Source organism: Ostrinia nubilalis, chromosome 12 (assembly GCF_963855985.1).
Source record: "Ostrinia nubilalis chromosome 12, ilOstNubi1.1, whole genome shotgun sequence".
In the NCBI taxonomy this organism is placed as follows: Eukaryota; Metazoa; Arthropoda; class Insecta; order Lepidoptera; family Crambidae; genus Ostrinia; species Ostrinia nubilalis.
The window spans coordinates 3790927-3863015 of record NC_087099.1 but is presented as its reverse complement, the minus strand read 5'-3'; the positions used below and the strand labels follow the sequence as shown (position 1 = coordinate 3863015).

General features: G+C 37.8%; 4 protein-coding genes across 6 annotated transcripts; all 4 read left to right on the top strand.

Annotated features, from left to right (window-relative positions):
• The first annotated feature begins 10460 nt into the window (after positions 1-10460).
• On the top strand, positions 10461-16245 carry LOC135076475 (glutathione S-transferase-like). Its single transcript, XM_063970940.1, has 4 exons — positions 10461-10619; positions 10995-11162; positions 15356-15492; positions 16019-16245. Exons 1-4 carry the CDS (start codon positions 10484-10486, stop codon positions 16190-16192), a joined length of 615 nt encoding a protein of 204 aa, XP_063827010.1. The 5' UTR covers positions 10461-10483; the 3' UTR covers positions 16193-16245.
• Positions 16246-22116: 5871 nt separating this feature from the next.
• Positions 22117-37038, top strand: LOC135076656 (glutathione S-transferase-like). Its single transcript, XM_063971076.1, has 8 exons — positions 22117-22528; positions 25674-25841; positions 26148-26281; positions 27024-27191; positions 29921-30080; positions 35895-36062; positions 36463-36599; positions 36842-37038. The coding sequence occupies exons 1-8, from the start codon at positions 22393-22395 to the stop codon at positions 37019-37021; spliced, it is 1251 nt and encodes a 416-aa protein (XP_063827146.1). The 5' UTR covers positions 22117-22392; the 3' UTR covers positions 37022-37038.
• A 2217-nt stretch (positions 37039-39255) lies between these two features.
• Positions 39256-44330, top strand: LOC135076806 (glutathione S-transferase-like). Of its 3 annotated transcripts, none has more exons than XM_063971255.1 (4): positions 39256-39414; positions 41682-41858; positions 42251-42381; positions 44146-44330. In XM_063971255.1, exons 1-4 carry the CDS (start codon positions 39279-39281, stop codon positions 44311-44313), a joined length of 612 nt encoding a protein of 203 aa, XP_063827325.1. In that variant the 5' UTR covers positions 39256-39278; the 3' UTR covers positions 44314-44330. The 3 variants fall into 3 exon arrangements, with proteins under 3 accessions (XP_063827325.1, XP_063827324.1, XP_063827326.1); XM_063971254.1 differs by lacking the exon at positions 39256-39414 and adding an exon at positions 39563-39731; XM_063971256.1 differs by lacking the exon at positions 39256-39414 and adding an exon at positions 40393-40565.
• A 779-nt stretch (positions 44331-45109) lies between these two features.
• LOC135076805 (glutathione S-transferase-like) lies at positions 45110-47556 on the top strand. Its single transcript, XM_063971253.1, has 4 exons — positions 45110-45600; positions 45868-46044; positions 46388-46527; positions 47009-47556. Exons 1-4 carry the CDS (start codon positions 45465-45467, stop codon positions 47174-47176), a joined length of 621 nt encoding a protein of 206 aa, XP_063827323.1. The 5' UTR covers positions 45110-45464; the 3' UTR covers positions 47177-47556.
• Positions 47557-72089: the final 24533 nt, after the last annotated feature.

Here is a 72089-nt window from a genome sequence, read left to right as displayed (position 1 = left end):
GTTATTTTTCTACTTCCTTGTCCCTATTGTGCAGTTCTCCCCCTTCTGGGGCCTGACGTCACTCCTCGGATGGCACCATCTGGTGCCGTGCAGCGTCCTCCTCCTATGCCAGCCGTACGCGAATTCTCGCAGCCAGGCGAAGTTCGCCTCCGAAGAGACGAGATCGGAGTACCAGGCAAGTCCGGGTCTCTCGAGCACGATTCCCTGAAGCAGAGCTTGGCGTAAGTCTTCGTACAAAGGGCAGGACCACAGAACGTGGTGCCTGTCCTCTTCACGTTCCCCACATTCGTATTCGGTCGTATCGAGCAGTCTGGTGGAATCCATTCTTTCAGCGGTCGCAGGTTTTTATACTTAAGTACACAGTTGGCCTCCGCCCCTCTTTAAAGGTCTTTGCGCGCCCCTCACTTTAGGAACCAATGCTCTAGTTAGAGCTCTTGCACATAGTTTTAGTAAGCTCAGAATCTTGGAAATTAATCTTGGTTTTCTACCATGTTATTACCGCGTAGTTAAAATATACAACACGTTTTATATCTCTCTGCTTACTGCCTGTGACTTCGCACTAAATAACTGAAAAAATGGTTCGGTTACTGCTCACACAAATTTTAATAAGTTGGCGCAAAAAGTGACTTGCGAATAAAAATTTTGTGTAAATTAATAAACAATTATTTTTTTGTAGTGAGCTAAACTTGGTTTGGTTATAGGTTAGCACTTAGTTCGCAAGTCACTTTTTTGTGTAAGTAGTAGGTAGGTAACTAAAATTTATTTCAGTGTAGGTATTGGTTATTACATAATTTTTATCAAGCAACGCAGTGATAAACTGTTTATCTCTTATCAAAGTATGATTATCTATATATTTAAAAAATCTAGTCAAATGTGAATCGCACTGCACGGAGGGTTCCGTATAAACTTTTTTGTCGTACTCAACTTACCATAATTTTCCTGATCTATTTGAACAAAAATATAAGTTACAAGCGGCCGCCCGCAACTTTTTACGCGTGGATCCCGTTTAACCCCCTTAGGGGTTGAATTTTGTAAAATCCCGTCTTAGTGAGCACCTACGTTCTAAAAGGAAACCCCATGTAAAATTTTAGACACCTAGCCCAACTAGTTTTTGAGATTTCGTGATGAGTAAGTGAGTCAGTCAGTCAATCAGTGACCTTTCACTTTTATAGATATAGGTTGGGTGGAAATAACAAAATCGATTGTTTAATTTGAATAGTAACCATTCTACCCCAACCCCCTAAAAGTCGAGACGATGACCGCATGACCTCTAAGTTGACCCAGACGTCAACCTGATGACCTTTGAATTTCTAACTTCTTACGCTCTGTTCGACTTAATTTACTTTTTTTACGCAGTTGTAAGCATTTGTACTTCGTTCGTTCGTTCGTTTTCAGCCAAATGACGTCCACTGCTGGACAAAGGCCTCCCCCAAGGTTTTCCACAATGAACGGTCCTGCGCTGCCCGCATCCAGGCTCTTCCCGCGACCTTCACCAGATCGTCGGTCCACCTAGTAGGAGGCCTGCCCACGCTACGTAAGCATTTGTACTTATTTTGACGAAAAAACAAGTAATATTAAAGCGACGGCTATTTATAAGTGAGATTTTTCATCAAATAAATACATAAGTAAGTAGTCATTTTATGAACAGTCTATGAAGCACTTAAGTTTTTCCAATAAATATATTAGTAACTAGCTTTCCGCCCGCGGCTTCGCCCGCGTGGAATTTTGTCTGTCACAGAAAAACTTTATCGCGCGCGTCCCTGTTTCAAAAACCGGGATAAAAACTATCCTATGTTCTTTCCCGGGACTCAAACTATCTCTATGCCAAATTTCATCAAAATCGGTTGCGAGGTTTAAGCGGGAAAGCGTAACAGACAGACAGACAGACAGAGTTACTTTCGCATTTATAATATTAGTTGGGATTATAAATATTATATTGCCGTTAAGGTAATAAAAATGCAGTTTTAATGCTTTATAGCTAGCGGCTTTTACTGTTGTATAAAAAAAATCTAAGACAAATAATACTTAAAAATAAATCACCAATTAAATATTACACGCATCAATCATTAAGTAAAATTAAATATTGATTATGACAGGACAGGACAACGCCTCGGAACTTTCATTTGTTCACTAGTTGGGATTAGAAAAAAAAACAATCAATCTGCCGCATTTAATGTACTCGTTAGTGTAAAATATTCTTACCATGTATTAAGTAGATATCATGTAATATTTGGAGAATGTACTATTGTATTATGTCAATAGTTTTATCACATAATTTTATTATGGCCAGAGGCATAAAAACGACTGAATGATTCATGTTTTCTTGCGATACCTATGAAAACTGTGTTTATGCCAAATTACATATAACTCTGAGAGAAAAATAGTTCTGGGCACATTATGGGTTAAGTTAAAAGGATGCTAATGATTTAAACACCCTGTAGAGTGAGTAATTTTATCTTAAATATAATTATGCCTTTATCAAACAGCCTGTATCTATAAACGTAGCTGAAACCGATCAGGCATAAAGTTTGTATGTACGACACGAGTACAGGAGTTAGCCCATTACGGCCATAAAGGTCTGCCATAAATATTGTTCAGTTTAGCATTAATAAGAGCTATTATTCAATGATAAGCAAGTTATACTCCCGTGAATATACAGGATTTAAAATAATTGTATGCTGTATTATGTAATTGTATGTGAAATTGTGAATGTACCCACTGCAAACTCGTTAGCTTTACATCAAACCCTAGTGGTTTTTAAAGCTATCTAAATGTAATTGTCTTAATGTAACTGTCTTTAAGTTGTTAAATAAATTAAAAAAAAAAAAAGAATGTTTGTCTGGATATTTCACAATTTTAAGTGGTGTTTATTTGATAAACAATTTTATAATAATATTTACAAAAAACTTAAAATTACTTAAAAACTAAAATTAAAAATACTTATTACTATATTCATAGAATTAATAGAATTAACTGAATAAAACTTTTCCATTCCAATTAGGTATTTTAGAGGCCCTTAAAAACTTTTATCTTATTATTTAACTTTGCAATCAAGTGCAGACAAATTAATTAATTTACTAGACAGAATTAACAAATGTGCCCTTTAGTTTGGCACGTTTGAGCTAGGGATTCGATGTGGTATTCAAAAGAAAAAGCATAGAAGAAGATATTTTAAGGTGGCAATACAGGTAATAAGAAGTAGGAATTCGATTGTCAAAAAATTTAAAGTAGGAGAGACTGGGTACGGTTGTAACAGGGTACGGTTGTAACAACTCGACTGTTGCTCGGTAGGTGAGGGGTACAAAAGGAAGGTTAGAAGGGTGTCAAGACAAATAACGGCCGGTTCACACATGTCTCCGTTTTACTGTTCCGTTTTATCGTGTACGTCGTTTTTTTCGTCGATGGCGTATGTACGAGTATTTGTATGAGCGACTTCACACATGACACAGTATTCTGTATACAGTATAATACATACATCGACTCGCGACTGTGCGACGGGCGCCCGCAGTGAGTGTGCGAGCGAGACAGCAACATAATTACGCGCGAGCGATAAGAATGGGTAGCTTGGGGTCATTGGACAAAATTCTACGTACTCACGGACCAGGCTTTAGATATTTCTATACTTTATTCATTCGCTGCCGCACGTCTTAATTGGCCTTCAAACAACCCTTTGAATAACTTGAACTAGACGTAATTCAGACGGTATATGGAATATATTTGACTAGTTTAACTTTATAATGTATCTTTGAGTTAACTTTAGTTAAAATAACGTATAATTACCTACATAACCAATAAAGAGAAATTGTAAGTAATCTAAAGGATAAAATATTTCGAACTATGTTCTTATCCAATACTATGTTTAATAAAATGGAAAAATGTATTACGTATGAGAGTGCTCTTTATTTATGTATTAAGAAACTGAAAGTAAATTTTATTCAAGGTGACTATGATTTCATGAATGTTGATGTAATTTGCATTGATAAGATTAATTTCGAGTCGGAATTTTCATAAAAATAAGAATTAAGTACACGTAACCTTAAGTTCATTATGGAAAACCTTGGGGGAGGCCTTTGTCCAGCAGTGGACGTCATTTGGCTGAAACGAACGAACGAACACGGAACCTACTTAACGTAAACAAAATACTCATTGCAAAATGTGGATATCATTGTCATAAAAATGCAAATCATTGTTACAAAGGACAAAAACTACCCACAAATACCCATATTTCTTTACAAAATATAATGATAGCAAATTATGCTCGTGCTTTGTCCTCGAGATTAGAAATAAGAAATATGTAGTATCACGTACGGTGATGCCAGTTTACGCACTGTTAGTTGAGGATATATTTTTTTTTTTTTTTTTTTTTTTTTGTGTGGGTATCTCACTTTACATCTTATTTGACATTGGTATCCGTCGTCAGTCACGATTCAGTGCTCTGCCAGTTCGCACTTCTTCTACTTAAATACGTACCCAGTGTTAAAAATAGTGTTTTTGTGTCGTCAAAATGCCGAACGAAAAACGTCAAATGAGGATAAGGAACATTTGCTGAAGAAAATAAATAAATTGGAGCAGAAGATATGGGGTGCTGAACGTCGTTCAAGCGGTTCAACAGAAGATCATCGTTACACATTACCATAATGCGAACAACCATCCCGGGTTGTCTCTTTATGCCAGTTGTGTTTTTTGTCTGAGGGTTTGCGGTTTAACGTTTGAGTTCTACTCCTACCCCTAATTCAGACAATTGGAAAAATCGCAAGTTCATCGCCTTCAACCAAAAGAAGAAGAAGAAGAACATCATCATTACACATTACCATAATGCGAACAACCATCCCGGGTTGTCTCTTTATGCCAGTTGTGTTTTTTGTCTGAGGGTTTGCGGTTTTACGTTTGAGTTCTACTCCTACCCCTAATTCAGACAATTGGGAAAAATCGCAAGTTCATCGCCTTCAACCAAAAGAAGAAGAAGAAGAACATCATCATTACACATTACCATAATGCGAACAACCATCCCGGGTTGTCTCTTTATGCCAGTTGTGTTTTTTGTCTGAGGGTTTGCGGTTTAACGGTTGAGTTCTACTCCTACCCCTAATTCAGACAATTGGAAAAATCGCAAGTTCATCGCCTTCAACCAAAAGAAGAAGAAGAAGAACATCATCATTACACATACTACCATAGTGCGGGCAACCATCCCGGGTTGTCTCCTTATGCCAGTTGTGTTTTTTGTCTGAGGGGTTGCGGTTTAACGTTTGAGTTCTACTCCTACCTCTAATTCAGACAATTAGAAAAAACGCAAGTTCATCGCCTTCAACCAAACGAAGAAGAAGACAGATGCAGTAAGTTCTATCCATTATTACACATACTACCATGGTGCGGGCAACCATACCGGGTTGTCTTCTTATGCTAGTTGTGTTTTTTGTCTGAGGGTTTGCGGTTTAACGTTCGAGTTCTACTCCTACCTCTAATTCAGACGAATACGGTAAATTATTTTTATTATAATATTATCATTACACATACTACCATATTGCGGGCAACCATACCAGGTTGTCACGTTATGCTAGTTGTGGTTTTTTGTCTGACGATTTGCGTTTTAACGTTTGAGTTATTACCTACCTCTAATTCAGACGAATACAGTAAATTCTATTTACTTAATACAATATTATCATTACACATACTACCATATTGCGGGCAACCATATCAGGTTGTCACGTTATGCTAGTTGTGGTTTTTGTCTGACGATTTGCGTTTTAACGTTTGAGTTATTACCTACCTCTAATTCAGACGAATACAGTAAATTATATTTACTTAATACAATATTATCATTACACATACTACCATATTGCGGGCAACCGTACACGGGTTGTCACGTTATTTAATTTGTGTGGTTATTTTTGTCTGACAGTTTGCGATATTAATATATACTTGCCTCCAAATCAGACGTTCGTAATGTAATGATTTATCTATATCTAAGGGTTTGCGGCACTAAAAACTTTGCATTAATAACCTACTTCTAAATCAGATGTTCGAAGTTAATTATTTTTTTTAAATAATAATTACCCATACTACCATACTGCGGAGCTGTGTGATTTTTATAATATGATGGTTTGCGGTATTATCAACAATACCTACCCTCTAAATCAGACGCAGAATCCTAAAAATATTACGATACTTACGGTATTGCGGGCAACTACAACGGGTTGTAATTTTACTGTCTTACCTACTTAATTCTTCAAGTCAAGTAAGTTCAAGTCTAAGTTTTTCGGTGATAACAATTTGGCGATATTTAATTTTAAATTGATATGAACGTTAATATTACTAGGCATGCAGATAATTCGTGTTAAGTTGTTACCTACCCGCTACATATTTTAGCAGGCAGTCAAAAGGGCTGTTCCATACTGGTAAAAGTACATATCACATTAAAAAAAAAAAATGCAATAATGCATACCTACTTGTTTAAAAATTGGGAGTTGTCTTAATAAGACATAATTTGATGGGTTTATATCCACACTACCGGGTGGTGATATGATACACGCCAAATCGTTAGCAGGTGAAAAACCATTAGTGGCTATCGAAACATTGGACTCAGAACCCTTAGCCTCGAACCCTGCCGCCGCCGACGCTGCTGCTCTCGTTGACATCTGCGCCGCTTCCGCTGCTGCTGAAACTAGAAATCAATTAGATTCGACACCTGCAACGCTGTTGGTCTGAAACAGCTGCGCCCCTTCATGATGAGATTGTAATATTGGTGATGATCCTGTGTAGGACAAGCTTCAACACAATTACCTTAATATGAATTTCTTATCGATGCCAATCGCATTTTCTCGACTGTCTACTAAGAATTCCTTATCAGAAAAAACGTAATTCTACTTAGACTCATTAAAGATAAGATCAATTATTACCTACTTTGGGGCCAGCTGGCGCTGTGTGAAATTGTTAAAAGACTCATCTATTTATTTATTTATTACAAACACCGAAGATTGACGCCATGTCTTTTGATAAAAACTTTCCAAAACACGAAAAACTGCCTAGCGAACTTCAAAGTTTGGGGCTGATCTGGAATTGAATCCCAAAATCAAATCAGCAGCCACCAAAAAGTCCTTTCTTATACGAATTTAACCTTGAAGGGACTTCCTCGAAAGGCAGACAACCGATGAAAACAGAGGACTTGACCTCCTGACTTTCAAAACAGTCATCACGTGTCATGCTCGTGAGCGCACCAGCCGCATCCAGCTCAGAACCGCAACAGTTGAATCTCGTAAAATATGTCGGTTGGCTTTTACATTTTTACCATCAGTGGCCACTAGTAATAAGTGACTCTGTTGTACTAGGATAGAGTTATGTGATTTCAATCTCACAACCAATAATAAATGTCAGTATAAATCACATAATACATGATTATATTCGGACATAGAAAAATTGCAATTATATCAGGCTATTCATAAACTTATATTAAGTGTCATGAAATATAGTACTCCGATGTCTCAACTACGGGATAGGGGGCGGCGTGTTACGGGGAAACTTCTGGGGACCCATGGTCCAACATCTATTTTATTTTATTAATATTATCTAATATTAAAAACATAATATAAGAATTAATCTGCAAAGATTCCAAACATTGACCTTTCTTGGCCTAAAAGTATTTACTAAGGATCTTCAAAATTTTCAGTTTCTCAGAATGAAATTCAGTTTTGTACACCGCATAGGTGGCGTGCAGTTTCCCCCCACTTAACACAAATAAAAATAATTGTGGCAATGATGCGAAACTAGAAAAATCATTATAATCATCAATACACCATGATGTGTCCTATCTAATGATCTATCTTATCTAGATAATAGCATGGTAGATACCGAATCTTAAAGAGTCCATTCAATATTAGTATGGACTCGACATTACCAAATTCACCATTTTATTATTTTTGCATTTGGAGAACGTGGCATCGTTAATTTTGCCAAATTCGTTATCGTTATATACCCTAAATTAGATAGGTACCCTGATGCATACGCAATTAAAATTTTAAGACAACAAGGTCAAGCTTATTTCTGCGGTTTCCTTCCTTTTTTGTATTACACATACATTGCAAAAATCACATGTGATCAAGCGACGGGTATACTAGCAGTACCCTTATAATGTAGTCTAGCTTTGTTTCTTTAATTGGATAAAAATAAAAACGCTACATGTGTCTAAATGTCTCATATAAAACGAAGATTACATCTTCATCTATCTATGGATATTATATCTTCATCATTGTCTGATGATCAAGCAGTACAATAATTGTTCAAGGAAATTGTTTTACTTTTACCATAACTATCATTCATTGAGGTATTAGATTCCACTATTTTAATAAAAAATTGTGAATTTCGATAGCTGTAATAAGCTTGTCTTTTAATTTGGCTGTCATATTGGAAACATAATCAGATATTATGGTTTCCAAAAAATTTAAAATATTGAGAAATTAGCCATTTTACTGTCATTTGTTAGTGTAATTATTACACACATTGTTCAAACCTTCCTTATAAGCATTCAAATATTATGCATACAAATATTCAATTTAATCACGACATCGCGCCCAAGTTCACAACAATCAATCTTGGTATTGTTTTGACAATTTATGTCATGTACAAGCATTTTGTGCAAAGTGTTGCTTACGAAATTGTTTACCGCTCTAACACCGAGCACTTAGTTTAGTCACAAGTTTAGTTCAATTAACATTGCAGGCTTGTGATATTGACACCTTGATATTCACCACTCACAGCACGAGGCATGCTGCCTCGTCTAGAGCACATACATTAGGAATTAATCTTGATTATCAGAATTACCCCCGGTTGGAGCGTTATTTCAAATAGCTACTTTGGGCAAATTCTTTAATAGAATGCCTATTGCGTCCAGAAATAACAATCAACATTTAATTGCCAGAAGAACCTAATACTGACAATTGATTTGGGAAACAATAATTAACTTTCCCACTTACATTATGGCTAATATAACAGCTAATTATACTTGCCTTTAATTACTTACCCTTAATAATAATTATCAATTATACGAAAGTATTCACTCGGGTAACTACGACAGTTATGTCACACTTAATAGTAATTATAAAACAAGCATTGTATTCTTACTAATGATTTATTATTTTTGCAAAGTAATAAACAGCTTTGTTTTTATTATCATTTCACATCAGTTCTCTCAAAATCTACATAGTTCTTATTTCTAATCTCGAGGACAAAGCACGAGCATAATTAATGATTAAACGAACTTAAAAAGTGAAGTTCTATCATAATTATGCGAGGACTTTGTCCGAAGAGATTAGAAACCCTCCCACCCGTCTTTAACAATCATATATGTATATTATTAAAAACACAAACCCCCATATTAGTGAAATGATAAAAAATACAAATTACTACTCCAAACTAACTGACGACGGATACCAATGTCAAATAAGATGTAAAGTGAGATACCCACACAAAAAAAAAAAAAAAAAAAAAAATATATCCTCAACTAACAGTGCGTAAACTGGCATCACCGTACGTGATACTACATATTTCTTATTTCTAATCTCTTCGGACAAAGCCCTCGCATAATTATGATAGAACTTCACTTTTTAAGTTCGTTTAATCATTAATTATACAGCCGCAGGCACTCTAATAGACTAAAATATCTAGCCATTAGGACTGAATTGTACAGAAAAAAATGTTTCATAATGGCAATCAAAATATACAATAAGATACCTGTTAACATTTCTGACTTACCTATAAATCTATTTAAAAACAGATTGAAAAATTGGCTAGCAGAGAAATGCTTTTATTCTGTTACGGAATTTTTGAATTATAAATGAAATTTAAACTTAAAAAATGACATGTATTGTATTTATTTGGAGCATTTGACATTATAAAATAATATTGACAATTAATTATGGATTATTATTAATTTCAAAAGTGCTGTTGATACATACTACTCGTACATGGATTTCGCATGCCGTAATTATAAATTTATTATTATTATTGACTATGAATTTTGAAATGGCCTAATAAAAACGGATTATTTATAATATTATGTAAAATGCATGATTTGATAAAACTATTAATTGACTATGAAATTTTTGCATGTCTCGTAGACGAAACATGTTGAACCTGATTGTTTTTATCTGACATCTGTATTGTACCATGTTCCTGTGCAAATAAATGAATTTGAATTTGAATTTGACACCGCGCACAAGGTAGCCTGGCTGTGGCGGCCACTCGAACATGACGGTGTATGGCTGCCCGCGCACTAGGCAGTCAAGAGTGTTCTTATACCGGATTGGCTGCCTAGTGCGCGGGAGCCCTAATACTACAGCTAGCTACAGCAATCTGTAGATTCCAAACATTACGATGTAATTTTATACCAATTACGGGTTTTATTTTAATTTAGGGAACCTTAATCGTCGGCATAAAAGATAACTTCAATAAATTAGATAATCATTGTCGCGGTGGTTGTATAATCGCAAACATGTCACGGAAATTAGTTTATTTCGACATAACTGGGTACAGCGAGCCCATCAGGTATATGTTGCACTATGGCGGGCTGAAGTTTGATGACGTCAGATACAACATGCAGGAATGGCCGATCAAAGAGATCAAGGATTGTGAGTACAATTACTATTATTTTATTCGGGTTAAGCTCATAGCAAACTTATCAACTCGGAAAGGGATCCGACACCGTATCGCCTTTGCAAGCTGTCATCGCCTTTCGCGAGCTGTCAATTGCGAGGCGAGGCGTTTACGTTACAGTGCAGATAAGTGTGCGTTGCAATAAAGAGTTTCATACAAATAATACTGACCGCCTGGAGTTGATACGGTTACGATCCCTATTCGGGCTGATAAATGTGCGACATCCTTCATTCCACTTAATATCTTATTTACTATTTACAAAGAAGATACAAAATACTTCAATCCATTTTGAACCTAGTGCAATGGGCATAAAGTGTTCTCTATATAGTTTAAATAGTGTCTACTTCCAGCTCTACCATACGGCCAGCTGCCAATATACGAAGAAGATGGCCGGGTCCTCAACCAGTCCATAGCCATTGCGCGGTACGTGGCCAGCCAGACCGGTCTATTGCCGACAGACCCGTGGGAACAAGCAAAGTTAGATGCTGCCGTGCTGAACATCTATGACCTTATTAAGAGTAGGTGAGCAGTAGTAAATAATAATATGTCGTAGAATATTGATTGTCATGTAATTACTTAGTAATAATTTTAATAAAACCAAATAATAATAACAACATTAATTTTAAATGTAATAAATTATAATTTGATTTATTGTAAATGTCTAGTTATGTTATAAAATAGTTTGCAGTAAGTAAAAGGAGTTGTATTGACCGTACCGAGACAGGTCGGGCGCTACCTGCTAGCCGGTTTGGGTGGGGATGGCTGTATAAAAGAACGAGCACGACCGTAGTCATGGCATTCGACAGTCTAGAAGCACAGTGCTCCCCCAGTACCCTCCCAGTAGACTCTGCCCACCTCCGCATGGTGGACAGCGAAGTCGAACGTAGAGCCGCCCTCCCTCCGACCACAACCCTAGACCCGACCAACGTCGACGAGGTGCGAACGATAATCAAAGGTTTCCGTCCCAACAAAGCCCCCGGCCCGGACCGTATCTCTAATAGAGTCTTACGCGCCCTGCCCGCCCCCCTAGTATACCTCTTGGTTGCTATTTTCAACGCGGCCATGTCTCACTGCATCTTTCCCGACGCGTGGAAAGAGGCAGAAGTCATTGGCATCCCGAAGCCCGGTAAGAAACTGGCTGACCCCACAAGCTACAGACCTATCAGTCTCTTAAAGACCATGGGTAAGTTATACGAACGTATAATTGTCTCTCGATTAAGAGATTATGTTTTTTCTAATAATCTCTTAATAAACGAACAGTTTGGCTTCCGCGCCTCACATTCCTGCGTACAACAGGTGCACCGCTTAACGGAGCACATACTTAGCGGCCTCACTGCTAAGCCACCCGTAGGGACAGGAGTGCTATTCTTCGACGTAGCGAAGGCATTCGATAAAGTCTGGCACAATGGCTTGATTTACAAGCTTTACGAACTCGGTGTGCCGGACAGTCTCGTGCACATCTTACGTGACTTTTTATCGAATCGCACCTTTCGTTACCGAGTAGATGGCTCCCTCTCCTCCCCCCGCCCCATAAGAGCCGGAGTCCCCCAGGGCTCCGTGCTCTCGCCCATCCTCTTTTCATTGTACGTCAATGACATCCCCAAATATCCGAATACGGATTTAGCCCTCTTTGCGGACGACACCGCACTCTACAAGTCCGGACGTAATCGCAATTACGTCATCTTGGCGCTCCAACGCGCAGTCACACAATTAGGCGAATGGTTCAGGAAGTGGCGTATCGAGGTAAATCCCGAAAAAAGTGCAGCAGTGTACTTTTCTAGGGCTTTGTCTGCGAAACGTCCTCCGGTTCGCACTCGTCCTAATGTCCCCACCCATCTCACCTTATTTGACCAAACTATTCCTTGGAAAAGTGAGGCCAAGTACTTAGGTGTCACTCTCGACCAGAGATTATCGTTCGCTCCGCACCTCAGACGCGTCTTGAGCCGTGCGAACCACTACATCCACCGACTCTACCACCTAGTTGGAAGGAAAAGTAAATTGTCACTTAGAAATAAGTTGACAATTTACAAAACCTGCATCCGTCCAGTGTTGACTTACGCCAGTCCGGTGTTTGCTCACACTTCCTGCACAGACCTTAAGAAATTCCAGACCCTCCAAAACAAATTCTTACGCCGAGCCGCGGATGCCCCGTGGTTCGTGCGTAATACGAATCTCCATAGAGATTTCGAGATCCCATCGATTGATCACTTTATGAAAGAAGCCTCTCGCCGCTACTTTGATAAAGCGATCAACCACAAGAACCCTCTTATCGTTAGCGCCGCCACGTATACACCCCAGGAAAATGTCGCTGCCCAATACCGACGACCTAGGCATGTCCTAGACGACCCGGACGATCCTATTACCGAATTTCTGAACACAGACATCACTGCCTTAAGCACGCCAACTACTCCACAACACAGTAGCTCGTTACACCGTACTCGCCGGCGAGTACGAGGCCCTGCTTTCCATTTCGGACGGTACAGACATGTACCGGGCCGGTTCTCCCCTATCCGTCCCCCGGACACGGCCTGAGCCGAGGTCCGAGCCTACCGTGGCGCCCTCAGGCCGCGTCCGTAGTCCCCTCGATCGGGCCCACTAGAGTGAGCCCGCCGTAGGCTGGACTTTGGTCCAACACCGCGGTGGGCAACCCTCTAGTTGGGTTCGCCACTGATCGGGCGCCTTATGCGCTCGATACGGCCCGATCGCGAACGTCGGTCTGCGACCGACGCGGACGAGCCTCGCCCACAATCGCCAAACGGCTAGAGTACCTTCTGTACTCGCCACTCTGCCCGGTGAAGCTGGAAAAGCTCCTCAAGCTACCAGCGCGCGTCCCTTCAAAAAAAAAAAAAAAAAAGTCATGGCATTCTGGCCTTACCCGCCGCTCGGTATTGTTGTCTCGGTCCTGTGTGTGAGACTGCTCAAATATTATTATTGTTATTATTGTATTCTTACCGAAATACAACAATCTATAGTGTAAAAACTATACATCATTTTATTTAACTTCCTGGTGAAACATAATGTCCTGCCCCTTCTGACCGTTCTCCGACATCAGAAGCGGGATAAAGAAGGCCAGCCCACTTCAATTTTTTTTTCTCCTTTCTGCCGTACAGGCAAAACTCAAGGAACATTATGGCCATGTTTTTAAAATATTTCTAACAACCCTCACGTCAATGTTACTCCGCTAAGTCATTTATCGGCTGTTCTGGAGCCCTTCAAACACCGAAATGCAGAAATAGAAGGCCCGTGTAATTATTTTTTTTCAATTGACTATCACCATGTTCGAAATCACAGGGATGATTACATTACTTTGAAATCTATAGTCACAGGGATGGCTTTCAGAGTTGTGGCACTTGCATACCTACTATTCATGATGCTTTCTTTATATTTGACTAAAATGCACTTGTACTTTTTGGCTTTTATCTTTTATTTTCGTTATAGTAGGTTTTATAAGACAAGGTAGTTTTCAGTTGATGAATATTCATGTTTTACCATAATTATGGTTAAAGGTAGTAGTTTGCAAATTAGTATTACATCCAATCATAAGTGATAATTTAATCTTAACTCAAAACAATTTTTAGTTTGGCTCAGTGGTACAAATAGTATCAAAAAAAAGTGCGCCATTATGAACATGCAATAAATTACGTCACGTGCATTGAGTGAAAAATGTATTGTAAACTATTTGAACCTATCACGGTTCACCACTGATCTGAATATTATCGTGACGGATGTAAATAGACTGAAACTATTAGAATCGCTTAAATAGACTTCCTGAATTCATTATCGGTTTACCTTGTAGTAGGTACTCGTCTAATAGAATACGGGCGGTAGGCTTAAAATAAGATTTTATCTCGGGAAAGTAGCAGCTTTGCCACTTTACACTTGCTTACCTATTCATGATCAATTGAGAAGAATGCCATAGGGTTTTGTACCAGTCTAAAGTTGAAGTCGAGGTACATGCTGTTCACAGTAGCGGTGATGATGATTTTTCTGTAATGGGAACTCGAATTTGCTCTTGAGCTGTAAATCGTAGTGTGTAGTCGATGGGTGATGCACACAGTGTTGTGATAGTACTTAATGGTACAGTTTCAGTAATGGTGATTACTGTGGGAAATGGAGATACTCGAGTGTCCTACGAATTTATTAGTGACTAACATTATTGAAGTGTTACATAGCCCTGGCTACTTTTATGTTCTTAAATGTTAAGTGTCGATTTTAGAAAATACTACATTATTTAATATCCCATCTCGTTAACTACAAGCAGTTTTCTCAATTGTTAGGTCGGATCCGGAATATCGTAGCCGTGGCCTATTAGAAACCGGTATCTGTTCTGAGTAGTCCCTGGGAATTAGGTAGTGCGATAGTTCTGATCATCTGATCACTGAGTTATCAGTGTGATGACGGCAGAGTAAAGGACTGTAAAAGGGCTGTTGATGAAATATATCAGATTAAGTTAACGCAAGAAGCGACAATGGCCGACTCGAGATCAAAGGAACGCTAGTTCGAACCCCGCCGCCGCTTTTCTAGTCAAGCAGCGGCGAGGTTCGAACAGCGTCCCATAGTGCAGTGAACCCACTCGTAGTAATTTGTAACTCGTAATCATTAGTAATTTGTATTGCAAAGGCACGAAGAAAAATTATTAGTTATTCATTTTACCATACGTTTATGGATTTGGATAATTTCTTACATTGAAGACGTCATATTTTTATTCCAGAACTTGCGACATTCTTTTACGCTCAAGACCCAGAAGAGAAGGAGAAACTTAAAAAGCAGGTGCTTGAAGATGTAGATTACTACTATTCTAGATTTGAGAAAGAATTGCATGCGGGTGGTGGATATTTCGGTGGAAAGGTAAGCTGTTTTGTTGTGGAAAACGATTTCTAGTCCAAGAGGGAGGTCTTTGTCAGTCAGTCGGTCACCTTTGAGTTATAAATTATTTAGAAGATTAGTAAGCTAAACTGACGATCTGGTGAAGGTCGTTGGAAGCACCTGGATGCGGGCAGCGCAGGAATGGTCTTTTCGGAAATGCTTAAGGGAGTTCTTTGTATAGACGTTCATTGGCTGAAATGATGATACTTATGATACTTAAGGTCATAGCAAACTTATCAACTCGGAAAAGGATCAACACCGTATCGCCTTTCGCGCGCTGTCAATCGCGAGGTGAGGCGTTTACCTTATGGTGCGGATAAGTGTGCGTTGCAGTATAGAGTTTCATACAAAGAATACTGACCGTCTCGAGTTGATACGGTTTCGATCCCTTTCCGGGTTGATAAATGTGCTACGTCCTTTACTTGTACCTGTATCTCTAGGTGTACACCTTACTTTACCTTTCTTTGTTGGCAGAATTAGTTCCTAATTCGTTATTATCTACTTTCAGTTATCCTGGGCAGACTTCATTTTAGTGAACACTACTGAGCTACTCAACCTACAACTCAATCAGACAGTAAACACTGAGTACCCTGCAATAACAGCTCTTATATCTGAGATATACGCAAACCCAGGAGTCAAGGAGTACTTGGCTAACAAACAATCTTCCGCTCCTGTCAGTTAAAGTTAATACAGTATTTGTAAGTTGTATGGTATATTAAATGATTTTTGTAATTATACGAGTTTATTTTTTATTATTATATTAGCTTAATTATAAGACTTAATTATATACGTCCCAAAGGATAGTGCCAGGGTCTGGACCAAGTGTTGCCCAGAATCAACCCATAGTGCATTTTGTTCTTTAGGCCTATACTAAATAAAGATAAGAATTACACGTAACCGTTAACGTAAACAAAATACTCATCGCAAAATGTGGATATCATTGTCATAAAAATGCAAATAATTGTTACAAAGGACACCGCACACAAGGCAGCCTGGCTGTGGCAGCCAGTCGAACATGACGGTGCACCGTACACCGCGGTGTATGGCTGCCCGTGCACTAGGCAGTCAAGAGTGTTCTTATACCGGATTGGCAGCCACAGCCAGGCTGCGGCAGCCAGGCTGCCTAGTGCGCGGAAGCCCTAAGAGTAGGCGCACACCGTTGATTTTTAGTTGGCCGATAGTTGTGGCCGATTTTAATTTGTGTGAAGAATCGACCAAATTGAATCGGCGTAGTGTGCGCACTCCCATACATGCCTATACTGATCAACTGCCCGACTAAACTATCGGCCGACGAAAAATCAACGGTGTGCGCCTACTCTAATACTACAGTTAGCTACTGCAATCTGTAGATTCCAAACATTACAATGTAATTAACGGTTTAAGAACTTTATTTCTCATAAGAATTAATAATAATTCACTTCCTGAGAAACATTTCAATTTGAATTATTTAAACATAATGAGTTGACAACTAATTACAAACAAAATCAAGGTAGGTAACTATCAACATTTAAACAAAAATAAAAATAATGTGACGGTACACAACAAAAAATTCACAGATCTCGTGCCTCTCACGACCTTCGGAGACATTGGAAATGAATATAGACAAACCAAAAATGTTAAATCACCCCTCTGTCCGTCTATTTAGTTTCACTAGCTCACAGAACACTATTCTAGCTAGTCCCTACGGTGTGATTGAATTATTTATCAGTTAAAATGTTAAAACTTCGCGCAAGACATACGCAAGGGTCAGTAGCAGGTACCTGGCGAGTACCGTTTTTTTTTTCTGAACGGACTACGTCCTTTAACACAGATACGCTCGCTTTCTTTTCGCCTGCCGTGCACACCCGTCCGCCAGATGTGTACTTCATGAGCATTACCCAAGCCAAGCTATTTCTACCGTTCGAGAAAATGAAGCGCTACAAAATAGTTATGAATATAAATCTCTATATAACTCGAACATCGTTAAGTCTAAACCCCTAAATACGCGTTATCTCGAATTATTTAGACTTTGTAACTCGAACAAAATGTTATTTCCCGACGAAGTATTGATAATACATAATTATTTATATTCTATAACTCGAATTTTAAAAAGGAGACTCCGTAAGTCGTAGTTAGTAAAATATAATGACTTCGTACTTGGAATTCGCCTAAATAATAGCAATAAAATCCAAAATGAATGTTCGGGTTCGGGGCTTCTAATATATTGTTTTTGTCTTGTACACGTGCAATGAATGAATACATTCATAAAACTTTCTAAGTAACACAGCTGTGACCTGTGAACGTTATGTTTGTTCCTTGTCGACACAGGACACGATTACTTTTAGCGGAGCTTGTCCGTCAGTACCTACTTATTTTGGCTGTTAACTAACAACAACATGAGTACAAAGCGGAAACTAAAGATTTTGACTCTACGTGAAAAAAGCGATGTTATCAAAAGTGGCATAAAAATACACTTAGAAATCGTGCCTCTGTTAAAGCCTGGTCCGTGAGCACGTAGAATTTTGGCCAATGACCCCAAGCTACCCATCCTTATCGCTCGCGCGTAATTATGTCGCTGTCGCGCTCACACACTCACTGCGGGCGCCCGTCGCACAGTCGCGACAGCAATATAATTACGCGTGAGCGACAAGGATGGGTAGCTTGGGGTCATTGGCCAAAATTCAACGTGCTCACGGACCAGGCTTAAGTCGAAATTTCAGCAGTTAAATCATATCTATCTCGAAGTTCTTGTTAAGTCGAAAACTCATTTTTTTTGCATTTCCCTTGACATTCGAGTTATAAAGATTCCACTGTATAAAATAATAATCATAATGTTTAATTTGAAGGAACTTTCTACTTCGTGTGTATAGAGGGCGTAAGTGGCTCATTATCATCTTAGAGCCAAAGCCAATGCTGCATGTGATGCACCCTGCTAAATGACAGACGAGGCTCTGCCGAAAAAAAGGTGGGACATACTATGGCCCGACTGGGGAAGTACCTCCACCTCACAGAACACCGTGAGGTCACCAGAAAGGAAGGAGTTGCTGCATCGGAATTCCAATTTGATCGTAATCTTAACACAAAGACGACTTCTGACAATAAAACCAACACGTATTACTTAAAAATAGCTTTTATTTTATTTCTTCATATTCGAAAAACATAAAATTATTAATATTAATGTTACAACTGATGTCAATAACCAATAACTAAAATTTTTAATTCTTATCATAGCATAATACAATTTTTAAAATGCACAATAATTTTACGTACCTAATTAGGTAATTAGTAGGTGGTGGGTAGGTCCCACCACACACCCAACACCGTATAGTCAAACTAAAGTAATATCGCACTCAACGCACAAAGTATTTATCGAGGTCCGATTTATCGTAAGATTTATTCACACCAGCTTCATCCTCACTCGAAGATGAATCGCCGCCACCACCGCCGATCCACATGGAATCGAAGGCGAATTTCTTCGGCATCTTATTCTTCGTTTCATAAGCCATGAATTCGATCTCGGAATCCAGCGATAATCCCGTACGCGTTATTTTGAAGCCTGATAAATCGATATTATCGCAAACGCATGTATAAACTTTGATTCGATTATAAGCTTTTTCCATTTCACAGGGTCACATTGATTCCTATCGGGATTTTTAAACTCCATCAGTTCCACGTGTATCCTACTAGAAGTAGTCTGCGTGTTTGGCACCTTCACATTGAACACCCCCGGAACTTTTCCTTCAGGAGTATCCTTCGTCGCCGACAATAGTTTATCACGAAGATTAAACCAACATTTGTGCATTTCTAATTGAAATTTATTCATTGTTTCGGCAAACGGTTCCGTGGGCATGACCCGTTTCAAATCGTTCACCAGTTTCGACTCGACGAATTCTTTCATCAGCAATTTACTATTGTCGTGCCACCAATACTCCACCGACGGCAGCAACATGGATACTTGATGCTTCGGTTCGAGATGGCCAATGTCGTAGATCTTTTGTCTCTCGCTGAACGCGTCGGCACTATTAACGAACGCCCCAAACATATTCGTCACAACAGCCAATCGTACTGGGGTCTTGTAATTAAACTGTGTGTAGTGTACTCGCCGAAGGGGGACCTTGCTAAGTTTCGTTCGCAAAGCCCTGACATCACTGACAAGAACACAGATGTGCAAATCTTCGCGTACTATTGAGTTATTTACGTCACCATACATCACAACTGAAATAAACAAGATTATTTTATTTTCTTTAAAATAAATATCTTCAATATAATCCTCACAACTAAAAAACCCCTCATTAACACATAAAAGTTCCTATTCTTAACAATACAACTCATATAATATGAGTATGTGCCCGTCATGACTCATCGGTCTGCGCGCTAAATAAAAGATCGCGCCCGAAAGGGCGCTACTAAAACCTAAACTATAAAAGATAATTTAATTTTGTTTTTTGCAAATTGTATCCTAATTAATCCCCTCGGAACGTATTTTATATAAAGACTCTAACTCTATTACTTTCCGAGAAATCGACAAAACACGGCGGCAAGTCGACCGAAAATCGCAACATTAAATTTTTTTGCACCATATTGTAGATCTTGTCAATACGCATCTTTTGATACCCTATTTGTTTACGTAGCTTTACAATTGACGACACTAGAGCAGAATTTCACTTATAGCTGAAAATGCCCCCCTACTACACGATCGAAAAAACATTTCCAATGTTAAAATTCGAGCCAAAGCATAACGAGTCGCCACACCACATGAGTAAAGATTATTCATGTGGCCACCACACGCAAGTCAACCACGGATGTATGCGCACTGAGCGAACTTTTTAAATTGGATGCGGCATATTATATGGATTGGAAAATTAAATGGTTGTATGCAATAAATGTAATTTTAATTGTGTATAGAGAATTTGACGTATTGGTATTAGATTAATTAATAAAACATAATTGTTATAGATGTTTAATTTATTGTTATCTCATTAAGTACGTATATTTTTAATATTTTTTTATAGGAAAACAATGATTTGGCGTCTTTCACTTTATTATGTATATTTTTAGTACCGTAATTGGTTCTAGGAGGGCGTGCAATTATATTATTAGCATAATTATCTTAATTTTATTTTTTGTACACGGGATTTTTTGTGGAATGACAAGGTTGAGTGAATGTGGTTATTTAGAATTTTGTAAATTAATATGCATGTATAATAGGTATAAGCAAGCAGGCCTCCGTCCCACGCCTATGGCGGCCGAGATAATTGCCTACAGCGCGCGACAACTTCGAGTTGCAAATCAGTCAGGGCCGCCACGCGCCTGTGAACACATGCTTATTTCTACAGGGTGGAAACGAAAAGTGATCTCACTCGATTATGTCTAAACTATACAAAATATTCAAAACCTGGTTACTGATTCTGAAAGTCCTACACGAGCTCTATCCAACGGTACCAATAATAGGTTACAAAATAAACTGGATTTATCCGAAAATTCTATGTTTCCAGCTTCCATACTTTTATTAAAACCACCACTATACCTTCTAGTAAAACCACCATTATACCTACTAGTGGTTTTGTGTGTTACTCTTCCCGCTGAGGTGTTTAGTTTTTTGAGATCGTCTGTGTACTGGTTTTTGTTTTCTCGTCCATTGATTTGATAATTTTGGGCACGCCTTTTATAAATTTGATCGTTAGGTTTAACTCTCCGCTAGCAGAACGTCTTGCAAGTTCTTCTTTCAGATTCTGCATGTGTTGTTTCTGTTTGGGTGTTTGGTCAGAGAATATTTTGACATTACTTTCTTTAATAGAATTTGTGTTACGCAGCACATTCTTGGCCGTATCTTCTGAGGCGAAACATATTTTAATAGGGCGACTATGACCAGGTTTGAATTTTCCAAGGCGGATGATTTTCAGTGGTTCAGGGCATTCACTATTTATATTTTTTAGTATTTTTACGACCTCATCTTTGTTGTAAGCGAGCCAATCCGTGGTCCCATCTGGCTCAGGTATTCCCGCAATCACCAAATTTTTGGATCGCATGTTTCGCTCATTGATCTCATTAATGATATCTTCATAGCTCGGAGACGGCTGAACGCTAGAGGTTAATGTCGGCAACGAACCTTTAAGTTTGTTCATATCAGCTTCCAGAATAACCATCTTTTTATCTATGTTATCGCTCGAATTTTGTAGAGTATTCACCGTTACTTTTATGCTATTCTGGTCGGATACTAAATTCGCAATGGTATTGTTAATATCACATACCTCATTTTTAATCTCTGTGATGTCATTACTGAGCTTGTTTATATTTTCGGCTTGAGAGGTGCTGGTTGACTTGAGTAATGTCATAATTTCGGACATTTGATTCTGTAAATCTGTAAGTTCAGTCCGGATCCAAGCACTATCGTCGAATTCTTTCCTTTTGTTGCGATAAGTTATGTTTGTTGGTGTTTCACAAGACGGGGTGTCGACCAATTTTAGTTGGGTGCCGCCGCTGATTTTCGGAATAGTACCGCATCCAGTCGGTGACCGCTTTACCATAACGCTCATTGTAGATCCTTGGTGTTGCGTGAGCAGTCCAAAAAATATGAGCCTGTCTCGTTTACTCGAGGGGGTGAGGGATGGCTACCGCGTAGGAGACACCGGCAGAGTGTTTAGAGGAATACGTGGTGTAAATACGTGTTGATAGTGGTTATAGTTGATCGGCTAATACTAACTACTTATTAACTTTTAAAATAAAATCGCGACACGTCTACGTTGTACGTGGTTGTACGCTCATCGGGCCGAGCCGGTATATAATTATACCAATTACGGTACGGCCCTAAATTTTTTATTTTAGGGAATCGTATTCGTCGGTATAAAAGATAACTTCAATAATTTAGATAATCATTGTCGCGGTGGTTGTGTAGTTGCAAACATGTCACGGAAATTAGTTTATTTCGAAATTGCTGGGTACAGCGAGCCCATTAGGTATATGTTGCACTATGGCGGGCTGAAGTTTGATGACGTCAGATACAACAGGCAGGAATGGCCGATCAAAGAGATCAAGGATTGTGAGTACAATTACTATTATTTTATTTGGGTTAAGCTCATAGCAAACTTATCAACTCTGAAAGGGATCCGACACCGTATCGCCTTTCGCGAGCTGTCATCGCGAGGCGTTTACGTTACAGTGCGGATAAGTGTGCGTTGCAATATACAGGGTGGAAACGATAAGTGATCTCATTCGATTATTTCTTAACTATACAAGATATCGAGAAAGTGGTTACTGATCCTGAAAGTGCTTCACGAGCTCTATCCAACGGTACCAATAATAGGTTACAGAATTAACTGAATCTATCCGAAAATTAAATGTTTTCAGCCTCCATACTAAATGTATGCCAGCCAAACAATATTTGAAGTATTTTTTTTAATTAAATAATAAACACTTAAAATGAACTCGCAAATTGCATTCTTATTTAAAATTATTCATGGACAACGTTGGTTTTAGGCTTTACTTGCTATTAGAGATGTGCCGCTGAGAAAGTTCTCGTTCCCGGCAATATTCCCAGTGAGAATATTCTCGAGAACCGAGAACGCTCCAGGGAATATTCTCAGTGTTCTCGATAGCATACATTTAGTTTTAATTTTAATATTGTTGTTTATATGTGATATTATTTGTAATGTTTCGAAACTGGGCGTTAAGACTAGTCATTATAAACAATGCATGACACGTGTGAGTGAGATATTGCTGTCTTGCTCACTTTTTCGTGGCGAACGCGTACCGCGGCTTTAGGACTCGGCTACGGTATTTGAACATCAGTGTGCCTCTGAGTTTTAAGGCCCTTGCCACCCCAGCGGATTGCAAGCGGATTTAAAGCGGAGCGGCAACCCAACGGAGACGCCGCGTAAAAATATCGTGAAGCTTCCCGAAGGCTGCCCAGCCGAGCTGGATTCGATGATTGATCTTTTTTCGAAGTTGAACCTACCTAACTGGACTGTTTGTCCCAGGTATACATTATTGTCAACAACTTCGAGTGTAGAGTCTCCAGCTTTTAGAGGAGTGGGTGCAACACGGTCTTTAGACATGATTTTTAAATCTTGTCCATGTTCATTTTGAGACCCACTCGTTTAGAGACTCTATTGAGGCCATCGAGCATTGTGCCTAAATCGTCCACGATCTCGGCCATGACTACGATATCGTCTGTTATCTGGGTGATGTGCTTGCCGTTGATATTTATGCTGAATCCGCTCTAGCCCAGAAGCTTAAAAACATCTTCAAGGGCGATGGTGATGACGTCTCCCTGTCTCACTGCAACGCGCTGCAACTGGATAGGTTTCGGGTCCTGATCTTGAAACGGACTGTCACTGTGGCGTATTTGTACAAGACTTTCAACACTTTAATGTATCGATAGTCAATTTGGCACAGTTGGAGAGACTGCAGCACTGCCCATGTTTCGCACTCGAAGGCTTTCTCATAGTTCACAAATGCAAAGCGGCTGATTATACTCCTTGATCTTCCGTATAATCTGCCGTAGCGTATATTATTATGGTCTATGGTACTAAAGCCTTTTCGGAAACCGGCTTATTCGGGGGGCTGAAAGTCGTCGAGCCTGCTAGCGTGACAATTCGTAATGACTATCGAAAACAGCTTGTAGATATGGCTCCGAAGCGAAATGGGTCTATAATTCTTCAACAAGGTCTTGTCGCCTTTTTTGAAGATGAGTATCACCAATTCACCATACTTCTTTGCCATGCCGTAGGTGTTATTCCCTTGAGGATGACGGAATCGAGCAGCTTCTGAAAAGCCTTTAGTACCGGCGTTCCGCCTGCTTTCAGAAGCTGATCACGGTGCCTTGTTGTTTTTCAGCTGTTTGAGAACCATTCTAATCTCGTATAGACTAATGTCCGGAATATATTCGGTAGGTGTCGGATCAATCTAGCTAGCACGTATTTTCTATAAAAATGTGTAAAATGATCCGTCAGACAAGCTATCCACAACTTATCCAGAAATGGCGAAACAGGCCCTTACTAAGCGATTGTGAAATATGCCCTTAATGTCAAATAAGAATAATTTAAAAAACTAAAAACACGCTTTTAATTACTAACAGCACCAAAAGGCCAAAAATCATCAGGACCCTGGACATCATCTAGCATTAAAGATCTCGAAAAGACAAATCCAATGAACCCAAACTCGATGGATTCCGCCGTTTCGTTTAGGAATTCCTTTGGCCACCTTCCAGTCCCTTCATCAGACCAGCTGGTACCACAATATTGTATTGTCATCTTATCTACATAATATAATTGCCAAGTTTCATGATGATACAAGACTTAGAAGTGCGTGTAATTCAGATTCTAAGATTCCATTACATAGTTAGTTACATACACGACGACCTAATAAAAGCGTGTTAAAAACGAAAAAATGGACAGTTACAATATTTAATTACGTGTTAAAAGAAATTTCTGTCATCGTACATATCATTAAAACGCCATTTCACGACGAAAAAAATAAAATATAATAAACGTGCAGTTGCCGAGAATATTGCCGAGAAAGTTTCTGAGAATATTCTCGGGAACACTGGGAATATAGCCTTTCACTGCAAATAGAGTGTATTGTTTAATATACACTTATCTGTCGACTTAATTTAATGCTATTTTACTTATGAAAGTTTGTTTATTTCCATTTGAAAAACATGATTCTCAACCTTTCTCACTTAGGAGAACGCTCCCGGGAGCGCTCCCGAGAATATTCTCAGTAGGGAGAGCGTTCTCGGGAACGGCACATCAATACTTGCTATAATATTATCAAGACATGAGTGCCATGACTGTGGCTGTACTAAATGTATGGAAGCTGGAAACATTGAATTTTCGGATAGATTCAGTTTATTATGTAACTTATTATTGGTACCGTTTGAAAGAGCTTGTGAAGCACTATCAGAATCAGTAATCAGTTTTTCGATATCTTGTATAGTTTAGAAATAATCGACTGAGATCACTTAACGTTTCCACCCTGTAGAGTTTCATACAAAGAATACTGACCGCCTCGAGTTGATACGGTTACGATCCCTATTCGGGCTGATATATGTGCGACGTCCTTCATTCCACTTAATATCTTATTTACTATTTACAAAGAAGGTACAAAATACTTCAATCCATTTCGATCCTTGTGCAATGGGCATAAAGTGTTTTCTACATAGTTTAAATAGTGCCTACTTCCAGCTCTACCATACGGCCAGCTGCCAATATACGAAGAAGATGGCCGGGTCCTCAACCAGTCCATAGCCATTGCGCGGTACGTGGCCAGCCAGACCGGTCTATTGCCGACAGACCCGTGGGAACAAGCAAAGTTAGATGCTGCGGTGTTGACCATCTATGACCTTATTAAGAGTAAGTGAGCAGTAGTAAATAATAATATATCAGTGTGGTGACGGCAGAGTAAAAAAGGACTGTAAAGGGCTGTTGATGAAACATATCAGATTAAGAGCGAAGAAGCGACAATGGCCGACTCGAGATCAAAGGAACGCTAGTTCCAACAGCGTAGTGCAGTGAACCCACTCGTAGTAATTTGTAACTCGTAATAATTAGTAATTTGTATTGCAAAGGCACGAAGAAAAATTATTATTTATTCATTCTACCATACGTTTATGGATTTGGATAATTTCTTACATTGACGACGTCATATTTTTATTCCAGAACTTGCGACATTCTTTTACGCTAAAGAAGAAGAGCAAGAGAAGGTTAAAAAGCAGGTGCTTGAAGATGTAGAATACTACTATTCTAGATTTGAGAAAGAACTGCATGCGGGTGGTGGATATTTCGGTGGAAAGGTAAGCTGGTTTGTTGTGGAAAACGAATTACTAGTCCAAGAAAACTATACATCGTACAATACTAAGCTTAAAACTAAGAAAATACTTTGTATTTGTTGTTAATTGGTAAGCTAAACCGACGATCTGACGAAGGTCGTGGGAAGCACCTGGATGCGGACAGCGCAAGAATGGTCGTTTTGGAAATCCTTAGAGGAGGTCTTTGTATAGAAGTGCTTTGGCTGAAATAATGATACATAAGATACTTAAGGTCATAGCAGACTTATCAACTCGGTAAGGGATCAACGCCGAATCGCCTTTCCCGAGCTGTCATCGCCTTTCGCGTGCTTAGGGTTGCCAGGTCCAAAAACACAAAAGCCGGACTCTGTGCTTCATTTGCTCACGAGTGAGTACTATCATCATCGGTTCGACATTCGCCTGGCGCGGCAGCCATATAAAAAAAAGCCGGACAGGCCGAACATCGGTTATTTTGGCCGGACACGCTAACGATAACTATGTCCGGCTTTATCCGGACGCCTGGCAACCCTACCGCGCGCTTTAACCACGAGGTGAGGCGTTTACGGTGCGGATAAGTGTGCGTTGCTGTATGGAGTTTCATACATATAATACTGACGGTCTCGCGTTGATACGGAAGATCTCTTTCCGAGTTGATATGGAGTTTAGTCGTACCTGTATATCTAGGTGTAATTACTTATCCTTTCTTTATTTGCAGAATTAGTTTTTAATTCCTCTTTTTTTCTTACAGTTATCCTGGGCAGACTTCATTTTAGTGAGCGTTACTGAGCTACTCAACTCACAACTCAAGCAGACAGTAAACACTGAGTACCCTGCGATAACAGCTCTTATATCTGAGATACACGCAAACCCAGGAGTCAAGGAGTACATGGCAAACAAAAAATCTTCCGCTCCTGTCAATTAAAGTTAATAACCCTCCTTTTGCTTTGCCGTAGTCGGGTAAAAACAGTATTAAAATTTGTAAGTTGTATTGTATATTAAATTAATTTTGTAATTATACGAGTTTTTTTTTAATTAGACAAGCGCATTATATACGTCCCAAATTTTATTGTTTTACCATATAAAAACTTTTTTATTTTTATAAATACTCTAGATAGCAAGGTATTTTTCGACTGTTCGGATTGGTAGCTGCTGGTTACATACCAAACTTCAGACCTGTATCATAATAACAGTTGTAATAGGAGTCATATTGCAATAACAGTCTGATATTCTGTCATTAAAATTTGTACTACATTATAAAGTACTAGCGGCCGCCCGCGACTTCGTACGCGTGGATCCCGTTTTACCCCCTTCATCTATCTTACGATTTAGATTTTTTCATAAAAATGTTTTTTCCCGCTAACTCCCGTTCCCGTGGGAATTTTGCAATATCCTGTTGTAATTAATCTTTAAGTTTACTAAAGTACCTGCATGCCAAATTTCAAGCGTCTAACTTAAGCGGTTTTGCTTTTTTATACAAAAGTATTTTCCCGCTAATTCCCGTTCCCGTGGGAATTTCGGGAATTCCTTTTTTAGTACACCTCTACGGTACCTAAGATACGCCCCTTCCAAATTTCAAGTGCCTACGTTTAGCCGTTTAGGCTGTGCGTTGATATGTCACTAAGTCAGTCAGTTTCTCCTTTTACATAAATATTTAGATACAGAGTGTTTGGAAGAGGGTTAGACATCCTCGTAGATGGTATGCTGAACAGGTAAGGTAATTTTGAGAATAAAAATTCGGCCATCTATTTAAATAAGTGTTAAAGCTACTTTCATAAATATGTTTTTTTTTTACGTTTTTAGCGTAACTGACGTTTGTTGGAAAACCTATTCCTTCAGGCCATCGGATTTTAATTTCAAAAGTCATTGACCAATCCCATTTCATATAATAACTATTATGACGTTTTCTATTGGCCAAAAGATTTAACTCTCTAAAAATCCACGTGCAACCATATCCTGCTTCAATATTGTGCACTTTATTGAGCACAGGATTAAACAAGCTAAAATGACAAATAGAATAGATTGCATTTGAATTACCCTACAATCAAATATCAGTTAAAAAATCGCAAGTCATGATGTGTGTGTAAGAATCCAACAAGTTTGAGCTATCTAAAATGAAAGGTTCCGTATCCAAGTGTGAATACAAACTCAAGTAATGAAGTTCTGCTACTGACCACGAATACATAGCATTTAGTATTGAAAATTAAAGTCAGATAATCTCTCGCTAGAAACAAGTTCTAATAATACCGAAGTCAAGAAAATGTTAACAATGTGCCACCTTAATTATGTAGACGTTCGATGTTGCAAAAACATAACGGGTGGCCCAAAAGAAAGTTTACTTTTGAAAATTCAAGGAAACGAAAACTGTACCTACATTTTTGTAGAACTTTAACTATTGCAATTTAAAGGAAATTTAGTTCAATTTATTTTAAAATTTACTTTCTTTTATAATTTTTATCGTACACGTGATTCCCTTGACGTTAACAACGTTCGGTCAACATACATAAAAAATTTGGAAAACTTTTGTTAGAGTTACCTCGAAATGGATTCAGGATGAATGAATGCTGCAGAGTTTTTGGATTATGAGAGTATACTCTGCTCATAAGGTAACTCCACAAAAATAAGTCTGCTGGAATGAGATTAGCGCTTCTTAGAGGCAGTGAGATTTCACCCCTGCTTAATTGGTTTGTTGCATTGAAAGGATGATTAATTTTTGAAAGCGCTATACTGGTAGGCTGAAAAGCTTTTTGATTTCAAAGCTGCAAGATTCGCAAGGCTATGACCGGAGCACTTGGTTTCATCAAGATGGGGCTACGTGTCACACTTCAAATGAGAGCATTTAGATGGTAAGAGACATGTTCCCACAAAAAATATTTTCAGGCAGGGGTGACATCTACTGGCCACCAGGAAGCCCTGATCTCACTCCAGTAAATTCTTTTTTGTGGTGTTACATTAAAAATAGAGTATACTTTTATAATCCAACAATCATGCAGCAACTAAAGCTGAGCATTCGGCAAAAAATTTAAAATAGGTTTCGAGGTAATTCTAACGAACGCATTTCAAGATTTTGATGTATGTTGATCGAATGTTGTAAGCGTCAAGGAAATCTCCTGGGCGATGTAATTTAATAAAGGTAAATTTTAAAATAAATTGCATTTAATTTCCTTTGAATTGCAATAGTTAAAGTTCTATAAAAATGTACAGTTAACGTTTCCTTGAATTTGCAAAAGTGAACTTTCTTCTGGGCCACCCTGTATAAAAGTACCTACTGATTACAGCTTGGAATATAAATGTAGTTACCTTAGGTCACCTATTTTGTCAACAAGCAGTAGTACTAAAGCTATTTCAAGGTCCTTACGACCTATCGTGATCACCATCCTTTAGGAAAAATCCAATAACACTTAAAAAGTATAATACTTTTTATACAAGGAACCCTGATAGTGGTTACTTGATAACAATTGGATAATAGATTAATTTTCTTGTTGTGGTGGATACCTAACGTTCATTGGTTAAGCTGCGCGGGCGTAGGGACGAGGCGGTTCACGGTCACCACCACATCTGTTCAAATTACGAGTGGAATTAGACGTTCTTAATTCAAAAAATATTGTAATATCGTTATTATTACATCGAAATATACCCTAATTGTAACTTCAGAGTCAGAACAGTATTAATATGTCGCGGAAATTGTCGTATTTTAATGTCAATGGCTACACCGAGGCCATTCGGTACATGTTACATTATGGAAACGTCCAGTTCGAGGATGTACGCTATGACCACAGCCAGTGGCCAATTAAAGAAGTCAAGGACTGTGAGTACAATGCTTTTATTATTAACTGTTTGTATTATAGGCGTGTTGTAAAATTTGATTGCTACGATATTGGACTGACCGAATCTAATCTTAACTTTTATGATTGTATTTTATGGCATACATTTTATTTACATCGGCTCAAATTCCAGATGAAATTGTTTTTAACATTTCTGTTACTTACCTTTTAGCTTACCTACTCATTATTATGCTTTTAGTTTTCACGTGAGCAAATAAATAACCCTTTATGGGTGAAAGTTTTACTAATTTTTGAGTGATTGGATAAAATATAGATGAGTGTGAAAAAGCAATGAATAGGTATTTTTATTTATTTCGCCCATTATGTAGGTAACTGATGATATGACATAATATGAATATGATATTATTCGGCATGTGACGATGCACAGCATCTGGTGAGAGATGCGTCTACTTCCGGTGTAGTTTTTAACCATTTTATACCTTAAATGACGTCATTTCCGCAATTATTTAATAGGAATTGATTTGACTTACTTCCGTTTGCCGCCATTTTAGTCACCTGGGGGCGAGCTTGCTCGGAGTTCTTCATAGCGTCTTTAACTTCCAAACTAGCAACATCGTAAGCAGAAACTCTGCTCAGATTTTTACTGAAATAATTTATTTCTCAACGTTCTTATACTAAGTTTAAAATTAAAAAGTGCAATTGACCGCGCGTGTGTGACCGCGAACGACATGTACGTGATGGTGGTTGGCGCCAAAGGGGACGAGTGTCTTCCGGACGACGAGCAGGTGGACCCAGAGCGTCGGATACCGGAGAAACTCGGACCCCGGCGAGATTCAAAACGGATGAAACGAGGTACGTGGGATTCTGATAGTTTTAACACTCTTTTCGATCAAATGAGCATTCTCGCGAATCTCTATATTGTATAAATAGATTGAATAACGTACCCACAACCATCTTTTACAATTCTAACGGCGGCCCCGTCAGCCCCAATCGCAAACATTACCAATCAAAATACGTTGTTAGCATCACCACAATCGAACGATAACTCTTTCTGGTACGAGTTTCTTAATAAATACCCCTTTAAAAAGGCTCATTGTGCTCATAAAATAACGCACCTACAAATGCTTTACCACATCAACAAAGCACTTTAAACTACAACTATTAGTAGACTGGGCGGCCACCCCCAACACTGAGCCAGCTTACAGCTTGAATTATTAAATTCTAATGTTTTTTGCAAATTAAAGAAGCTTAATAAGTATGACAAAATGTGCTAAGTGCATCGAACATGTATACTTCTATTTTGCAACAACAAATTGTAATGTGACATGCAATAAACGTTTTTTGAATTTGAACATGTCATGAGCGTATCCTGGCTAAGATGCCTAATAAGCATTGTGCGAGGAGCACCCTCCCAGTGCTGGATTTTTTGTTCGGTAAAATCACCCTGTGCTCGTACTGGTGATATCTAAAAAATAATCCGACCTTGGTTCTCTAGCCGGTCACTTCAAGCAAAATCAAAACATAATAATAATATCTTTATTTGCTTAGACTGATTAAGTTAGTTCTTACAAATCGTCAAATACTAATAAGTAAGTAACCTTTACCTACACATCTTATTATCTTTAAAGCAAATACATAAGCCTCAAAATAACTCCCTTCGATTTAGAACAAAAAGTCAAGGATTCCAAATCAGTCCCTTCAGGTCCCCTTGACAAATTCTATGGAAGCTGCCTTTGAGCGTACCTATCTTGGGCATTGGCAGGCGTCATCATTCTGCGGAGGTCAACCTGTTACCTGACAATGGTTCCAGGGATGCGTCTGCCATTCACCTCCAAGTCGGTGCTTGCCCCTGCACCTGCAACGCCGTGCTTTATTCAGCGTCTTAACACTCTTGACTGTCTAGCGCTGACCAAATAAGAATAGCAAAGTCAAGTGACTTTCCACTCAGCAAATTCTACGGAGGCTGCCTTTGAGCGTATCTTAGGCAGTGGTAGGCGTCATCAGACTGCGGAGGTCAACCTGTTACCTGACAATGGTTCCAGGGATGCGTCTGCCATTCACCTCCAAGCCGGTGCTTGCCCCTGCACCTGCAACGCCGTGCTTTATGCAGCGTCTAAACACTCTTGACTGTCTAGCGCTGACCAAATAAGAATAGCAAAGTCAAGTGACTTTCCACTCAGCAAATTCTACGGAGGCTGCCTTTGAGCGTATCTTAGGCAGTGGCAGGCGTCATCAGACTGCGGAGGTCAACCTGTTACCTGACAATGGTTCCAGGGATGCGTCTGCCATTCACCTCCAAGCCGGTGCTTGTCCCTTCAACGCCGTGCTTTATTCAGCGTTTTAACACTCTTGACTGTCTAACGCTGACCAAATAAACCGAAATCCTGTTAAAACAGGTGCTGAAATTACCAGATAAGGCACCGCTCAGCATGAGCCTGCCCCTCACAATATTGCTTCGCAAGAAGGACAGACCAAACAACCTATTCTATTAAACGTCCTAATCAGTAGATACAATTATGTAAGTATTGATCCGATCTGAAGTAGTTGAATGCTAAATTCTAAATCTGGATGCAGATACCAATCACAGAGACACCGCCGGCCTCTCCGCATGTCTTGTGAAGGTACCCTAAAATTATCAATCTCTCGTTCTCTACTGCATACCGAAAAACATTGATACAATCACAAACTACTTACTAAACCTCGTCACCTTTGACAAACCAGACGAGACAGCAACTACTAGAACGGAAGGTTAGTGTGTAACATTTTATCTTCTGGAACACTTTAAACCTTGTCAATTACGTGAACTCAGGTTCAACAAGTCGTCATCTCTAAGGGTTTTGTCGGTAAATACGAAATCTATACGACTCAACAAGTGCCTATAATGGTAAGCTTGATCTCCAGTGAGGGCTCATCACAACTCGACCCCACACAACCGATCCAATACACAAGACTCCAGCCCAGCATCTCTTAACAACCATCTGGATGTCTACAAAATACTCACCAGATGCTGTGCATCGTCTCTGCTCAATAATACAAGTTTTATTGTTTTGTAAAACTTGTACTATTAAACAACTTTTTCTAACTGATTTATTATTGATATAGCACATGATAACAATTAAAATAATTACATGCATAAATAAAGAGAGTAATCGCTTAAAATATTATATTTACGTTGTCATTTAAGTCTCTTTACGTTGAACAATATAAAATCTCAAAATATATAAGAAAAATATAAAAATAGCTCTGACAGCGCAAAATATTATCTCCCAGGTCGATTCAATCAATTTTATCTGACGATGATCTAGGTCGATTTACGGGGAAAACAACCTACTTAGTGGCATCTCCTGGGTTCAGATCCAAAGGTAAATATTCCAAAAGTTCGGGAAATTGGATATCCAGAGACCCCACATAGATTCACCAGCAGCCTTTGCAACGACTTCTACCAGGGTGGCTGTGGTGGTAAACTAGGCTAAATCTTTGCTGTCCCGTTTCTCACCACAGCAAAAGGTACCTGCTTAGCACCTCGAAGTGACCTTTCTGGCTTTTCTTAGCAGGGCTCGAGGCCGACCCTCAAAATACGGAATCGTCAGGATCAGGTAACATGTAATTTTTTTAGTATGTTGAGTTGGGGGTAATAAGGTATCGTTCCTAAAACATACCTGGCAAAATTCCACTTTAAAAACTTATAAAATAACCTGGCCTTGGTGGTTAAACTAATGGCCTAAGGAAAACAGTCGTAGCTATATACTCACCTCTTGAAGCTCGACAGCAAGATTTATCTGCTAGACTAAATCGTTTATCTACTCTTCTACTACCTTTATGCCCTGTGGGTCTCAACAAAATTCACTTTAAAATCGCAAACCAGTCGAAGGATGGTCGATTAGCCCTCTTTTTTCTATATGAAGTTATAACGTATCCAATTTTCGATTCGATCAAAAAGTGCTACTTATCTAGGGGGACTGGTATTACTAATCTAAAACTATATTAAAGATAACTTTAATTTTCTTACTAAGCATAAAAGCTTAACCAATTTCACTTCCTGATAAAGGCCTTAAACCCAACAGTAGGTATCTAAAATGTGACCTTTACGAGGCTTCTCGCAGACTAGCTTATGTATATTTTTCTCCTACCATCTACATCAGCTGCTGACATGACAAAACATAGTCTCACCTGAATAATTTCAAGATTAAGTTAATAAACCTTGACCTACGAGTAAATTCGGCACCGTTACGGCATCATACAAACAACTGGGAAAAATGACAGCAAATCCCAAAAAAACAACATAGGTATGCCCTTGCTACAGTTGCGTAAGTTACTGGAATCAGGCGAGCAGAGGCGAACAGCGGAATATAATAACAAATTATTTATTTATTTTTCAACACCAAGTAATACTAGGAATCTACATGAATAAAAACAGTATAAAGGTTGTTGGATTTAAAACCTCTCCTGGCATTGTCGACTTCGTTGTGGCATCTTTAATTTGGGTTGATATTTAGCCATAGATGAAATTATTTAATGAGATATTGGCGTAGGCAGAACAATAATAGCAATATTATAAGGCAGACACTTTTATTAACTGATCTACGACCGATACACCAAATAACATATTATTTAATTAATAACTTTCAATCAACAGATCTAAAGCATGTTGGATACTCTTCAATCACATCGTACGCCTGTATTATAAACTTATGTTGATGACTCGCATGAATCTTACTGCCATGCGGGCAAATTATATCAATACACACTCAATCTGCATTTTAATGAGGAAAGAATTTCTGAATTCAGTTCAGTAGCTTTCCAGTTTATTCCTCCTACTTTGTGATATTAGTGCTGCTCTCACTGGGCATTTAGAACAAAACATGTTAATACCCTGAAATTAATCATGTTCTAATCTAGTTCTGTTACAGAAACTCGAAAACTTTCATCACATAGCGCCACTGGTAAGTAGTCACCAGGAGCTAATAAACAAGTCTCTCACCAGATGCTGTGCATCGTCACATGCCGAATAATAGTACAAGTTTTACAAAACAATAAAACTTGTATTATTGAGCAGAGACGATGCACAGCATCCCAAGAAGGCCTCCTGGTGAGCTCTCTATGAAGAACTCCGAGCAAGCTCGCCCCCAGGTGACTAAAATGGCGGCAAACGGAAGTAAGTCAAATCAATTCCTATTAAATAATTGCGGAAATGACGTCATTTAAGGTATAAAATGGTTAAAAACTACACCGGAAGTAGACGCATCTCTCACCAGATGCTGTGCATCGTCTCTGCTCAATAATACAAGTTTTATTGTTTTGTAAAACTTGTACTATTTTTTATTTACAAAGTAAATACTTTAGATTAAAGATTAATATTTTTCATTATCGGTATTTTGATAGAGATTAGTTAGGGAATGATAATTTTATTAGTGTTACTGATTTTTAATTAGGTGCTGTTTTATAGTCCCGTATATAATAGCAGTGACATAGTTATATTTTTAGACTTAACTACAGTTGCTTGTAGAGAGATTTTTGTATTAAATACCAGTTGGCACATCACAATACAGGTGAAGCTCAATATGGTGTTAAAAACAAACTACCGATTCGATATTCATACTACGCTATAGTTCGATCCTCGTCAACCACTGGACTATGGTGAACCCATTTCTTACATAATCATCATACTAGGAGAATGGGGATTTTACTTATATGTATAGTCTGACAGTCAGAGACAGCCTGAGAATCAGACTACATATAGTCTGGCAGTCAGCAGCCGTTGTCGCCTAAATATAATTGATGCAGCGGTGGCAGCACCATCATCACTATTGTTTACTAATGTAGTTTTACATTTTCAGCTCTACCATATGGCCAGCTGCCAATATACGAGGAAGATGGCCGGGTCCTCAACCAGTCCATAGCCATTGCGCGGTACGTGGCCAGCCAAACGGGTCTCCTGCCGGCAGACCTGTGGGAACAAGCTAAGCTGGATGCTGCCGTGTTGAATGTTTACGATCTTCTCAAAAGTTAGTATTAAAGCTACCTATTTAAAAATTGGAACTCCTAATGTACCTCTGATTAATTTCGTTGCGGGTCCAATGACAGTTTAACTTTCCCCCGGGACCAACTTGACCTTCACTGGTTGAGTTTTTATTGGCGGTCAAACTGTAGATCCTGCAACTCCTGTGTTGCAGTGGTGGGAACGAGATGTGGGACTATTCCCGTTACCTGTTTTTAAACTCAAATTACGCAATTTTTTTCTGTATTGGACAGCAAACAATCATAATGCGTAGTCATGATAATTAAAAACAGCTCTGAACTTATGTTTGTTAAACTTGTTTTTCGGTGGTACCCTAAGCTCATTGACTCTGCTTAGTTTAGTGTTTAGTACCTTGATAAATAAATACTTACATACTTTTGTTTCAGAATTAGTCGCATATTACTACGAGTCAGACCCAAAGAAGAGAGAAGATGCAAAGAAGACTCTAGAAGGAGAAATAGTTTTCTTCTATTCTAGATTTGACAAAGAGCTGAAAGCAAATGGCGGTCATTTTGGTGGAAAGGTAATTGACTGAAACTAACGAATGAAAATTATAAAACCAAAGTACCTAATAAATACGAGGAGGATTTTTAAACTCTCTCTTTGATACAAATTATTGACATTGTTGTTGAGATGTGACATTTTGGACTCATTAAATAAGGATAATGGACAATATTATTTACGTCTTATTTTTACTAATAATATAAGTACGAGTACTTATTCCAATAAATTATCAAGATGCTAATGACTAATTTCTTCTTACAGTTATCTTGGGCTGACTTCATACTAGTGGGCGCAGTCGAGCTCCTGAACTTGTATATGAATGACACACTACAAACAAATTACCCTGCCATAGCAGCTCTTGTATCAGAAATACATGGATACCCTGGTGTGAAAGTGTACGTGTCAAAAAGGGAACCTTACAAACCACCTCAGTTAGAATAAAGAAGTGTTTAATATTATGTTGTATTTGTTTTATTCACAAAAAATTATAATGCAATAGTTTTACCAAGGCATTGCCCGCAAGAATTTCGGTCTACCAAAATATTATTATATGATCGCCTGTTTATCCCGGAGTAAGCCGGGATAAAATCTATCCTATATTTTCCCCTGCCTTTCAAAAACTATCCTATTCAGGTATTCCTAGACCAAATCAGTTGCTTAGTAGCTTAATCGATAAAAAGTAACAGATAGACAGACAGAGTTACTTTAGCATTATTTTATAATATTAGTAGACGTATGTAGCGACTTGGAATGCGTATAATTTGGTCCGTCACGGAAAGTCTATATCGTGGGCGAAAACACGGTTATGAATCTAATAGAACCTCTTATCTGTAACTTGAGAAAACATAGACTCAAGTTTTACTTTTGTATTTGTATTCGTAGCGTGAGATGGCTACCCACAAGGTGGACCGACGTCCTCATAAAGGTAGCAGGAAGGCGCTGGATGAAGGCCACTACCCACCATGCGATATGGGAATCATTGGGGGAGGCCTATGTTCAGCAGTGGACGTCCTGTGGCTAAAATGATGATGACGATGATGATGATGATGATCTGTATTATCAATTAAAATTTTATCAAGACTTTAGTCACTGGAAATGGTTTTTTATTTTAATGAACAGCCAGGTTAGGTTTAGGTCAGTAGGTATTCCTTGGAAACTAGATATTATTTTCAGAGATAACACATTAGGTATACTAAATAAATATTTATCCCAATGGATTGTTTGCAAACAAAGAGTGACTTGTATCTTTTAGAGATAACATGATGTATACTTATAATTATACTTCCAGTTCTTTTTATCATCGTACATAATGACGGTTATGTCATACATAATACAGGAGGTCTAATTGATAACCGCTTGGTTACAAGTGATCCATTGTGATATTTATTTTTGACCTGCCAGGTTACACTATCTGGCCTGTGTCTGTTTGGATAAACAAATAATAAAACGTTTCAGGTGATATTTATTATAGAGAGATATAATTATTATAATAGAAAACTTTCATTCAGCTCATATTCTCAATGAATATTATACCTACTGCAGCTAAAGTCAATTTTTTTATTCAGTACTTAGGTCCTTTCCAGGGCGCTTATGCACGTCCCAAATAGCTTGCCCTACTACCACTTCGGGACAACATTATGGGCTGGGCCTGGTGCTGAGAAGAAGTGGCGGAAGAAACTCAGTCACTTTTTTCAGCGTCTTTTTCAATGTACGAGTAGTTAAGTAAGTCCGTCATATTCGGACTAAGTATATCAATGCTTTAGCTTTTTGAAAAAATTATAGCCATATTTCTAATTTTTAGCCTACAATTCGTAGATTTTACCTAAGTAGGTAAAAGCTTGTATTTTTCAACTTTGACATTGAATTTTTTTTAGCACATGTCGGATCGATGGGGACTTTTCACTTTTCATCCATAATGGTGCTCCAAACATTCATACTAATTTTCAGCTGTATGTGAATTATTGCAGGGTTCATGTCTAATTTGACCGGACTATTCATGATAGAAAAAATGCATATTCATTGTAAACACGAGATAGTATTAATAATTAATAATGATTTATTTGGTATAACAACAGCAAAGGTACAAGATACAATGGAAAAAACGATGACCCCTGCAGAAGTATAAAACTGTGTCGCAGAGCATCGCCCTCCTCCGAGAAACAAGTTATAATAATCTATTAAAGTAAGTTTAGTATTACAAGTAGGTAATTGCTGTAATGAATAGGCTTATCAAGAAAATCTTTATTATTTTTATCTATTTCTTATTATTTTAAAAACTGCTTCATCACTTTAGATGGCCCATTCATTAAAGAAAACAATAACAAATCATCTTCGTCTTATCAATCGTTTGGCCGATTAACACTTTAATGCTGGATCGGTCAAACTCACCAATTTATGATGGAAGGTTCTAGTAAGCGACTTATATTCTTAGACTCAAATAACAAATTTAAAAGAGGTTGATACATTCAATTCAGAAATAATCCAAAAATGATAGTTCCTACTAACCGTCCCATGACGACTATTGACGACAAACTATTTTATTGAAACATGACCGGTTGTCGGATATCATATCGGACATGTACTTTTTTAACCTCACTACACGGGTTAAGAGATAAGTAAGTATTTACATTAGATACCGACACTATATAAGTAATGCCAAACAATAATAACGGCACTTGCGTTGAGGAATCGGAGCAAAATGGCAAAGAAACTGCACTATTTCCACCTCAATGGACTTGGCGAGTCCATCAGGTACATCCTCCACTACGCTGGAGAGAAGTTTGAAGATATCAGATACGACATATCTGAGTGGCCGATTAAAAGTGTAAAAGACTGTAAGTACAAAAACTCATATCTTTATTATATTTTTCATATCATATTGTATGTAAACAGATATAGATAAAAATATCCATCTGATTCTAACGGGTTAAGAGATAAGACTTATCTACATGCCAAGACTATAATAAGTAATGCACGACCAGACTATCGGCACTTGCGTTGAGGAATCGGAGCAAAATGGCAAAGAAACTGCACTATTTCCACCTCAATGGACTTGGCGAGCCCATCAGGTACATCCTTCACTACGCTGGAGAGAAGTTTGAAGATATCAGATACGAAGGATCTGAGTGGCCGATCAAAAGTGTAAAAGACTGTAAGTACGAAATTTTTTTTTACCATGCCTCAAGTCCCCAGCGGACTCACTATAGCGGTCACGCTAACGGTGGGGCAGGGGCACAGGCAGGGGATGCTCATGATCGCCGGTTACGATAGCAGGCTACAAACCCTGATACCACTGGCCCAGGCAACCTATAAAACTGTGGAAGTACGGACTGACGTGAAGCTATCTGAACTAGAATAAAGGATTGTGCAGGCTGGCTACAAAGGTGGGATATCATAGGATTGTGTTAAGTCTGGAGAGAGGAAGACACCTTGATCCTTATCTTCGAAAACTTACTCTTTTTCCGGGAGGGCGCCCAGATGTTCCAAGGTGGTGTCGGGCTTATCGTCCACGACTCCATTGTCAACAGCGTGATCAGGATCGCGGTAACAATCGATTTCTATTGTGTGTCGATTTGCTGGTACTTTAAGGGCTACTATCGAATTTTCAAAAGTAGAGAAGAGAAAACATTCGATTATTTTTAGAAATAGTTAATAGTTCTTCTTATAACCTAGCGCATGATGACAATAAAATATTTTATTGTTATGATGACTGAAATTACTAATTCTTATCGGACACAATATGTTTATTTTTATCCATCTAACCGTAACGGGTTAAGTATCTACTTGCTGAGTCTATATAAGTAATGCCAGACAAAAATATCGACACTTGCGTTGAGGAGTCAGAGCGAGATGGCAAAGAAACTGCACTATTTCCACCTCAATGGACTTGGCGAGTCCATCAGGTACATCCTCCACTACGCTGGAGAGAAGTTTGAAGATATCAGATACGATTATTCTAAATGGCCGATTAAGGAAGTAAAAGACTGTAAGTACGAAAACAAATTTTTCAGTGCATCTTTACTTGAATAGTTACGAGACGACATAGAAAATTATTTGTTCAAAGCATTTTGTTAAGCCTGAGTGATTATTAGAATTTAGTGACATCCACGCTTACGATGAAGAAGGTACTTTCATTGCAATAATTTGCTTTGCAATAAAAGTAAACTTGTTCTCAATTTATCTTGATTACCCCAAGTAAAATTTATTTGGGGAAAAAATGCTTGTTGAAATAAAGGTACAGTTTTATATTCTAACAAAGAAATAAGTGACAAAACGGTGAAAATTTAGGTACATTCCAACAAACAATAGTAATAACAATACACAAAATTGTAAACGTACTATGGATATCTCTGAGATAATTATTCCAAGGTCATAAGTGGTACGGTATTATGCTAATCTGGTTGATCGAAACAGGTCCAGTACACGTATACCACAACATTTTTAATCACTGTTATTGATAAAGGTTTTGCAATGGCATGTTATGCCTGGTCAAATTAATATTATGAAAATCATAGAAGTGAAATGAGTAGGTGAATCAAAATTAATCTTCTTCTTTAGTATTATTTTTTTTTCTATCCACAACGAGGGAGCTCTCCTGATGGTAGGTAAGTGATGATCAGGCCGAAGGTGGAAGCGAGCTTCACTCGGAATCCTCAACCACGGAGGAACTGGCTATGTTTACCGCTCGTCAGAATTCAAGTCGTGATTATAATTTGAAATCAATGCACATCTTCCGATAAAACATGATCATGATTTTGATAATGATAAAAATTAATATGAGTTTTTGTACAATACTCTTACTACTCCGATGAAGTCAGGATTGGGTTGGCTGCCAATAAAACAGAGACTAAAGCCTTTAATCGGTTAAAAGCAAGTAAAACAGTAGTTAAAAGTAACAGTAGTGAAAATCACGATTATCTAAGTGATATTTATTTGAGACTGAAGGAAAAGATACTTTTTGAGCCTAGTTTAAGAGTTATGACTACACAAGTGTTAAGATTATTTAAAAAAATTACATAGATCGCGAGTAATTTGATTATTTTTTCATCAGCTACGACTGCATTATAAAATATCGTATCTAATTTGACTTTTTCTTCATCAGCCCTGCCCTACGGCCAGCTCCCTCTCTACGAAGAAGGCAACAAGAGTCTGAACCAGTCTCTGGCCATCGCCCGGTACCTCGCCAGCAAGGCCAATCTCCTGCCCGCAGACGCCTGGCAGCAGGCTGTCTTGGATGCTACAGTTTTCAACATCTACGACTTCTGGAGCAATTGTAAAAGTAACTATTGTTGTACTTTATTCCCTTATTAACAAGAGTCTGAACCAGTCTCTGGCCATCGCCCGGTACCTCCCTAGCAAGGCCAAACTCCTGCCCTCAGACGCCTGGCAACAGGCCGTCTTGGATGCTACAGTATTTTGGAGCAGTGGTAAAAGTAATTTCTTGACATTGTACCTTATATCCTTTTCTTACAAGTGCCAAAATGTTGAAGTTTTTATGATCTTCTTCGGAGAGTGTGCGCTTTAATTCTTCTTACAGTGTTTTCTAATGTCTTGAAGACCACACGTTTCCTTCTTTTATAAAAAAATCTTATAGATTGAATTCAGAAGAGAATTTCCAAAAGCATTAAATTTTAATTATATGGTTTTCATTTATTATTGTTTTTTGTTTAGAAATCATTTTTGAGAAAGATCCCGAGAAGAAAGCAGCCATCAAAAAGGAAATCCTCACCGAAATAGTTCCGTACTACTTCTCAAGATTCGAGAAAGAGCTGAAGGCAGGCAACGGATTCTTTGGTGGAAAGGTAATCCCATCAAAAACAATACTTGTCAAAAAAACCAAGTCTCGCAACTCAGTTGTTCTACGGTAAAAAGTTGTGAGATCCATGTAATACCAAGTCCAGGCCAGGAAATCTTTAACGTTTTACATAAATTATTGACTTGGCCATCGCACTAAATAATTTAATTTACACGTGTTTTCATGCGATGGCCAAGTCAATATATTTATGTAAAACGTTAAAGATTTCCTGGCCTGGACTTGGTATTACATGGATCTCACAACTTTTTACCGTAGAACAACTGAGTTGCGAGACTTGGTTTTTTTGACAAGTATTGTTTTTGATGGGATCTCATTTCTTTTTGTATTTTGTAGACAGCAGTTATGTATCTAGAAAACTGGACCGAAATTGAAAAATTTTACTCGACTTGGCGGTTGCACTACCGTGCCCCCAAATATCATTTCTTTTTGTATTTTGTAGATAGCAGTTATGTATCTAGAAAACTGGACCGAAATTGAAAAAATTTACTCGACTTGGCGGTTGCACTACCGTGCCCCCAAATATTTTAGTTTTTCCTTGATTCATACACCAAACACTACTTATATTCCAAATTTGAAGCTTCTAGGTCTGCTAGAAGTGCCTTAGAGTTTTGATGATCGGTGAGTCAGTGAGTCAGTGAGTCAGTGAGTCAGTCAGTGAGTGACAAAATTAAGTAACTTTGACCCGTTATAATTCTTAAACTACTGGTTCAAATTGAATGAAATTTTAAATATACCGTGTCTTTACAATGCCTGCATAGCTAATGAAAATTCAGCCTTCTAGTTTTATCCACAACGAAGTTACAGGCGGTCGAAAATGGCCTGAATTGCTTCGAGAAAAGGATGGTACGGCCGTGCCGCTTTTTTGCTCGACTTGGTGGGGGCACTGCCGTGCCCCCAGATATTAGATTTATAACTTTTGATGTGGTGGCAGGCCTTTGTTCAAACGATCATTGCAAACGTTGTGATAGGGATAGAGACATGCGATTTTTGGTTTTACAAAGGTAATACGATAAAAAATAATACAAAGTAATAAAAACCACCTGTTATAGGGGCATTATTTGGAGAAATTTATCAAATAACCAAAAAAACACGAATTAAAATGCAGATTTTTCTCAAAATGTATAATTTTTTATTATTTGTTGGCATTTTCTGAGTATTTTATGTATTTTTTTAGTATTGTCTGTTATTTAGCATTATTACTGTTTTTATTTTATCAGGATAAATACCTCTTAGTTTAAAAGTTATTACGTTTTCTTTACAATTAATATTGTCGCCATCACGCGGAAGAAAAAAAATTCTATAAAAAATAAAAACAAAAAAAAAAATTGTCGATAAAAATAGGTCTAGTTTCACCTTCTTTCATATGTGCACTTTATCGTGACTCACACTGTATAGATATTTCCAGAAATGTTTTTGCCAACTCACCTAGTAACAAGAGCTTCGCATGATATTTTTCTAGATACACATTAACCTAATTTTGGGATGATAATCTATGCTATGCAAAGCGGGATTATTCCCACTTCTCGTTCTTCTCGTGCAATTCCTGTGTAGCTAGGATCTGGTGCTTGAACACCAATAAAACCAAACCAACGGAGGTCAACTTTGTCCTGGGGAAAAGTAAAATTGTCATTGGACCCGCATCGAAATTAATCAGAAGAACATACCTGTAGGAGGATTTCGAAGTTAAGATGATCTGCAGAAGTACACTTTACCTTTTTGCAAACGTTTAATTGTTTTTTTCTCGTTACAGCTGACTTGGGCTGACTTCATCTTCATCGGCATCATCGAGACCGCCAACCTGTTCATCGACGCAACCATCGAGCAGGACTACCCCACCGTCGTGGCTTTGCTTAAGAAGATCCGCTCCCTGCCAGGAGTTAAGGAATATATCGCGACCAGAAAGCCATACACTGTCTGATTAAAAAGTTTTTATAATTTTGTGTTTTACTTCATTTGATATTCCAATTTACTTCACCTAAAGAATATTATAAAACCTATTAAATAAACGTCTAACAGTTAAGATTTTTATATTGTTGTGAAACCAATAAAATAATTTATTTATTTATTTATATAAAATTGACGTAAAAATTGCGTCACAACAACTCATAAAAGTATGTTTGTACGATAATTTTTAAACTACAATATTATAAGTTGACTGTGGCGCTATATTTTGAGAATTTCATTTTCTTAAAGCTTTTCTCTGGGCTAAAGTGGTTTTCGATGTTTATGGAATTATAAATTCGCAGAAATCTATGAGTCAATATCAGTTGAACTATTTTAATACAGTAATTCGCCCTATTTTAATTTATACAGCTACCGGCACATTGGAAGATAGATAGGGACATTATTGTAGCATTATTACACTATTGTGTGCCAATTACGATGACGGAAGATGCCACAGTGGTTGAAAGACCGACACGATGCGTCATTCGCTGTCATTCGTAAGTGCCATCTAGGTACAACTTCATGTGAAATCGTGTATCCTGTAGTCATGCCATAATTTGAGATGACCGTCTTCCTGTAGTGGAGAATAAATTACTTGATGATGATGACAATGATGATGATCATACAGTTATTTAATTCGTGAATGATTTTGTTCCTATAGTAAAACCACACTCTACGTGAATATCATAATTTATTAGTACGCAGTTCACGTAGTTGACTACAATACCAGCTGCGGTAGCAGGTTCGAGTTTCAATGGTATCAAATATTACAATAGTATCAGCTTGGATAAGTTTGGGGAAATGTAGGTACGAGTATGTATCTATGATAGGTGTGATAGGTAGTTGAAACAATTTATGACATTTGGTTTGACTTACTATTACAAAATATGTTAAGGCCTTTTGATGAATACTTCATACTTAATAGTTTTGACACGTTTTTGTCATGAATCCATAATTAGAAATAATTAGTATACCTATTCATAAATTAACCGTGCATAGCGAATGCTAAACTGAAGAAGTGAGAGTCACTTTTGTAGGTATTTTTATTTACTGATTACTAGACCGTGAGTATAAAAGTTGTGCGTCACAACACAACATAACAGACACTTGAGGAATTTAAGCGTGATGGCGAAAAGATTGCATTATTTTAACGTCAATGGTTTTGCAGAAGCCATTAGGTACATTCTCCACTATGGTGGGGAGAAGTTTGAAGACGTTAGATATGAAAAATCTCAGTGGCCGATTAAAAGTGTTAAGGAATGTAAGTAGAATGCGTTTTTTCATATATTTTTTGTACTGAGAGAGTCGTGTAATATTTTTTTTATTGGCGGTCGAGCTGGAGATCCTGGCTACACAGGAGGTGCAGCAGTGGGAACGAGAGGTGGGAATAGTCTCGTAGCTAGATGCTGGCAGCGTAGACTGTTGTCAAAATTACTAAGGGAGAGTTTAGTATTAAGCTGCTATGTTAATGCTGTAAATAGCTAATTTTACCATGTTGTTAAATTGTGAAAATACGTCTCTTCCTCAGCTTTGCCTTACGGTCAGTTCCCTCTTTATGAAGAAGGGGATAAGAGCTTGAACCAATCGTTAGCCATCGCCCGCTACCTCGCCAGGAAGGCTGACCTTCTGCCTTCAGACCTTTGGCAACAGGCTGTCTTGGATGCCATCGTCTACAACATCTCCGATTTCTGGAACAAAACAAAGGGTATGTTGTAATGGGAGTATTTAAAAAAATGTAACTGCTGTAGCAATAACTGTAGTTAAGCCAGTCGAGTGTGGTATTCGGTAGTTCAGTAAAGATATGTTATGAAAGAGCATAGGTACTAGGTAAAAGTTGATGAAGATTGAAGTTCACTCACACACCCATTAATTACGTCACGCGAACGCTAATCCATTGTTTTCGGTTATTTACGAGTAACTTGATCAAAAGATGATGGGTTTTTAGAAGGCATCGTTTAGAGCCTGACGTCACGGTTTATAATGATGGGTAGCAAGCATGAATTCGACTAACAGACATTTTATTTATCATGTTACTATTTTACTTTCAGCAATTGTTTTCATTGCGAATGACCCTGATGCGGATAAGAAAGCAGCTGTCAAGAAAGAAATCATTACCAATGTAGTCCCATTCTACTTTAAAAGATTTGAAGAGGACTTGAAATCTAACAATGGACACTTTGGTGGAAAGGTAATTCGATTGAAATAGTAAAAGTAAACAATATTTAATATTGATGTTAAACACGATTTTAGAACTGAATTAGGTACTGTTGACGGAGATTTCATTTATTATTTATGGAAGTTAAAGTTTAGTTTCGTTAGAAGTTTATCAGAATTGAATTTCAAAGCCAATGTCTTTCTACGAACAACATTTTCTCGCAAATTATTTCTGGTGAAGTTATTTATGATTTGCAATTTAAATTCAGGCATACAGCTACTAGATTGGTTTAATCGCTGAAGATGAATGATATTATCTACTTATGTTTATTAGGTCTTGAAATTAATCAGAGAAAGAAGAAGTAGAGAAGTTTATAGTTTAGTTTTGAATGTTATTTTGTGGTGCTGTAGCGTGATATAGTTACCACGTTTGCCACGTTGAAAGTCATGATCACATTCTTTGAGGGTTTTGCTAGTGCAATTTTTGTCGCGCTTACTAAATGTTTTAATTGCAGTTGACCTGGGCAGACTTCATGCTAGTTGCTGCCATTGAAAAAGCCAACTTGTTCCTTGAAGAAACCATTGAGAAAGACTACCCTAACATTGCGGCCCTGGTTATGAAGATTCAGTACTTACCTGGAGTCAAGGAGTACATTGCAGCCAAAACGCCTTACGAAATCTGAACAAATTATTCCATGATTTGTGTCTTTGCGCTCCATTTAGGTGATTTGGCTGTCAAAGAGCTACAGTAAGGCTAAGTTGCACCACCTAACTTTGACCGTAGCTATAACGATAACCAGTGCTTTTTGTATGGAGTTTGACAGATATTTGACGTTTGTCAAAGTTAAAGTAAGATGGTGCAACCCAGCCTAAGAGATAGATTTATTAAGTCATACAATATAACGCAAATTATTTGCGTTAAAGGCGGTTACACATAAATTACTTAGGTATAGAAATATCTGCCTAGATGTGCGTATGACTAATATAATCAAAGCTTCTAAGAAACTGCTGGTACGTCACAATTAGTTACGTTAATTTTTAGAATTGTGACTATAGCTGTAGATATTTTTAATGACAAAATTATTTTTCTTAAGAAAGTATTTTTACTTCACTTTCACCTTAATACCCCCTTATTAATAAAATTTTACACCCTAGTTAAATACCGTTTTAAAGTGTCATTTCCATACTAAACGTTATTTTAAAACAGTGTTCAACTAGGGCGTAACCCTTTATTAATAAGTTTTATACATAATGTACATAAAAATAATTTTAAGTAGCATACAAAAGTAATTAGTCTGGTTTCTAATTAATTTGGCATATCTTTAGTATCTTACACACACCAAAAAGTTTTGCCTCCGCTCTCGAATTCTGAGTCTGAATCCGTTTCTGAGAAAACCAGTGGAATTGGTGAAGTGCCGACTTACTAATGACACATGGAAATCAAAAAGTTTGGAATTTCAACGAGCCCTTAGGTAATTTATAGGTGACTTCTCGAACTTAAGAGTACTACTCTTAATTATCATCGAACGGAGTTCTACTCGCAAACATTAGAGCTCTTTGTTGGGACGACAAGCGGCGAAGTCCCGAAAATTAGTTTTGTTCTAATTACTTTCTGAAAGTTCACTCGTTTGCTTTGAGTTGCGCAAAGGTTCCGTGAAAATGGCGTATTGCTTACGATCCGTGGAGAGACGGGATAATCCGTACTAATATTATACGGACAACTTTTTAATTGCGCGCGAAATTTGAGGACCACCGAAATTCGACCTTTGAAAAATTCGGGCTCGGACCTGCGAAGAAAAAGAGCTGAAAAAATATTGATGTTGACAATGGACGTGGTGCTCGTTTTTAAAGAGTTCCTGATGTTCATTAATTACGCCCGTATTCAGAAACATTAGGTACTCACAGCGCGCGTGTACCTACATAAATATTATAGGGTCACACATGATTCAATCATAGAGCTCTATTCAACGCTGAGCGTTGGATTTGGTGATTCACATAAGCAAGCATCGTTTGTGAATACGGGTGTTATATTGTTTTAGATGACACTTTTGAAAATGACATTCATGGGTTATCTTTCTGGTCTGTTGTGATTCTACAAGTTTTTTCTTTATTTTAGTCCCCAAATTCCCAATATAGTTATACTAGACTAGATAATTGAAGAGGTTTCAGCTCTCACATTACTTTTTCTTCCCTAACAACTATCTATTTTTAGTTACGAAAACAGATTAATATTCAGCTTATGTCCAGACTAAATTACTTACTCGTACTTTAGACAAAGCTTTGCAAATATATTTTTAAGCAGATAATAGGAGACTCACTAACATTTTAATATAATTATTATACGCATATTGTACGAAAGGTAGACCCAGGTAAATTTTATATCTAATAACGAATATCCCTTGGAGAAATAACAATTCATTTGGATTTGTTCCCATGTTTTAATACACACAGACAATTTAGCTCAAGCAGTTTTTGCCTTTATGAAAAACAATTTCTTCTGAGATGACTGTTTTAATAAGCTTCTTTGTTAAGGCGCATGTTGTGCTTTTTTCTAGTAATGTACTTTATAAGGACCACTCTTTGTATTTTTGTTATTTTATAAATTGTAAGTTACATGTATTGTTTACCTACATGTAGTAAAAAGAACATGTTGGGCGTAAATTTTCCTATAAGGGTACTATAGATTATTATTCTTCTCATCGTCAGTCGATAAGTTGCCCATGATTAAGGGCAAGTGCATTTAGTGGAAATAGGCGATCGAAATATTTTCTACTCAATTTTATCGCAATATCCTAATACACCTAGAATGGATCTTTCCATCTACATAAATTGAACAAATTCAGCGTTTATCATACTTCGGACAATATTCTGCAGACAAGACAAGTGACTTCAACTAAGAATAGAGGAAATAATTTTCGCAAGCAATTTTTAATGTACGATCTGAAATAAAACCTCCACCGTCACAAAAAAGTAATTTGTCAGCCAGTTAATCGTAGTCTCTTTAAATACAGGTTAAATCAGGTCTTTTATTTGTCCAAAAGCACAGCTGCGTCTCTCATTGTAACAAACTCCTCTGCCACTAATAAACACGTGTAATATTAATGGACCCACTACAAGTGGAGTAAGCACATTTAAAAATACAGCTGAAATCCGCCCTTTTATTTGTCCAGAAGAACATCTTTCTCTCTCATTGTAACAAACTACCTCAGCCACTAAACACGTGTAATCTGTGGTTCAAACAGATTTGGCCCGGCTAACTGGCCTTATTAAGATTACAACGGTCTTCGTAATCCTTATGTTGTAAATCTTCAACTAGTTAATCGTTATCTGTATTAAATACAGTTAAAATTCGGCCTTTTATTTGTCCAGAAGCACAGCTTTGTCTCTCATTGTAATAAACTGCCTCTGCCACTACAATAAAAAAGAGTATGAGTGCCATTGTAAATCGTCAGGCAGTTTGGAGTAAGCACATCTAAAAATACAGCTAAAATCCGCCCTTTTATTTGTCCAGAAACACAGCTTTCGTCTTTCACTGTAACAAACTACCTCAGTCACTAAACACGTGTAATCTGTGGTCCAAACAGATGTGGCTCGGCTAACTGGCCCTTAACTGGCCTTATTAAGATTACAACGGTCTTCGTAAGGGATGTTGTAAATCGTCAGCTAGTTAATCGTAGTTTGTATTAAATACAGCTAAAATTCTGCCTTCTATTTGTCCAAAAACATAGCTTTGTCTTTCATAGTAAGAAACTACCTCTTAATGGACCCATTACAATAAAAAAAGTATGAGTGCCATTGTAAATCGTCAGGCAGTTAATAGTGGAGTAAGCACATCTAAAATACAGGTAAACTCCGACCTTTCATTTGTCCAGAAGCACAGCTTTCGTCTTTCATTGTAACAAACTACCTCAGGCACTAAACACGTGTAATCTGTGGTCCAAACAGATGTGGCACGGCTAACTGGCCCTTAACTGGCCTTATTAAGATTACAACGGTCTTCGTAAGGGATGTAATATTTCAGACACCCGCCGCGATTATCAACAGGTGTGCCCGTTCAGACGTTAGGACGTTGTGTGATGAAAAATAGACGATCTCTGGTATTGGCTTTTGGGTTAGATTTTTTGTGAAAGAAGGAAAAGTAAGACTTCATTATTTTTACAATATTAGGTTCATAAAGCCTGTATCATATTTTTTTAGACATGTGGTCTGCGTTCGTTCCGAATGGGATCATCAACTTTGTAACTTAAGGTTCCTATTTTCAAATAATGAGAACGCTAGGTGAACTAGAAAAACTATGAAGCATTTCTATATAATGTAACGTTCTTCCAAATGGCACAATACAGGTAAAATGTACGCCTTTTGGGTCGTGAAAGGGACAAGAACATATCATAGGGTGGTTATTTATTCTTACAAGTAGGTAAATAAATGCTGCAGTATAAGGATGATACACTAGAACATTCATAGAGCGGCTCATTGTTCTGTTAAAAGTAATGCTCTATCCTATACCTACTCACCTTAAAGCGAGCACAATTAATCACACTTATGACGACCACGACGACTCCTAAGTATAACAATTGAGACGAAGATGTGCCATAAAGGTTCTACTAGTATTCCCTCTACAGACTTCAGTTACATAAGACGATAAACTAAACAGTATAACAGCTAGTGTAACAGTAGGTACCAACATTTTTAGATTTACTCGTATTAACATTTGGGTAGGTATTTCAACAAAAATAACCGAAACAACTTTCCCATTTGATTACGGCAACCCGAAAAGAGTCCGCAACTATTAAAACTTCAGAACCCTTTGTGATGAATCCCTTAGGGATGCGTAAAAAATATTCGAGGAATGTTAACGCGCGCCTCCTGCGAACTAGTTGGGCTCGGAACAGTTTACTGGAGTTCATTAAGAAGCTCGTTACTTCGCTGCGTGGCGCAAGTAAAAATAGTTTTGTGGAAATTAAAAGCTTTCTATAGAAATATAAGTTACTTTTATTAAGGGTTTCTTTTAAGTATCCCTACTTATGACTACTTATGACTATGTGGTGCGAGGAATGTCTGCACGTGTCTGAAATTAATTTGAGTTTTTAGTAGGTATTTAGTAAAAAAACACTTACACAAAAAGCACGATGCTGTTACATGAAGCGTTCCATGGGACTAAAATTCATGAAATTATGCACATTTTCCTATCACCCACGTGTCCGTACCACGAACCGTTTCCGAGAAATCGAGCGTTACTTTTGCAAAAAAAATTGGCCCACCTTCTGTGTCAAAAATTACAAAGAGATAGACACGGTGTCCACGTCAGTTTCGGTTGGTGCTACTGTACGAACATAACCAGCATTTTAAGCGTTTTACAAAACTCATGTTGGTGCGTAATAAGGTGAAAATTGTACCAAAGCTGATAACAAGCATTAAGATAAACGATTATTTCAACTATTTATTTAAAAAAACATAAATCTCTCAGCTACATTTCGTTTAACCCTTCATTTGGCAACGACATAAAAAATGGAAATACATGAGTTTGATGAATGTAAGGCATCAAGGGTATGCTAAGAACTGTAAAAAAAATATGAAAAAAATTCCTGCATTTCCCAGAGTTGGGAAAATTCGTGTCCGTCACAGCGGACACTGCCAAAGACGTCATAAATAACGAGTAGAATTGAATGTTCGCCGTGGCGGACATTGGCAAATAGGGGATAAATAAAAAAACTTTGTTATAAACTAATTTTATTAAGAATTTTTATAGTATTGAGAATAAAACACCTTGGAAATTGGTGTTTTGGCAAGAAAAATTAAGTAAGTAATTAAGCGTAACATTAAAAACGAACACATAAAACAATCATTTGGTATGGAAATCTAAAAACAGTTTCTTGCATTTTTGCCCATCACAAAGCAAGGGCGCGTTTGAAACTTTATGTAGAACACCGCTGTCTTTTTTTGACAATACCTGCAACGTTATAAGAGAAGCTAAAGCTAATATTTATATTAGAGAGAGATCATATCATTATCATTTCGATAAAGGGTGCAGGTGAAGAATAGTTTGAGTTAGTAGAAGCACATTTATCAAGCATTTCAAAATCGGTATCAGATTTCTCACTTGCGTCTGAGGAAGCGGGTTCTAGGGACTAAAGCCAATATTCTTGAAACACGCGCGTGCCTCAGACAAATGAAAAACAAAAAAAAACATAAGAAAACACCCATAACCGCAAAACAACCTAAATTTGACTATGTCCGCCACAGCGGACAAAGTTGTTTTATGAATATCAGTGAGTAATTGACAATGTCCGCTGTGCCGGACAAAGAGATCAAGCGAGTAAAAAAACACCAAAACATGTATAAAATGTTATGAATTTCAGCTAAACATTATCGTACACGTATTATTGTTAAACAAATTGCAAAAACAATGAGCTTTTAACAGCAAAACACTGAAAAAAAAAAAATTTACCTTATCCAAAACAGATGACTGTCTCTTCGCTGACATTTTGTTCGCGACTGACAGATACAGTGTTGCGAACGTCAAAGTTCACTTTCTACAAACTTTTTCAGAGGTTATAAAACAATAATATTGTAGAATAAAATAAAAATAACATTTACAACACCCCCTACTTGGTTTCTAAAGTTAGTGTCCGCCCTACCGGACAAATTCAAATTAAGGGTTAAAGTTCACGCTTTGTGCATCCTCAGAGAAGAAATCAGTTTGTTTAAGTAGGAAAATGAAGTAGAGTTGAACTCGCTGTAATTGCACTCGACTCATTGTTTGAGTCAGTTTCAAGTATGCTAGAACATTTAAATTGGGACAGTTCTCAACTGATTTGTACCTTCTAGTTATTGAATATTTATCTCGGAATAGGATATTTCTCGTATCTTTAATGGTTTGGAATCATAGTTAAATCTAGTTACCTAAACTTTCAACATTCGAGGTTTTAACACAGAATAATAATAAGTACTACGTTTTAATTCTAAATTTGACTGTAGACTGAATCGAAGAAATGATTTAACGGCAATGTTGTAAAATTTCAATACTATGGGCCAATAATTAATCCACTTTTAACAATATTGTTGAAAGTGGATTCATTAAACTAATGGTTGTCAACTTACATTCATCTGTTTTACCTAGTCTTGAAACAAATTGTGAATATAAAATGTTGATTTAAATCAAAATTAGCGTGTTAAATATCTTACTAGACTGGAATCCTTTCATTGAATTCAAAAATGTAACAAAGGTATAAAAGTTAGTTGGAATGGAAACTATTCACTGCCTCGAATGGTCCAAGAGGTAACAATTTCCTGATGCTCTCTTACGTCAGAGAGTGGCCGCACACTTTTAAAAATTAAATTAAATATAAAATTCCGAATGAAAAAAAAAGTGTTTAAATACTTATACCTAAAAGGTATAGGCAATTAGACAAGTCAGGTAAACTGTGTAATTGATGAAAATCAGTGTAGGCATAGATAAGCCCGCTACTAAATTCGTGAAATGAGTTCATTAGAATTTGCAAGTGTGAATAAAATTATAAAAATTTCTCCAGGTATTTTACCTTTTTTACCTTTCAAAGCCTCTGATACCTACCGCTGTTGATTGTGCGAAATAATTGTTTAAAGATACTAGTAACTAATGATAAAGATGATGGTGGTATCCTACAAGTAAGTAGGTATCACAATTTTTATTAGTAAGGAAAAATCTGTTACTTAGTTGATTAGTTCTTTATTATTGGTTCTCCGTCTTCGATATTCGACAGCAATTATATTATTGATATCTGGCCGAAAATAACGACCACCGCTGTGTAGGTATGATTACTCAAGCAATGCGAATAAAAAACAAAACAATAAAGCTTTAGTTACAATTCCACATTGTGTATTCCCCATCGCAACGGTACTGATACTTCTCAGATCCCGGACAACGATAGCGTTACGTTATTTCCTGTTTGTGTTCTTCCCTTTTGTTTCGCGTCGCTGCTTCGGCTTAAAGCCGACTTTGGCTAAGATGGCTGCCTTAAAGTTTTTGTCTTTAATGTTTACTGACTCTAATTACGTATACATTTTCAGCTAAATGAAAGTGATAGTTGAACGTTGATTTTTAAAAAATTTACCTTATAAAAACCAAAGTATTTTTAATCGTAAGTACCTGAATCAAATCAGCTCACAATAACGGTTCACAAATTCGGTATATCGGTAAAATATCATAAAATATTAACTATTACAAACGAATTAAAAACCTCCACCTTATTTTTTGAAGTATGCAAATAAAGAAAAGTAAAATAAAAAAGGTTTTAGCTCAAGTAGAACGAATAGTGTTCGGGGGAGGCCTATATACGATCGATCGAGTATACGATCCGCAGTGGACTTTCTGTATCTGAAGTAATGATGGTGATAATGATACGTAGTTACAAATTCGTTGTATCATATTACAAATTATCCACAAGAATGAAGAAATCTCAATAATTTGTTAACTTCGCTAAATTAATTGGCTCAAAAGTCAATCAGCTTCACGTGAAAATCAATTAAAATCTTATTTCCATTGATTAAAATGATTCGTGTTCCTAATGCATGTGGGAACCATGAAACAATGTGGTGTGTTCGTTTGTTTTGTGATGTGCATAATGCACTTGAATGCAGGTTAGTGTGTTAACAAAAAAAAATGTGTGTAAAAAACGGTGATCGGCGATTCCCGAATACATGAAGCCGTGAAATCGAGATATTGTAACGATAGGGTCGCTAAAACACGCAATTCCGATACTGCGTCCGCACTCATGAAGTTGCAGTTGAATCGCAATCGCGATGCTGCATCGATACAGTCGCTCATCGCCGATGCTAAAGTAGCATGTCTGCTGCATTTAGGCACTTAATTACTTTTTGAGATAAGCATGATCTAAAAATCTTTTATTTTTGAAAGAAAATTTAGAGAAGTCTGACTTTACAATACTTGTCAATTCTCGAGACTTCTCACTCATTAACACTTTAATTAAATTACCAGAATTTGACGTTGACTACTACTTCGGGTCACCCGCGGCCGGCCTACGGTCACAATCTGAGGAGTGCGGGGAGCCTCTGTACGAGTATTTGTGCTACGTCAACTGCCCGCGAGACCACGTCTGCTTCATGAGGAAGTGCTTGTGCGTTGATATGCAAGTGGACGGGCAAAGTCGTGGTAACAGGATTTCAATATAATTGTTAACTTGCTTTAATACTTTGACGATTCGATAGCTAATAAAAATACTTAGGCTGAATTTCACCAGAGTAAATACAAATGAGTAGGTCATCTTCATAGAAACGCACCGAGCGCGGTTTGTATGTGAGCGCGCCAATACGTATGCGGCGCGCACGCACACACTGACAAAATTTAGCGTGGATTACCGGGTGTTGCGCCGAACCGCGCTTGGTGCGTTTCTATGAAGATGACCTACTCCTTTTTATTTACTCTGGTTGCACCACCAAACTTTGACCATAACTATAACGATAACCGGTGATTTTTGTATGCAGTTTGACAGAAAGTAAGATGCTGCAATCCAGCCTTAATGTCAATTGACTACCGAGTATCAACTATCCTGTTGTATGGAAATATAGTGTGTCGATTGTGTACGTGGTCTTATAATGGCATAGCCTTTATTTCTTTACAGGTCGGAAACAGAAATCTGTTTACAAAAGGAGCGAATATCTAAACTATCAGAATCCACCCGGTTTTCTTGATCTCACTAAAATGAGTGGTAAGCCTCCATAATGATTTATACAGGGTGTTTGGTAAATGGGTATATGAGCCGACACTAGCCCATGTTAACATGGGCATATAAATGGTATGGTGAAGTCAGAAAATTGATATCTTCATTTTAACTATTTTAATTTTTATACAAATCGGAATTTATAAAATTTATTTTGTATGAAAATTTAAAAAAATAAAATGATGATATCAAATTTCTGACTTCACCATATCATTTATATGCCCATGTTAACATGGGCTAGTGTCGGCTCATATACCCATTTACCAAACACCCTGTATAAGTTTTTTGAGCATCAGAACCAAATTAAAATGAATGTGTTTTTGTATTAATTAATTTAGTATTAATTTGCCAATATTAATATTATGTTTATGTATCTATGTGTATGTCTATTATATTAATATGTATTCGTATGTTATTTATTTTATCTAATGCTATGTAAGTAGGTATATAAATTAAACGTCATATTTATTACACCGCCTTAATCTCTCTACTCGACCTGTGGTTGACTGGCAGATAATGCCACCTGGCATTAAGTCCGCCACTGTACATATGTATGTGCAAAAGTGTAAATAAATAAAATAAAATAAAATGAGTTAAGATTAACACCAATAGTAATTATTGAAATGTGTTCAAATCACAAAGAACATGGAGTACTTGTAGTTGCCATAAGTACCTACCTAAAACAAAAACACATTCAAGTTTAACTACGATTCTTCTGGGTCTGTATGGGTCAAATACTCCAATATGTTTTACTAGCGGCCGCCCGCGACTTCGTACGCGTGGATTCCGTTTTACCCCCTTTCTATCTTATGCGGTTTAGATTTTTTCATACAAATGTTGTTTCCCGCTAACTCCCGTTCCCGTGGGAGTTTTGCAATATCCTGTTGTAACTAAGCTTTAAGTTTACTAAGGTACCTGCATGCCTCAAGCGTCTAACTTAAGCGGTTTAGATTTTTCATACAAAAGGATTTCCCGCTAATTCCCGTTCCCGTGGAAATTTCGGGAATTCCTTTCTTAGTGCACTTCTACGGTACCTAAGCTACGTCCCTTCCAAATTTCAAGTGCCTACGTTTAGCCGTTTAGACTGTGCGTTGATATGTCAGTGAGTCAGTTTCTCCTTTTATACAATTTAGATTTTTGCTCTAGCCAAGAGACCACACGACGACTACTTCGAGAAACCTGTGCTGCGCCACCACATAGCTCACTTTTGCCCGAACCTCGACGAAGCGCGGGCGTGTATCAGAAAATGCATGCCCAAGGGCAAACCAGCGTTCTGCGGTAAAGACCATGTGTGCTATTGCGGTCACAATTACAACGACAATGTGAAAGATGACAACGTTGACGCTGAGTCTACGTACGCCCAGTTCAAAGATCTGTACGAGAAGTATTTCGGGAAGAATTACCATCAGCATTTTGAGGAGAGTTACGAGAGGAAATAAATGGGTTTATTTATTGTCTTTAATAATTTGTCAGCCTTGGGAGCCTAAGGGAACCAATAAAGCAGAAATACATAAGTGCCCGTGAATTTCAACAGCTCACACCATAGCCATTGTAAATGCGGCAGCACACAGCGGCAAGCTAAACACAGTGGCGTCTTATCTCATTGTAATACAGGCTATTTGCAACAAAAATGAATAGTCTGATGTGCTGTCGACTGTATTTCATTTCTCAATGGAATAGTAACACCTAATACAATGAAATCCAGTTATTTTAATCGTACTTGAAATATAAAAAAGTTAAGTTTAATTAAAGTACAAATAAATCTTGCTTTGTCTGTCAATCTCAGCAAAGCAGTCTTCACAAAATCCAAGGTCATACAATGTAAAAATGGGGATCAACTAAATCCATACGAGTACATACAAGCAACCCACAAGTAATCAAGACGCCAAATTGTATGAGGTGATCAGACCGTTCAAGGCCTGATTTATATGCCGCTAACAAATCCGCAGCCCAACTGAATTTTAATTACACAACCCCTTGCTGGCTGTGTCGAAGAGTTATAGGCACAAGATCAGTCAAGGTTTTCTTTAGTAAAAAAATAAAATTAAAAATACGTCACAATAAAAAAGATGATAATACTTTTCAAAATCTCAGATGTGATCAAGTTGTCAGAATTGCTTACTCTTATGCGCTGCCAACGTCAGCGACCGCAGTGCGCTCTGCTTCCGATGCGGTCAGCCTGGGCACCAGAGGAAGGAGTGTCCCGCCAATGTACCCCGCTGTCTACTTTGCTCAGCGGTAGGAAAGGCAGCGGACCACACGCTGGGGACAAAAGATTGCCCTCAGCCGCAGCAGAAGTCGAAACCGGTGCTTTCTGGGCCCGGTCGAACGGCTAGCCTCATGGAGGTGGACGCGGGGGCGTCCGCTTCCTAACACTGAGGCCCGAAGTGCGCGCGGAGTCCCCGCGTGCATTGGAGAGGGGACCCCTTGATGGGGTTTGTAGAGCGAGGCTGCGGCCGTTGCGTGGGGGCAGCCATGCGAACGATTCACCGACTCGTATGCTGCCCCACTAAGCGCGACCAGAGGGACCCGACTGGTTTTTAGTGGGTAGGCCTTGCCCTTCAGGCGAGGAGAGCCCCACATAACTCATCGGCTCCCCCGGGCCGGTGAGTATGCAGTTTCATGCATTTTCCAGTCGAAAAAAAAAGGGTCTGAGCTAAGAAAAAGAGTAAGAAATGACTGACACCCGTATTCACAAACGATGCTTGCTTATGTAATGTAGCAAATCGAACGTACAGCGTTGAATAGAACTCTGTGATTGGTTCGTGTGTGACCCTGTGCGTCCACGCGCACTGTGAGACATCACAGTAATGTTTGTGAATACGGACGTGAATTTCTACTAATGCTTTTTCGCAGCTCTGCTCAGCCAGTCTTTTTACCCGACTGCGCGATACAAAGGAGTGATAATGTGTTTTTTAAAAACAACAGGAAAGTATAAAAGATTGTGCTTGTGTTCTTATAATTTTTTAGGCATAGATTTTTTACTGAAATTTAGGGTTCCAGATACTATACCTATGTCTTTTTTGGTATCTGTACTTGGTTGGTTTGGCTTCAGAATCTTTTAAAGCCTATCTTGTCTTGGAATGTTATCTTTGTGACTGAAACTTGGGAAGTTTCATCGGATATTTATTGATTGTGGCACACACCATGGGACCCAGACTTATTCGCAAAACATTTGACTTCAGTCATTAATAAGAAACTTTCAATTTTAATTTATTACCATCGAATGGTAACAAACGAGCAAGAGCAGCAAGAGTTTACAAACGCTCTTAAAAACGTTGTTTCTTTTGTAATTAAAGCTATAATGAAAAATGTCTTTATTTGTTTTATGTCAGACATTATGTACCCACGCAAATAAACTCATTCTGTCCCATTAGTACCTGTCGACGTTAAGTCAATCAAAGAGACTTTTCCGTAGCAGATATTTTTTTCAGGATACCTTTATTTTTGCAATTCTTATGTCTCATAGGGTAAGCAAAGTTACTTGACCGGCTACGCCACGCCTATGTACTTACCTACCAATGAGATATCCATTCAATAATCCATTAGACAGCTGTTAGTTAATTTCTGTTGAATTAATTACCTTTCCAATGTCACCTAATTAGTATATTTGCCTACCAAAATTAACAATTAGGTTAAAAGTCACACTTCGAGCAAGGCTTCTTAGCTCATGTGCTCAGAGATTGTGTAACTTAATTAATCAAAATACGCAAGTAAAGCTACTCGTTATCTCTTGCATTAACACGATCTTCATAAAAACAAGTGTGTTTATTAGCGCAGGCAAATCGCGTAGTCGATCTGACAAAACCTCGCACCCTTCATATTAGCATTAACATTGTGTTGAGAACCCTAGAGCCTATTGTTCAGCAAAACACACACGAATATATTAGTTGCCCTACAGTTTATCCCTTATTCGGAAAACAATAGGGTTGATTTCTCTTTGTGCGGCATCCAGGGAGGTTCATTCGACAAACTACGATGAAAGCAAGTTGATTTGATTATACATTCCGTTTCCATTTTGAAATCTATTGTTCTTTTAGTAGTGTTATCACGGGTAAGTGTTTGTAGGAGTAAAAACAGTGGAACAAAGGCTCATGGGAGTTTATGTATATTTTGGTCTTATGTAAGCAAATGGGACAGTCATTACCATAATTTGCTGCTCTTACCATCAATTCAGATTTTTTATTGTTTGTGACACAATTTCCTTCGACCTCTGTAGACTCACCAATGTGTGGTGACAATCGTCTGTTGCAGCTTAGGTGTTAACATCCCGAACTATAACGCCTGCTGTGGTTGCGGGTTTGAACCCTGCGGAGGGCCGATGTGTATGATGAAAAACCCCATGATTGTTGTAATAATGTTCATGCGTAGGATCTCTTTTGATATGTTTATCTGTCATCTAGTTTAGTCTTTACGCTATGTGTAAATTCTGTTAAAAAGACAAAAGATTCAGAATCGAAAGAAAACCCAAAGACTTCGCTTTCAATTGTGACTTAACAGCCCAAGATATTTCAACTCAAGCTTGAGTGATGCTCATTTACACTACACTCGGATCGGCATTTATATTCGCCCACATATCCCTCGAAACTTCGCAAACTGATAGCGTCAGATCACTCATCGGGGTTCGTGAATTAAATCCTAACCACAACATCGTTTGGCAAAACATCTGCTTACGCATCTGAGAGCTTGAAGATATCGCTACGCTGTGAAATTTCACGATTACTTTGCCTGGTATTGAAGGTGTCTTGTGCAAAAATATGAACACATTTACACGATTTTTTATCAGGTGTTTTACTACAGAAGCACGATCATCTCTACCAGAAACGAAGCAGACGTATTATGATCGTTTGCTACTTACTGGTCTAAAAGTCGAATGTATCTTTATTAAGAGGTCACGACTATTTCTTAACATAGTTTGTTTAACAGTTATTAGAACGTGATATTTCAGCAATCAGGTTCTAGAACTGTTTATTTTTATAAACACAAAACAGGTTAACTACATTGTTTGAGCTATAGTTTTTTTTTATCACACATATACGACACGCGCAAACCAAATACAATAGGGCATATTATAACCCGAATTAGAAGCGAAACAAGATCCCATACTATCCCTGTCATATTGAAAGCCCGTAATCCTACACCATACCTACGTCAAAGCGGTGCGAGGGAGAATATGATTTGACAGATCGTTTCCCTCACTACGAGAGTAGGAACTACATACGTAGGTACAGTTGACCAAATTTATTTTTTGAAGTAAAATCGCTCCTGTTACAAGTATAATAAGGTGCTAGAATTTAGCTTGATGTGACGTAATCTGTATAAACTTGCGTCGTGCTTGCGTATAACAATGCGCGTATTATTTCGTTTTAGGTTCGTTAGACAACTTTTAACTAAGGCTGGGTTGCACCATCTTACTTTAACTTTGACAAACGTCAAAAATCTGTCAAACTCCATACAAAAAACACCGCGTTATCGTCATAGTTACGGTCAAAGTTAGGTGGTGCAACTCAGCCTTAGTATTAAATTGACATTTCGTTTTTTGTTCCAACACCGCTGATTTGTCAAAATATTCTACAAGTTGGTAATTTGAAAATCGGAACCTAACCAAATTAATAAATACTTATCCACAGCATCGAATAATAAAATGACCTTTTTTATAAATTGACCCGACTGGAATTCACTATAAATGTTACTACTATGCCACCCAGCTATTGAACGCTTGATTAAAAGCTGCTGAAAGAAATGAAGGTACAATTTTTAGCTGTAGAGCACTATTCCAAAGCAGAGACGTGAGTGATACAGTAAATTTATCTTAGTACGATAGGCTAACGGGAATATTAGTAATTTTTGTAATGCAAAATTACTAATATTCTTAAAAAAACGAAAACAAGAATTATTACTCAAAGCTAAATTTGATTTCAAGCATAAGTTAAGGTTGTATAATATAAATATTTTGACCAATCACAGGATTGAATCCATGACGGAGATTGAATTGAGTTTTGAACGTTGTTTATTATCGTATACATTACAAAACAACGATCTAACAAACATTAAAGACCGTTAGGCACGCGATTTTACGGTGGTAAGCTAAACAATAAGTTTGAGGTATACAGGGTGTTAGGTAAATGGGTATATGAGCCGACACTAGCCCGTGTTAACATGGGCATATAAATGGTATGGTGAAGTCAGAAATTTGATATCATCATTTTATTTTATTTTAATTTTCATACAAAATAAATTGAATAAAATCCGCTTTGTATGAAACTTAAAATAGTTAAAACGAAGATATCAATTTTCTGACTTCACCATACCATTTATATGCCCATGTTAGAATGGGCTAGTGTCGGCTCATATACCCATTTACCTAACACCCTGTAGAAGACAGCACGTCACCATAATATACACTGCGGTATCTTATGTCGTTATAACAGGTGTTATTTTTCAACAAACATGTATAACCCTGATGTGCTGTTGCCAGTAGAATCATGACAAGTTAACATTGAAAACGTTGGAGTTTTACTGGTTCCACTAAGATTACTGTAGCCCCCTTGATTCTCAAGCCCCAATAGGATGAACAAATCTGTTTTTTCTGTGTATGTCAACTGAATAAGGTCCTTTATCGAATGCACATTTGCAAGCTTTTCCAAATGGAAGCTTATGATAAGGTAGCAAAGTGCAAAATTGTGTATGCGATCCACGTTCGAGGGGCTGTCAGAAACACGAATTCGTTTGTCTTTTAGGGTGCATGATTGACGTCCTTTTAGTTAACCGTAATGCATTATTATTGACTATGTTGTAGTGATAATATTTCCCTTATGGATCATGAGGGTTTACGAATAATATTTCCCTTATGGATTATGAGGGAACATTACAAAGAGGCTATTATTTACTTTTTCTACGCCACTTCAATAGAAGATTCAGCATTTGGCCTAGTGGTTAATCAAGGTAATGCAGGTTCTATTGCCATATGGAATACAGATTTGAAGTAAGAAAAAAATAGCGTAAAAATAAAAGAAAAAGAGTTTGACTGATGTACAAAGTACATACATAATCATATTTCTTTTGTAGATGTAAACAAAAGAAATAATAATATGATTATGTATGTGCTTTGGATGGCACGTAAAGCTTTCAGTCTGATTACAAAATGTCAACTTATAATATTTGACACCATAATTGTGACAATTGTCACTATTCACGCTGTAAAACCATGATTTTATTATAAGCTTGGTGGGTTGTAGTCCCCAAGTATCTTTACTTAACGCCACTAAATTAATAATAAACTTCCTAAAGTATACCGAATTCTACGAAACAGAATTACTTAGTAAAATCAATCGCTATCCAAAAGCAAAGAGCAGAAAACTTCTTAACTCTACATCGGCGGAGCGCCCTTACTCCATTCATATAAAATTCATAATAATTTGATGGAAGGTAAACATTCCGAAACCTTTAATGAATCCTAATTAAATTTTAACATGGTTCAACGAACGAACTTGATGATCACAAACACGGATGTGTTAAATTCCACGCTTTAATGTGACGTAGGTGTTATTGAGAATTATAATTAATTTAGTTTTCAAACAAATTAAACATCGTGAGAGGAAATGGAAAAGTACCAACTTCAGTTAAGAGAAATAAAAATAAAAGTTATTATAATACACTAGCGGTCGCCCGCGACTTCGTACGTGTGGATCCCGTTTTACCCCCTTAGGGGTGGAGTTTCGTAAAATCCCGTCTTAGTGAGCACCTATGTTCTAAAAGGACACCTAGCACTTGTAGCTTCCGAGATTTCGTGATGAGTAAGTCAGTCAATCAGTGACCTTTCGCTTTTATAGATATAAGTATATAGTATTTAAATTGTGGCATATATTATGTATATGTGATAAAAATAACAAAATAACTGACTGAAAGACTGTGTCACTACTTACTTGTTGATAAAGTCTCCCGCTCGCTCATTCGAAACTTTAGGTTAAATGAACTTTAGGTTTTACAGGTCTTGTGGAGAGATATCTGACAGATGGAGTGGAAACTTTACTTAACTTTATCAAGATCGGATGAAAAGGAACCTTTAATTCAAATGAATTCGTCTGTATTAAGAGTGCCTGGTACTCAAACATTACGAAATGTACTAACCGTTACATTTACACATTCAACATACTGATAATGACATACTATCTTAAATTCACAGCCGCTTATCCAAATATTAGGGCTAAAATAAACACATCAGTCACTCCGTACGAAGTATATCTGCTTTATTTCTGCGATCCGAGCCCTCCATTGCCCTATAAGACGGCGAAACTTAATTAAGGTGCCCAAAATTTTGGTATTATCAGGTGGAATGAAGTACGTACCGCTACGTCAGCGGAGTCAATTAGCAAAATAAAACATAATTCATTTCAATAATTCACAGAAGAAACTTTGCCCTTTTCTGCTGTCCTTCTCCAACGTACGGTCGTCCTGTTTCGGCTTGAGGCGCGTACCGCATATAGGCTGTCTCTTTTCTACGCGGGTGCTATATTGCCTAACTTGGATGTTATCTCCTTCTGTAGATACAGTGATTCGAGCGGGAATGAGGCTCTACTTCGGTGGAAAATAATGCCATTATGCAAGATAATGGCTAGCCATCAGGTGATCCGTCTGCTCGTTTGCCTCCTATCACATAAAAAAAAAAAAAAAAAAAAAAATATTTTGAAAAAACTGAACCAAATAATGTAAAATTGTTTTTATTTTTGAAAGTTTTAGTTCAAGATCGTTTATGATTTTAAAAGTACAAGCCTAAATTGATATCTTTTTATTATGTTATTTATTCTAGTAATTGATTTAATCAAGCCAAATAATCTGAAAATTAAATGGTCTTATTTGCATCTAATACATATACAAAATATAGTTCATACAATTTTGTACGTTATTATTAACTCGATAAAATAAGATTAAACGGTGCTATCGCTGCACAAAACAAACTGCGTCACATCGAAAATAGTGTCTGAAATCCAAGTAGAGCACACACCCTCGCTACCCAGCTTCTGTTCGATTGGCTACGGATCTCCCTCGTAGCTCGTAGCAACGCGAGGCTGTCGTGCGGGAGAGCCGCTACGGTGCGCACGTCTACGCCGTAGCTCGGTCGTCGCCTTGACACGTTCGACCCCGCCTGTTTTCGAAAAACGCATTCGAATTTTGAAACTGAATCTGTGCTGTGAACGGTTTGAACTTTGGACGCGTAGTGTTTTGTTTTTGTGTTGTGGTGAGACTACCCACGTGGCGTTTAAGGTAAGTTATTATTATTATTATGAAACAAAATCAGAAGACGCATGTTCTTGATCTTAGACTAATGGAAAAGTAATACGGTTAAATGAAAGTCAAGGCATAAAGGACGGTACGTAAAGCTCATTTTAAATGCGTGGGGACGACGATGTGAGTGAATTCATCAACGAAGACACTTTTAAAACATGTAAGAAACATGAGTCAGTACTTTTGTGTCAAAATAATGCATGTGATTGGACAAATAGGTTGATAAAATTCTTAGAAAATTATTCGTTTCGGATTGTACATAAAATTTATTTATTAATTAATTTGAAATAATTAAGCTCTCTTGTTCATAGTTGCGTCCATTAGATTGTTTACCTTTTTAGATTACTTATTCCATGTTTCTACTACTATTATTATCTACTGCGTAGACGTCTTTTACAAAATATTTTATATTACAAATAAGACATTACTGATCGAGCTTACACATTTACATCAAAAAGGTCCATTAGCTAATACAGTATCAAAGAAAACAAGAGAAATGAGGTCACGCATTCGTTTGTTCAAAAGAAAAACAAAGCAACTGCAAATGGGGAAACATTCGGAGTGATTTCCTTGGGTTTGTCATAAGCTACCGTTTGAGTAGCGTGTTCACGCGCCACGCGTGGCCGGTTTGCCAATTGATAGCAAGGAAAGATTTTCTTTATGTCAGTTGTAGACAAAATGCTAAGCTAAGTACCTTTGGCTTAGCTAGGTACATAGCTGACGTAGTTTTCCATAGTTGTGTGTAGACTGCAAACTATACATATACCTACTATAGGAAACTGCGTTAGCTATGCGAGCCAAGCGCTACTAATTTAGTTTAGCTCTTGGTGGACAACCAGCAATAGTCTTTGTGGGCTACGGACTTTTTGTCAACCAATAGTTTGGTCGGGCTGTTTTTATGAACAAGTATGGAAGTGCGCACATTACACCGATTTGGTATCGGCCAACAGTCGTTTGACTATGCGTGGCCGGCTTGTCAATTGATAGCAAGGGAAGCAAGAAAAGCCTTTACAGGTACAGTTACACAATGAGTCATTACGTAGCACGAAACCATCATCATCTCAGCCATAGGACGTCCACTGCTGAACATAGGCTTCCCCCAATGCTTTCCATGCTGCCTGGTTGGTAGCGACCGATTCTTCGTCTGGTAGAAGCCATCTAAACCTTCCTCTTGCGTATAGCGAGTCGTAGATCTGAGGGTTTTCTGTCACGAGGGTTAAAACTGACATCACAAACCCCGGACTTAATGAACCGCCATAATTGTGTTTCTGATATGGTTCAATCGGATCGCGGCTTGACGGCTATTCTTTATTTTTAACTGCATTCAAACTTTGCGCTGATTAATAGGATTCAACCCTGTGATTTTAAATCAATCGCCTACATAATCCTGCGCTTGAGTGTGTTTTTATCATTTAAAGATGTATAGGAGCCGACGCATTACAAGAAAATGTTTTGGGTGTTCCCGCAAATGGCTTCTATACTCTACCACATATTAGAACATCAATAAAAAAGAAACGTATCCTTAACAACCACTTTTATGTCGCAAAAGCTGTACCCGGGAATTGATCCCGTTATCGAAGGGGGTTAACACAATTTTCCCGGGAAATTTCTTTGTTCATGTTTCTTGGATTGTAACAATGAGGAGAACCAGTCGTAAGGGACGTGGGATTTAAAAAGTTAAGCCTTATTTTGCCTCTTACCATGTTAAGGTTAAAAGGCCTCCTTTGAATGGCATGGTAAAAATAAGTAATATGACTTTTACCATTACATAGTCTGAGATCTGTCGGCTTATTATGTTAAGATTTTTGCTGACAGAAAGTTATAGAAAAAAGGAATAACATGCGCAATGTGGTTTAAATATTGGTGATGCGATTAAATTAAAAATACAGAGATACAGATTAATTACCTTCTTATTAGTTACTTCTTACTCATATTTAGATATTTTTCAATAATCCTGTGTGTTGCTACAATATTGTATTTTCTAGCAACGGATCAATTTAGCCAGATTCCTCAATCTAATCTTAACACACGCCCGTATTCACAAAGGATGCTTGCTTAAGTGAAGCAGCAAATCGAACGCACAGCGTTTAATAGAGCCCTGTGATTGGTTCATGTGTCACCCTGTACATCCACGCCCACTGTGAGACCTCATAGTAATGTTTTTGAATAAGTACGGCAAAAACTTTTATATCTGTTCATGACGTCATCGCGTCAGATTATTCCGTTACATAACCCTAAAACTTATCCAAATCATCTGTCTTACGAGTAAGAAAGCAAACACCCAAATAGCTATAGCTCGTATCTCGCTAGCCTTGGCCCCATTCCGCTTTGAGAGTAAGATGAGCTACTTTTATCCTTTTTAACCCTTTATTGGCGAACCTTTTATACTTATATTAAGGACTTTGATTACAGAATCATAACAAAAGAAGATTGATTTCCTGGAGTTCTCGATTTATTGAATAAATATTTAGACGGTAAAAATGTATATTGTAAGGTAATTTCTAGTGAATTCATAGAATTACGATTTTATCAAACGGTTCGGATTATACGGACAATACATTTTTTACCTTATTGGTAATTGTTTTAATTACATATTGGTAAGCCATTTTAGGTGCCTATTAATATTAGACAAGGCACTATCACAGGACAAAAATCAATTCCCTAAACAGTCAACGTCAATAAACTTGAGGCTAGATTCCAAACTTGTTTGGAAGGATGGCTGGAAAGGGAAGTTAGGAAGTAATAGTGGCGGGTGCTGTCCCGTCATATCCGATAGTTGGACAATTTGGCTAGACCTTAGTAAGTGAATGTTGCGACAGCCTGGGAAATTTACTGGACACATTTGCCTTTTCGGGCATGTTTGGATGCGAGTAAGAGTAGGCGCACACCGTTGATTTTTCGTCGGCCGACAGTTTAGTCGGGCAGTTGATCAGTATGGGCATGTATGGGAGTGCGCACACTACGCCGATTCGATTTGGCCGATTCTTCATACAATTTAAAATCGGGCACAACTATCGGCCAACTAAAAATCAACGGTGTGCGCCTACTCTAAATTATAAAAGGGGCATGAAGAATACTACACTATATAGTATAAAACAAAGTCGCTTTCCGCTGTCTGTCCCTATGTATGCTTAGATCTTTAGAACTACGCAATGGATTTTGGTGCGGTTTTTTTTAATAAATAGAGTGACTAATGAGGAAGGTTTATAGGTATAAAACATGCATTATTATAGAAGAGAAAAGCCGGGAAATTCCATTGCTACCGTGAGAAGCCGGGGCGGGCAGCTAGTTATACATACATATAATAGTTTGTAGACTTTGATAAATTAGTTAGTTAATAAGTTATGAAGATAAATAAAATAATCATCATCAGAAATTAAGTCTCCACAGCAGGGGCAGGGCTCTCAAAATCTCTAGTGAAATAAAGGATTTGGACTTACTTATGGACTCTATACACCAAGTCCAGCGGCTTGGTGTCTGCGGCGGCTTTATTTCATAAGCAACATGTCAAAAGTCGACAACTCATGTCGGCCGGTCAGCAGGTTTGGTTTGTAGACCGTATTATATTTCCCACGCTGGATACCCGTCTAGGTTTTTCACATCTAATGCAGATGCAATCTATGAAATATCAGTTTATCCAGAAGATGCCCGTGCTAACGTACCTTAAGCCTAGGCGCAGACCACTGACTTTTGGTTGGCCGATAGTTGGGTTGGGCTGTTAATCAGTATGGACATGTATGAAAGTGCGCACATGACACTGATTTGGTATCGCCCGATTCTTCATACAAATTAGAATCGGGCCCAACTTTTAGTTGGTGGTCTGCGCCTAGGCTAAGGTCTTCGTTTCGGACAGTAACGTTAGAAAAGAGCGCTACTCTTTTACAAAATGAAAATTCTAGAAAAAGAAATCAGGGATCTTTTTTTAGAAATTAGAAAAACAACGTCTGAGCTTTCTTTCTCTATTCAAAGGTCGTTTATTGTTAGGATAAATTGGCTACTTTTAAAGTAAAAAGTGGTAAACCTAAAAAAATATTTCTAGAGAATAAAAATCAGAAGCTAAGCTTTTTTACTTACTGTAAACCTAAAATATCATAGACGTTTCACAATCCCTTTGTGTAATCAGATACTTTATATTTCGCGTTAAACGCGGAAGAGGGCGTTGAATATTCAGTAGTTTTAAAAGGTCTCGTTATACTTATAATTTATTAAAGAATGTTGCGAAGAATTTTAAAAATCCATAAACTCTTCGCTCTTTTTACCTATTATTTACTGAACTCAATAAATATAAAGGTTATTGTTAACTTATTAAACGGTAAAAAGAAATAAAGTCAGGTGTCGTGCTGGTTCTGTGTACCTATATTCTTAAAAATCTTGCCCCGATACATAAAGAATAGATTAAAATCCATCGAAGCGAAAAAGGGCTTTATTGTAAAAGAACAAAAACAAAAAATAAAATATCAAGCAAAAAAAGGTTTTTAGTTCTAGATACTCGTACCTTCCATCGTAGTACCTAATTCCATGTCAATTTTATAGTATCTAAAGTCGCAAATAATACACGACTTTACTCTCACACGGCTTTATTCAGCGTTTCGCGCGAAACACAAAAGCTTTTTTACCTTGATAACGCGTGTCACGCTTCCCACCGCACGGGCTAAATTTGGGGCACTACGTCCAAAGTTAAAAAAGACCAGCTAGTCGAGTTATATGAAGATAGTTCCAGTTGTCTACACGTCCTTTACATAGGACACACAAAAGTCTTCTTTTGTGATTGATAGTGAACATCATCGAATTGGTCTTGTAAGAAAGAATAAGTACCTAATATTGTTCCTAGTTTGTTAACGACAAGTAAGTGATGCTTGAATCAACCTGATTTTATTATTGAAGAAAATGTCGTCACATCGTTCAGTATGAATGAGCTGTGTCTTAAATATCGATTTAGACATCGATCTATGGCAGCTTATAACGTCTGTAGACCTAGGATGCGCGCCGCGATAAGCGATTATCACGCCATTTTATCGATTTTGCCCATACATTTTGACGTCGATAAAGTATATCACGGCGCGCATCCTAGCCCGGCTGGACATTGTAACTTTAGTAATTTTAGTACCATAACGTCATCATCGCTGGAAAGGCATACAAAGTAACAAAAATGATAGCTATGAGTTGGAATTTAGATAAGTAATAAAGTATTGGGATGTCTTGCTTCCCCAATCCACATACATAACAGTGATGATTTCGTGTTTCATAAGCCCCGTCATTTGCCAGATATATCTTGTGTCCAGGGTTTGTCCAACGAGTTAACTGATATGTTTTTACAACGCAACGTATACTGTAAATATGAAAATACGCTTGACGTATCGCACGTCACATCGTTATGATGGGATGACGCGAATTTTCGCTTTTCCACCGATCAGTAACAATATCGCTACAGGCTTTTTAACGATGCAAATATTAATTATTAAATAACGAATTTTTCATAATTCTTTTGAAAAAAGGGAGCTCGTTATAAAAGGATGATGGGCATATTGGGCGTTAAACCAACAGAAACAAAAAGTATACTAAATTAAAGCTTAATACTAGTACTTCATTTCATAGTATGACAACAATCCTGAAATACGCGGGGATACGGAGATAGAGGTCGTTGAATATGCAAAGTTTCCATAGTATTTCACATCACATTAGGGTAATAAATAAAAAAAAACTTTTTTAAAAACAAGCTTTATCTAAATGCAGATGCATGTACTAAAATGAAAAAGATAATTATATGCTTGGTTCAAAGAATTTCAAAAGCTTGTAGCGCAAACAGAAAAAAAGAGGAATAAATTCCATGCGCGATACAAGCTTTTGAAATTCTTTGAACCAAGCATATAATTATCTTTTTCATTTTAGTACATGCATCTGCATTTAGATAAAGCTTGTTTTTAAAAAAGTTTTTTTTTATTATAATTTTTTCTGTTTGCGCTACAAGCTTTTGAAATTCTTTGAACCAAGCATATAATTATCTTTTTCATTTTAGTACATGCATCTGCATTTAGATAAAGCTTGTTTTTAAAAAAGTTTTTTTTTATTATAATTTTATTTTACACTTTTTAGTTGTATCGCAATCTCTGGGTCATTATTTAGCACCAAAGTGCTCGAGAAGTCGAATCCAACGAACCCAAACTCGATAAGATTCCGCCGTTAGGAGTTCCTATGGCCACCTCCTGACTTCATCATCAGGACCCTGGACATCATCTAGCCACGGCCTGAGCCGAGGTCCGAGCCTACCGTGGCGCCCTCAGGCCGCGTCCGTAGTCCCCTCGATCGGGCCCATTAGAGTGAGCCCACCGTAGGCTGGACTTTGGTCCAACACCGCGGTGGGCAACCCTCTAGTTGGGTTCGCCACTGATCGGGCGCCTTATGCGCTCAATACGGCCCGATCGCGGCTAGAGTACCTTCTGTACCTACTCGCCATTCTGCCCGGTGAAGCTGGAAAAGCATTTCAAGCTACCAGCGCGCGTCCCTTCAAAAAAAAATCATCTAGCACTAAACTGCTTGAAAAGACAAATCCAACGAACCCAAACTCGATGAGTTTCTGCCTTTTCCTTTAGAA

What these genes read in the sequence shown, in the direction of transcription:
- LOC135076475 (XM_063970940.1), top strand. Translation starts at nt 10,484, where the DNA reads ATGTCACGGAAATTAGTTTATTTCGACATAACTGGGTACAGCGAGCCC. An exon ending in GATCAAAGAGATCAAGGATT is followed by an intron (nt 10,620 to 10,994) that starts GTGAGTACAATT and finishes GTCTACTTCCAG; the next exon opens with CTCTACCATACGGCCAGCTG. An exon ending in CATCTATGACCTTATTAAGA is followed by an intron (nt 11,163 to 15,355) that starts GTAGGTGAGCAG and finishes TTTTTATTCCAG; the next exon opens with AACTTGCGACATTCTTTTAC.
- LOC135076656 (XM_063971076.1), top strand. Translation starts at nt 22,393, where the DNA reads ATGTCACGGAAATTAGTTTATTTCGAAATTGCTGGGTACAGCGAGCCC. An exon ending in CATCTATGACCTTATTAAGA is followed by an intron (nt 25,842 to 26,147) that starts GTAAGTGAGCAG and finishes TTTTTATTCCAG; the next exon opens with AACTTGCGACATTCTTTTAC. An exon ending in TGTTTACGATCTTCTCAAAA is followed by an intron (nt 36,063 to 36,462) that starts GTTAGTATTAAA and finishes CTTTTGTTTCAG; the next exon opens with AATTAGTCGCATATTACTAC.
- LOC135076806 (XM_063971255.1), top strand. Translation starts at nt 39,279, where the DNA reads ATGGCAAAGAAACTGCACTATTTCCACCTCAATGGACTTGGCGAGTCC. An exon ending in CTTCTGGAGCAATTGTAAAA is followed by an intron (nt 41,859 to 42,250) that starts GTAACTATTGTT and finishes TTTTTTGTTTAG; the next exon opens with AAATCATTTTTGAGAAAGAT. An exon ending in ACGGATTCTTTGGTGGAAAG is followed by an intron (nt 42,382 to 44,145) that starts GTAATCCCATCA and finishes TTCTCGTTACAG; the next exon opens with CTGACTTGGGCTGACTTCAT.
- LOC135076805 (XM_063971253.1), top strand. Translation starts at nt 45,465, where the DNA reads ATGGCGAAAAGATTGCATTATTTTAACGTCAATGGTTTTGCAGAAGCC. An exon ending in GATTAAAAGTGTTAAGGAAT is followed by an intron (nt 45,601 to 45,867) that starts GTAAGTAGAATG and finishes TCTCTTCCTCAG; the next exon opens with CTTTGCCTTACGGTCAGTTC. An exon ending in ATGGACACTTTGGTGGAAAG is followed by an intron (nt 46,528 to 47,008) that starts GTAATTCGATTG and finishes TTTTAATTGCAG; the next exon opens with TTGACCTGGGCAGACTTCAT.